The sequence below is a fragment of the Ipomoea nil genome, unplaced genomic scaffold (assembly GCF_001879475.1).
Source record: "Ipomoea nil cultivar Tokyo-kokei standard unplaced genomic scaffold, Asagao_1.1 scaffold0317, whole genome shotgun sequence".
Lineage (NCBI taxonomy): Eukaryota > Viridiplantae > Streptophyta > Magnoliopsida > Solanales > Convolvulaceae > Ipomoea > Ipomoea nil.
The window spans coordinates 4006386-4078267 of NW_017616745.1; the positions used below are offsets into that span (position 1 = coordinate 4006386).

Genomic DNA, 71882 nt, shown 5'->3' on the forward strand with positions numbered 1-71882 from the left:
TTGGGGTACCAAGAGCTTTGATCACTGATAATGGGACACATTTTTGCAACAAAGCGTTGGGGAAAGTTCTTGAGAAGTATGGAATTCATCACAGACTCTCTACACCATACCATCCCCAAGCCAATGGTCAAGTGGAACTGTCAAACCGAGAAATCAAGTCCATTCTTGAGAAGGTGGTCAATCCGTCTCGAAAAGATTGGTCCACAAAGCTTGATGATGCATTGTGGGCGTATAGGACCGCTTTCAAGAATCCTATTGGAACTTCACCTTTCAGACTTGTTTATGGGAAACCTTGTCACTTGCCCGTGGAGTTAGAACACAAAACCCATTGGGCAGTCGCGACGCTCAACATGGATTTGCAACTCGCAGGTGAGAAGAGGCACTAGGGTTGATAGAAGATGATCTTTTTTATAGTAGAAACCCGATGGCATCAATTTAGGAGTCTTCCAAATTAACGTCTCTCCGCGATCTCGACGCGTCGAGCCTCCAAAATGTGCGATGTTTGAAGCTACTGGAATTTTTCGACGCGTCGAATTGCTGATGCTTCGACTTCTTCCTCTTTTGATCATTTCGTGCTTGAAATTCTTCCCTTGCTCTCACGCTCACCCTGTAATGGTGAAGAAAAACACTACCGAACACTGTAAGGTATTCAAAACAAGTGTAAAAACATAATCTAACGAGAAAGCAAGGAAAACAAGTAATAAATGGTCATGATTCAATAACTTTGTTTCTAAAATGAATCAGAAAAGCTATAAAAACATGCACAGATGTGATAACATCACCCCCTCACACTTAAGACTTTGCTTGTCCTCAAGCAAAACACTGAATCAAACCGCAGGTCAAAACACAAGGATCGCTCCCAATTTCTCGTGCACAACTTAGCAAACCACAAGCCAACTCACTGCAGGACACATGCTTCCAGAATCATCTCTGCTTGGCACCCGCGTTCTACTCCCAAGCCAACATACAAGCACCCAGATTGTTAGTAGTGAGAAATCTAGTGTGCACACGTACTCAGTTAGGTTTATGCAAAACACGACATCAGAAAAACATCCTAGGCTTGCCCTTCCTACTCCTCCTGAATAGAACTAACATTGCATGTAAAGATCAAATAGGTCTTTATTAAGCTTGTAATGGGGCTAAGGGTCACGGTTTATAGGAAAAAAAGGTAAGGAATGATAACAAAGGGAGAGAATGACACAATTATCTATAGCTTTAAATCTTTAGAATAGAAATACGAATGATGAATAAGGGAGCAAAAAGGCAACTTATCAAGACCATAATAGCTCTGAAAGATAAGGGGGTTGATATAAGGATTTTACTCAATCAACATTGGATTTGAGTTTATTTGGGATGAAGAAAGACCATAATAGACTCGAAGCTTATGACAATGCGAAAATCTACAAGGAGAAGACCAAGAGGTGGCATGACAAGCACATTCTAAAGAGAGAATTTGTCCCGGGAGACGACGTCCTTCTATTCAATTCAAGGATGAAATTGTTCCCAGGAAAATTAAAATCCAAGTGGACGGGGCCACACAAAGTGATTAAGGTACATCCATCGGGTGCCGTGGTGCTTCAAGGAACACAAGATGAATTCACGGTCAATGGACAAAGGTTGAAGCACTACTACTCACCCGAGGAACCTAAGGTCAATGTGATACATTGCCTTCATCTCCCGACCTACATGTGACACCTGAAAAGGAGGTACAGTCGAGCTAGCGACGTTAAACTTAGCGCTCCATGGGAGGCACCCCATGTTATCCTTTAATTTATCGCATTTTTATTTCTTGCTAATTATTTAGTTCTAGTTTGTTTTACAAAATTTGAGTGTTTTTTCTGGTTTCTGTGTCAAACAGCGGTATAGGGGTTGTTTTCGGCTAAGTAAAAAGGCCAAAAATCGACCTAGGCGAAAAATTCCATACTGGAACTTTTCGACGCGTCGAGTTCCCGCTGATTCGAAGGGATAGCCTACTAGAAATTTTCGACGCGTCGAAACCAACGCGCCTCGAAAACTTTCCTACTGGAAATTTTCGACGCGTCGAAACCAACGCGCCTCGAAAATTTTCCTACTGGAAATTTTCGACGCGTCGAGACGCGACAGAACGGATCTGTTAAATCGCGACCAGCGGTCCGTTTTTCTCCCCAAACTCATAATTTTCTCTCAATCTCTCACTCGCCCAAGATACCCCAGGTCCGAATCCTCTGGTTCTCCTCTCCATTCACTTCCTAAAGCTGCAAGGTAACAATAATCACTCTTTTCTACTTTCAATTTCTTGATTTGGAGGTGCATTTTTGCTCTATTCTTGGGTAGGCGCCCTACCCACGAATTTTTCCCCTGATTTTGAATTTTTGGTAGATAAATTGCCCATTGTTGATTACTAATGATTGATTGTTGCTATATACATGTTGTAATTGCTACATTAGAAACCATTGCACTCACATTTTGATTTAATTTTCTAAGTTTCTTCGTTGGTTGTTTAAGCTCTACTTCACTTTGTTTTGATAGTTTTAATTCCTTATTTTAGTCTATGATGATTGTAGACCTTGCTTTTGATGATGGGTACCCTTGTTTTGTTGTGTGGTGAACTTGTGGGATGAATTTGATATGTCAATTTTACATAAACCTAGTGTTAAAGTTCATGCCCACAAGGTGTTTGATTAAATGCCCAAGTGAAGTTTGTGCCCTTGATTGAAAAGTTTGAAATCCTTAGACTCACTTTTGATATTTTGGCTATAAATTCTAGATCAAGTACTTGAAAGTTTTGTTTTATTTTTGAATTTTGTAGGTTTTTCCTATGGCACCAAGATCCCGTCAACCATCCAAACGGCCAAGAGCCGAATCTTCGCAAGTCCGGGAACAACCACAACATGCTGCACAATATGAACGTTTTGTAACAGACGCAGCGGCTCAACGGTACCATCAGTTGATGTCTGCCCGGCCCGTTCTGAAAGAACGTGGCGCACATATAGTGGTCCCGAAAGCGTGGAATTGGGCACCCCGATTCCTTGCTCAACCAGGAGATGCATTTACCAATCTGGTGAGGGAATTCTATGCGAATGCAAAGGATGGCCTCGAAACCAATGTTTGTATTGTCCGGGGCGTTCCGGTCGACTTCTCGGCGGAAGCCATTAATGAGTACTACGGTACGTGTTATTACATGGGCGATGATTACTTTAATCGAGATATGGGTCGTGGCCACATGGACCAAGATTGGCTGAACCGTATTGCACGTACAATTCTTCCACCCGAAGGCCGAATGGAATATCAGGGGGGTGTAGCCTCCCACATGGACTACAAGTATTTTAAGACTGCTGACAGGGGAATCTTGGACTTCATCAAAGCGAAGCTTGTCCTAAATTCTCACAAGGGGACTGTCCAAAAAGACTTAGTGCTCCTTACCTACTGCATCCGGCAACGCAAGACTATTGACATTGGCCATATCATCAACGGCAATATCCGCGAAGCTGCTGATGCGAAGGGTCGATTCTACCTCGGCCACTCCTACCTCATTACGCATCTTTGCCAGCTGGCTGGGGTTCCTATTGATGAATCCTAGGAGGTCAAGTTAGCTCTACAAGCCTTCATATCTGAGCATTACCTAGAGAAACGTTACAAGACCGGTCAGCAATTCGGGGAAGAGGAAGATGATGAAGATGATGAAGGGGGCGATGATGCGATTGCCCCACAGATGGCTACACCTGCATCTTGTGTTCCTTGAAGCACCACGGCACCCGATGGATGTACCTTAATCACTTTGTGTGGCCCAGTCCACTTGGATTTTAATTTTCCTGGGAACAATTTCATCCTTGAATTGAATAGAAGGACGTCGTCTCCCGGGACAAATTCTCTCTTTAGAATGTGCTTGTCATGCCACCTCTTGGTCTTCTCCTTGTAGATTTTCGCATTGTCATAAGCTTCGAGTCTATTATGGTCTTTCTTCATCCCAAATAAACTCAAATCCAATGTTGATTGAGTAAAATCCTTATATCAACCCCCTTATCTTTCAGAGCTATTATGGTATTGATAAGTTGCCTTTTTGCTCCCTTATTCATCATTCGTATTTCTATTCTAAAGATTTAAAGCTATAGATAATTGTGTCATTCTCTCCCTTTGTTATCATTCCTTACCTTTTTTTCCTATAAACCGTGACCCTTAGCCCCATTACAAGCTTAATAAAGACCTATTTGATCTTTACATGCAATGTTAGTTCTATTCAGGAGGAGTAGGAAGGGCAAGCCTAGGATGTTTTTCTGATGTCGTGTTTTGCATAAACCTAACTGAGTACGTGTGCACACTAGATTTCTCACTACTAACAATCTGGGTGCTTGTATGTTGGCTTGGGAGTAGAACGCGGGTGCCAAGCAGAGATGATTCTGGAAGCATGTGTCCTGCAGTGAGTTGGCTTGTGGTTTGCTAAGTTGTGCACGAGAAATTGGGAGCGATCCTTGTGTTTTGACCTGCGGTTTGATTCAGTGTTTTGCTTGAGGACAAACAAAGTCTTAAGTGTGAGGGGGTGATGTTATCACATCTGTGCATGTTTTTATAGCTTTTCTGATTCATTTTAGAAACAAAGTTATTGAATCATGACCATTTATTACTTGTTTTTCTTGCTTTCTCGTTAGATTATGTTTTTACACTTGTTTTGAATACCTTACGGTGTTCGGTAGTGTTTTTCTTCACCATTACAGGGTGAGCGTGAGAGCAAGGGAAGAATTTCAAGCACGAAATGATCAAAAGAGGAAGAAGTTGAAGCATCAGCAATTCGACGCGTCGAGCCCATGCCTCGACGCGTCGAAAAATTCCAGTAGCTTCAAACATCGCACATTTTGGAGGCTCGACGCGTCGAGCATGATCTCGACGCGTCGAGATCGCGGAGAGACGTTAATTTGGAAGACTCCTAAATTGATGCCATCGGGTTTCTACTATAAAAAGATCATTTTCTATCAACCCTAGTGCCTCTTCTTCTGTGATTTCGGTGTTTTGAAGGCAATCAAGAGCAAAGCACAAAGAGGACCAATTTGAAGATTTACAACTAGCTTTGGAATAGAGAACTAGCTAGAAAGATTCGGGAGAACTCTTTCACTCTTACTCTTATTCTCGTTGTTATTTGTTTATCTTTAAGCATTGAATTTACTGTTATTATGACCATGAGCGGCTAAATTCCTTAGGGATTTTTGGGTGAATTTGTTTATGAACCTATGTGCCTTGTTCGTTAATTTCTTAATATATTTATGTTTGGTTTTTATGATTTGTGTTGCAATCTTGTCTTAACCTGTTGTTGTTGGTAATTAAAGGCCTAAATTACTAGCTTCATAGTCATATTTGTGTCACCAATGGGAATTGGGGCATAAATTAGGGCACACACGATTGCACCTAATAGTTAGACCTTGGGAAAGGGGAATTTATTAGGGGAAGTTAATTCTAGATTGTTGCTCATCGGGAGATGGTAGTAATTAGGAATAATTGAATGCTGATCTTCGATCTTATCGGGTGTTTAAGCCACGGGAGTGGAAATTCACTAGGAATAGAGATTACGGGAGTAATTCGATTCCACTTTGCATTCCCACACAGATCTTAATTCCAAACCAAATATTACAAACGTTAATTGGCACTAGGTGATTAAACATTGTGATCCCAAGAATCTCATTTTGCTCTATTGTTTACGAAACCTTAATATTTGTTTTATTTCTTGCTCGTTATTTTATGCAACCAATCAACCATCAAGTTTCGATCAGACTAGCTCTTATAAGTAAGCAAGTAATTAGGGATTAGTACCCTATCTCCCTGTGGTTCGACAACCCGAATACTCCGGATATTATTTGTTTGCAAATATACTACGCATCAACATGCTCTATAGGAGTGTGGGGGGCCCTTAGGGTTGGGGATTACCCCTTTTGGGGTAAGAAAATGACACGAGTGATATTTTCATAGAAAGTTCCAAGTCTTCGTCATTTATGACACGCTTTCTTTCTTGGAAAAAAAATAATATAATGAACAGTCTTGACATAAAATAAACTTTCTAACCCTTTTAACATTCTTTATTAAAAAAAAACAAAAAAAAAAAAAAAAAAAAAAAAAAAAAAAAAAAAAAAAAACAAACCTTTTTTTGAATATTCTACACTATATGTGAGGACAACCCAAAAGCAAAAAAAACTATGAAATACACAGTTACTCCACTTAGATGATGAACACCCAGACCATCGCTACAACTTCACAAGAGGTAGTAAGCCAATCCCCAACCCTATTCTGATCTGATCTGCCACCTGGACTTTCCATTGGTGACCCGACCCATATAACGCTTGCATACTTCTTGAATATACATAAAAGATTAATTGCAGATTGCCAGATACACAAGGTAGACCTTCGTATAATTTGCCAAGCATCTCACTTCTTGAATATACGAAGGTTCTTCTCCCTGGCTCTTTGTCTCCATGGCCGGAGACAAAGGGATGGTCTCCGGCTATGGACATGCACTAACCTTTCCGATTGTGTAAGGATTAAGGAAGAAGCCAAGAAGCAAGAAGCGAATTCCAAGAAGGATATTGTCACATACTGAAATTTAGTACACAACGAAAGAAACATTTCGAGCAGGCTTCTGGCTCTTAACTGTATTCGAGTCATGACAAACTCCAATTTGCACACTTTGAATGTGTGAGGACTCCAAGAAGAATAGCTTTTTTTTTTTTTTTAATGCTACTTGACTCTATTACAATGTAGTATCCAAGAAGAATAGCTAAAAGACCACAATAACAATATATTTCTCTGGTTTCTCATCTTCATATACAATAACCTATTTATACTAATTTACTAATACCTATAATAATTAACCCACCAAAAATATACTATTACCTATACAAGGTAATGATACATAATTTTCCTATACTAATTTAAACAGAATATTAACTATCCCACTAATTAAGTTATACAATCCTAATTATTCTACAAATTCTAGAAACTTATATAATTATATTTAAGGGCGTATCAGATACTCTCTCACACTGTACTTCACTCCATCGCAACTAAACGCCAACTTTCAACTTGAATGGCAAATATTGTAACACAAACAAGTATAGGGAAACTTAATTAGATCCAATCAATCAAGTATTTTACCTGTTGTGTTATTTCGTTTCTTCATATTTCTAATTCTCAGAAAAACAGAAGATTGAAATGAAGTATTGGCAGATAATTCCAAGCTTTGGACTCCTCTCTTTTTTGAAAAACCAATGTGGTTGCATTTATATATGAATCGAAATAGAGTCAGGCGGGACCCCGTCCCAGTACATAGCTATAGAATAAGTAAATGCAGTTGATGCTAAATCATGTGCCATAATGTTCTGCGATCTAGGAATAAAATTAACTGAACAGAAATTAAACGTAGCTATAAATTTTCTGCACTCATCAAGAACATAGCCAAGATATGACCGAGGTCGGATAGTCGAGTCGAGGTAGGTTCGTAAAGTCTGGAAATCTGTGTAAATTTGAACAGACCATTCACCACGCTGTCTGAGCCATGATAAAGCCTCCTTACATGCTAGCACCTCGGCCATAAGGGGTGAGAAGCAAGCTTGTGGTGGCACACAGTAAGCCGATATATAACTTCCAATGTGATCTAACAAGATCACTCCGGTCGTGGCTGTCATCCAACCGGTATTGAAGCTTGCGTCGATATAACACTGCTTTGGGTGTGTCGGATGCAGCACGGCAGTGGGTGAATGCGGCAGACCAGAAGCAGCTGGATCTGGCACTGGTGCGGTGATAGCCTCGGGGAGCGACCTAGCGTTCACGTGGTTCAGCTGCTGGGCGGTGGCGGAGACACCATGCACTGCTTGCCATGCTTTCGCCGTGGTTATAGCTGACAATAATACTCTCCTTGGCAACGGTAGACATGCATCCCATACCGCTTCGTTTCGGGCTCTCCAAATGTTATATAGAATTCCAGCTGCAAACAACATTCCATTAGAGTCTAGAACATTCAAGATTGCCCTAAACCATTCATGAAAAATATTTGTGACAACATGGGGCAATGGAAGGCCAGATTGGGTCCATATGGACTTTTCATAATCACACAGGACTAACGAGTGCATAACATCTTCATTGATTAATCCACACATGGCACATATCGGATCAACATCCACCCTTTTTATAAGCAAGTTGTTGGTTGTAGGAAGGATATTACTTATAGCTCTCCATAGAAACATTCTTCATTTCGGTGGGATTCGTAGCTTCCATAGTGTGTTCCATTTATCAAAACCAGCACTACTCTCATAAATGCCCACTATGTGCCTGTACCCATTCTTGACCGAGTAGCATCCATTGGGGTCATCATACCAATACCATGTATCCTCATATACCGGGGAGATAGGAATTTTTAATATTCTTGGCACATCATTTGGGTAAAAAATATCTGATAAAATATGTGGGTCCCATGTACCAGTCGTCTGATCTATTAATCCGGATACTTTTGCATCCAATAATTGTGGTGGCATCTCCGTTTGGACCATAGGGTCCATTTCATCCTGCAACCAGGGATCATTCCATATTAGAGTTGAGTTACCATTTCCAATACGGCGTCTCACCCCACCAACTATTAAGTCCTTAGCCGCCATGATGCTCCTCCAACAATAGCTAGGATTATTTTCAAGGCATGCTTCGTTAAAGGAACGTTTACAGAAATACCTGGCTTTATAAATGTGGGACACCAAGGAGTCAGGATTGGTAAGAAAGCGCCATGCTTGTTTTCCTAACATAGCCAGATTAAATGCTCTTAAATCCTTAAATCCCAAACCTCCATATTTCTTAGGGATACATAACTTATCCCAAGACTTCCAGTGAATACCACGGTCTGTCTCAGATCCCCACCAGTATTGGTTCATTATGCGTTCAATAGCAGAACATACAGATATAGGCAGCAAAAATACACTCATTGAAAAGGTAGGCATAGCTTGAGCTACACTTTTCAATAATATTTCTTTCCCAGCCTGCGTTAGGAGTTTCTTATTCCATGACCCAATTCTCTGCTTGATTTTATCCTCGATATAGGCTGTTTTCATATTTCTTCCCACAAAAGCTGGTAACCCCAAATACTTTCCAAAATTCGGAGCCTAAACCACTCCGAGGGTCTGTGCCACCGTATCTCTGTCAGACACACTAGTATTTCTACTGTAGCAAATACTAGACTTCTGATAGTTGACCATTTGCCTAGATAAGCTCTCATATATAGTCAAAACATTCTTAATCTCTGTGGCTTCCTGAACATTTGCATTAAAAAATAGTAGACTATCATCAGCAAAAAACAAATGAGAGATCGGGGGCGCAGCTCGCGCCACTCTACAACCATGAATTAAACCACTTGTCTGTGCCTGTTGTAATAATAGGGAAAAACCTTCTACACAGATAATAAATAGATACGGGGATAAAGGATCTCCTTGCCTGAGACCACGAATGGGTACAATTGCCTCAGTAGGGGATCCATTAACCAGAAACCTGTAGGAGACTGTGGTGACACATAACATAATCAAATCTACCCATCTGTTATCAAAACCGAAGGCTTTAAGCATTCCTTTTTAAAAAGGTCATTCCATGCGATCATATGCCTTTGCCATATCCAGATTAAGAGCCCCCCCATCCACCAGCACCACACTATTTTCTGTTCAAAAAATGTCCCACCTCGGCCGCTACTAAAATATTATCAGTAATTAGCCGATTGGGTATAAAAGCACTCTATGTGTCCGAAATAATACCCTCCATCAGGGGTTTCATTCGCTGCGTAATCATTTTAGCCATCACTCTGTAAACAACATTGCTTAGGGCTATGGGTCTTAGATCAGACACTAACTCTGGCACATCCTTCTTCGGAATTAACACAACATTCGTTTCATTCAATACAAGGGGGAAAAGTACGTGTATTCAAGCAATCAACAATATAGTTTGCCAGATCTCCTCCTACCACATCCCAGAAATGTTGATAGAAACCTGGATTCATTCCATCCGGGCCTGGTGCTTTATCTGGGAACATTGCAAACAGTGCAGTCCTAACCTCATCAACCCCAAAAGGCTGAAGAAGTGTTTCATTTTGTGCGTGCGTGACTTTTGGCGTAACTTTTTCAAACAGATTATGCCCAGAAACAGGATTACTAGAACTAAACACATTGGCAAAATAATCCATAACAACATCCTTCATATCATTCCCCTCAACCCAATCCCCAGCAGTATTCATAATGCGAGATAAAGAATTTTTCTTTCTACGGTGAGAAGCATACCTATGATAAAACTTAGTATTGGCATCTGCATTCTTGAGCCAATGCTGCTTTGCTCTTTGTTTCCAGTATGCATCCTCCTGGGCCTCCATATTACTCAATTCCACCTCCAACCGCTGGAATTCAGCTAATGAGTCTGAATCCATCCGTCCCCTAAGCCGCAATTGATCTTTCCGGAGCTTCTTAATCCGCTCACCAAACTTATGATATCGGTCTCCCCCCCCCCCCCCCCCCCCACCTAGCCAACCGATCACCACAATGTGCAATACAATCCTGTAAGCCATTACTCCTCCCCTCATTCCACGACTCCTCTACTACAGCTCTGCACCCCTCATCATACAGCCATGCCATCTCAAATCTGAATTGTCTTCTGTGTGGCCCCCCACTCCCTATAGGATCATGAATACCTAGGAAGATGGCGGAATGGTCTGACTTTCTCATTAACAAATTTGCCACTCTGGCTCCGGGAACTATATCACACAACGCATTCATGGCCAGGACCTTGTCCAGTTTCTCTTCTATCCACCGGGCCGTGCCCTTTCCCTTCTCCCATGTAAACTGATACCCACTCATCGGTAACTGAGATAGTCCACAATACTCTACGGCATCCCCAAAACCACGAAGCAGATAATTCGGGTGTGGATTACCCCCCCCCCCCCCCCTCTTTTCGTATTGGAACAGGAGCTTATTGAAGTCACCAATCATGACCCATGGTAGATCAGACTGCGACTTTAATGATTTAATGAGATCCCATGCCTCCCTGCGTCTGTTTCTGTCCGAAAAGTCATAGTAACAAGTCATCCGCCACTGAGGGAAACCAGTCATATTGATCTCCATGTCAACATAATTCTTCGAATAACTTAAAAGTCTTGCCGTGCTATTTCTCCGCCACAATAACGCCAGACCACCACTCAAACCACTATTACTGTCCAGATTTACATAAAATAACCCCTCAAATCCAAGTTTTACTCGAATACGTTCCGCATGATCCCGTCCTACCTTAGTCTCCATTAAAAACACAAAGTCAGGCTTCTTTCTGGATACTACGTCCTCAATTTCACGAACTATCTGTGGATTGCCCAAGCCACGACAGTTCCAGCTTAGCGTACTCATTAGGTCGGGCGGGTCTGGGAACCAAGACCCGCCATCTGCAAGTTTTTGGACACGCTGTTGTTTACCACCTCCTCACTCACCGATAAGGCTTCTCCGTCCACATCTTCCACCGTAACAGCACGGCGCCTTTTGGACGAAGCCACCACATCCTCATCTAATTCGTCCCCCCTTGTTGCCATGTGCACATCTGCCATTCCATCCCCACTCGACAATTCCATGCCAGGCTGCACAATCAGTGGTGGCGGCATAGCTCCAATCGGCCGTAAGAGCCACGACGCTCTAACTGGCCTCGGGCCTTTGGCCCTTCTTGCTCTCATCCAGGCTCCATACGGATAAAGTTCTGGCTTGATCCCGGAAACCCTAGCCTTCACACAAAACTTTTCAAGATGTCCTAACATACCACAGTAGTAACAAAAGTTATGGAGGCGCTCGTACTTCAGATTGACCCATCCCCAGGTTTTATCCCGGCATATAAGCTTCATTCTGCGCTTGAGCAGTTGGTCCACTGGTACCGCAACACGCATACGGTAGAATGTTTTCCACGGCCCTCCAACCTGGCGCTCATCACAACTTAATAAACGAACCAACATAATTACCAACCTGCTCCAGGATTATGTTAGACGTGTATCCCATAGGCAGGTCATAGACCTGCAGCCACATATCCACAGTATCAAGCTTAACTTCCCCCGGCAGAAAACCATCACAAACCTGACGGCAGACCAACGTGTGATTCTCAAAAGACCATGGCCCCTCCTGAAGCACCCGGAGCATATCCATCTCATGATAAAAAGCAAACAGGAACAAGTTCGCATGCAACTCCGTTACCCGTAGACCTATCACGGGTTGCCATGCCGAGGCTAAGACCTGCCGCATGTATTCAACCTTGATCATCTTCTTGGTCAGAAAACGACCAACAACCGAATAAACCTTTACCCCTTCTCCGTCGACCGGCTGGAAAGTATTATCGGCTGTTACACCTTCCTCCTCATCCTCAATCCGCATGTCGCACCACCGCTCGGACAGCATGTCCTCATCACGCTGGGGGGAACCGCCATGTTGCTGCTGAGACGTCGTGGCCATGGCTGAGATAGTCGAAGCGCGTTCTGATCAGCGGGTTCCTTCTTCGACAAAACGATCGACGAAAGCACGGTAAAAAAAAAACCTAGTAGGGAGAGATGGAGAGAAACCCTAGTAGAGAGAGATCCGCCCAAAATATGATGAAATATGTTGAAGAAAGCAATTCTTTTGGGACACGCCTTCTACGACTATAAACACCCAACCTTTTCTTAAACTTAATTTCTAATCCTTTTTTAACATTATATATTCAATTCAATTCATTTATTGTATTTGTAACCTAGGTAACAAATGATTACAAAGAAGTAAATTTGTGATAAAGTGAAGAAGGTCAAACAAAAGGATATAAAAACAAAAAATTACACTTTGTGATACATCATATATGTTAGTGTATGTACATTATGAATATACGTACAGTACACGTTAATCCTAAATAAAATTGACAATTTATGTGGCAATTTAATGTTGTTTTTTATTTAGTAAAAACCTTGGACTATTTCTATAATTGAAGAAACTACATCTACGGACAAGAAGCTATCAGGATGGAGTCAGCGCTATTTGAGTGGACAAAATAAGAGGTGGTGATCTATTCATTATTTTGAGTGGCTATGATTGACTATTCTTAAGGGAAAGAGTTAAAGTCTGCTACTATAAGGGGCCGTTTGGTTCACGGAATGTTAGATTACCTTAGGGAATGTTAGATTACCTTAGGGAATGTTAGATTACTGGGAATGTTAGATTACTGGGAATGTTAGATTATTGTGTTTGGTTAAAATTGAGGTATGTAATATAATCATGTTTGGTTTAGGGTTATCTTATATATATATATAGTATCCTTAACATATTTTCATATATTTTAATAAATTTAATAATTAAATTAAATAAATAAGATAACGGTATCATATATAATTACATGATTTTGAAATATTAACTAAAATCTTAAACTTGAAAACAAAATTATTTTATATGCTAACATAACGTAATAAAATATATATAATATAATTACAATAATAATAATAATAATAATAATAATAATAATAATAATAAATATATATCTTTAAATAATTAGAATTAAAATGACAAAATTCATAAATATGCAAGGTTATCTTACATTACCTAACAAAATGAAGGGAATCACATTCCCCTTCAAAATCCTATGTGGAGGGAATGTTGCATTCCCTAGGAATGTTATATTCCCTTACAGCACGTTTGGTTCACGGAATGAATTTGGAGGGAATAGGAATGCTATTCCACATGGAATGGAATAGGTAAGGAATGGAATATGAATTGTATTCTGTTGTTTGGTTTGCTGAAGGAATAGACTTTAGTAATTGTATTCCAGTGTTTGGTTGGTTAAAGTAATAGAAATGGAATAGGTTTTAAAGACATAAATACCCTTATACATAATAATAATAATAATAATAATAATAATAATAATAATAATAATAATAATAATAATAATAATAATAATAATGAATATGATTATGATATACTGAATGTTATATATATATATATATATATATATATATATATATATATATATATATATATATATATATTTGTATTTATATACATGTATATGTATGTGTGTGTGTGAGAGAGAATAACAACAACAATAACAATAACAATAACAATAACAATAATAATAATAATAATAATAATAATAATAATAATAATTATTATTATTATTATTATTATTATTATTATTATTATTATTATTATTATTATTATTATTATTTGAGAATAACAATAACAATAACAATAACAATAATAATAATAATAATAATAATAATAATAATAATAATAATAATTATTATTATTATTATTATTATTATTATTATTATTATTATATTATTATTATTATTATTATTATTATTATTATTATTATTATTATTATTATTATTATTATTATTATACAAATACATATTTATTTTTATATGTATTTTCTCACTTATCCCACATCGGTTGGAGAAGTAAGGAATGGAGTCTTGATGCTCCTATAAAAGGAGTCTCAAGGCTCCATAATTTCAATTGCAATACTCATCCGCTAGGCAAGCTTGCAATGCCCATCCGCTAGGCAAGTTTGCAATGCCCATCCGCTAGGCATGCAGATGAGCAGACTACTTAATTTAGGAGCCAAGACTCCATAATTAAGGAGTCGTATACAGTTATTTTTTTTATTTACATATATATATATATATATATATATAATAAACTGTCACGGCCGGTGTTTTGAGAAATTACTTTTTTTTTTCTCAAAATGCCAATTACAAATGCTACAAAATGTGTGTGTGTGTATATATATACAATTTATTTAAATATATATATATATATATATATATATATATATATATATATATATATATATATATATATATATATATATAGATTGATGGATAAAAATTATAATTAATTAAATATATACATTTATATAATACACTATATTTATTAAATATATATAAATATTATATAATGTGCAAAGGGTATTTTTGGTATTTGTGATATAAAAGTTATTCCCAAGGGCATGGGAATAGCTAATACCAAGGCCCCCCCATAGGAATGGCTATTCCCCTTGCGAAGGTAATAGCTCATTCCTAGGCATGCTATTCCCATGACAAAATGATCCAACCAAACGATGGAATAGGTCTATTCCAAGGAATGTTATTCCATTCCTGACCTATTCCATGAACCAAACGTGCCATTAGAGAAAATGAACCAAACATAGGAATGTAAGGTCGGGAATGTCACATTCCCTTGGTTATATAATATAACCTGAACCAAACGCCCCCTAAAAGGAAAACACTTTCCTTATTTGGACAACGAATGAATGATCTGAAAACTTAGAAGAAAGAGAATTTTGCAATTTGTGGAATTAAACTGAGCTGCACAGACTGTACATGGTTCAGCTGAAGTTTAGCTTGAAGATTGTTAGGGCATGCACGGTTCAGTCCTGAATAGGTGTTATGAAGAGTTGTAGTTAGCGGTAAAGGCTGAGAGCCATTTGTACTTACCCCTTGTAATACTCCTTGGTGAACATCTATAGTGGATTGGGCAGACGTAGGTTGCCCCACAGACGTAGGAGAAGCGCTGCGAACTGTGTAACAATTCTCTTGCGTTCTTATTTTATTTTATGTTTTTAATTTCAGTTATTTACATTTGATTAAACAATCTAATTAATGAACGGGATTGTCACATAACATAAAATCAAGTAGATTTCTAAGGTTCATCTTGTATTTAAGATTCACAGAGCAATTTCAATATATATAATTAAGCACTAGAAATCTTAGGGTAATACCAATTAAAGTAATTCAAAAGATTTCAAGTTTGGACTATTTGTCTATCTTTCATAATTCTTAATTAGTCTCCTCAAATTTCTTAAACAATGAAATTAAGACTTTGAAAATAAGCCTAAAAAAATTATATGCAGCGAATCAGCACTTAATCTTCTGTCTCTTTTGTCAGCAATTCTGCATATTTAAACTTCATTCTTGAACTCCATGGTCGTCTCCCTTATCTCGGACAGAGTTCAGAAATTGACACTTCATTTACCGTCATAGGTTGTTCCAACTCTGGTTCTCTTGGTATCCCCTCCCTTCCACCATGGTAAAATGCAGGTTCACGAGGTGGTGGCCAGCTATTAGAAGAATAACTGCTAAGCATCAACATTACTTCTGCCATTGTAGGTCTTTCAACTGCAACATCTTGAACGCATAATAAACCAATATGAATACATTGGATGACTTCGTTCACCTTGTAGGACTTGGCGAGGACCGGATCAAGTATTTCCAATGGTGTGCCATCCCTCCACTGTTCCCAAGCCTACAACATTACAACTTTGATGTTCATAATAAGTGTTGGTTGCAATATACTATGAAGGATTTTGAAACAAAATATAATGCTTGTACAGTTTAACAAACTTATCATATACAAAATATATGTATTTAATATGGAAGCTAAGTAATTTTTACTCACATAGCCGAGAAGGTTCACTGTTCTATTTGATTGGTCGATGATGCGATTTTTGTTTCCAGTAATAATCTCTAAAAGTATAACGCCTAAACTGAAAATGTCGGACTTCACAGAAAACTCTCCGTGCATTGCATATTCAGGAGGCATGTAGCCACTACAAAACAATATTATATACATCAATGCAACACCTTAATATCTGGTGTTTCAAATTTTAGTATTAATTACATTTTCTGCAATGATAATTGGGCACATCCTAATGTAAATATATGCTATTGTCATCAACGAATGCATATAACTTAATGTGATTAAGAAGCATAACTTACTATGTTCCTACGATTCTGTTTGTACTTTCTTCAGTTTGATCAATTTCAAAAATTCTTGCCAGGCCAAAATCAGCTATTTTGGAATTCATATTTGCATCTAATAATATATTGCTTGCTTTGAGATCACGGTGTATGATTTTAAGACGAGAATCTTCGTGAAGGTAAAGTAATCCCCGTGATATTCCTTTTATAATCTTGTAACGTCTTGACCAATCCAATAAATATTGTTTGTCAACATCTGAATATTTCAAAAAAAAAAAATCCAAATTACTTTGGTGGGGAATGACTATTCATGATGATTATGAAGGAAGACTAAAAAAAGTTTTGATCTGTGAAACTAACCAAATAAAAAGTAGTCAAGGCTTCCGTTAGGCACAAATTCATATATGAGTATCTTTTCTTCTCTTTCGGAGCAATATCCCAATAGCTTAACTAAATTTCTGTGTTGAAGCTTGGCAACTACTTCAACTTCATTCTTGAACTCTTTTGCTCCTTGTCCTGAGCTTCTCGAAAGCCTTTTTATAGCTACTTCTTGTCTACTAGGAAGCATTCCCTGATGATTATTATTTAGTTAACAAGAAACAATTAGCTAGCTAGGATGGACTAAAATGAGAATAATATATAGATGTTGTAGACATAGGAGAGCCAATCATCAAGGATTTTACCTTGTATACATAACCATATCCACCTTTACCAATCTTACTCTGAGGGGAAAAATTATTTGTAATTGCTTGAATAATAGAAAAGTCATATTGCAAGGACTGATCCTCAGTTGAAATCCCAGTCACATCTAGAGGAAAGATGGAGATTATTACAAAATTATTCATAAATATTATTGTATTGTAAAAACACATGCAGAAGATGGATGGAATACAGAAACTTAGATGGATCCGAATTGAATCAATTAATCTGGTTCGATCTTTACCTTTTGTCTGTATTTTCTTAGAATTTCTAATAATTCTCAGAAAATAATAAAGGAGTGCAATGAAGAGTAAAATCCCAATGACTGGAACTACAATGGCAACAATAATCACGTTTGCAGGAGAATTGGAACTTCCATGGTTTCCTGCATCTATCACAGAATCAGGTTAATGAATATATATAATGATGAAATTAAGATGCACGCAATATAATGCATGGTAACTAAACTTTCGATCGAAAACCACTGTACTCAAACACTGAATCTGCAATCTTGAACGAGAAAATTAAAACACCCTCTATCAGCTCAGATAGGTTTACATTTTACCATCAAATCAAACCTCCATCTATATATGTCTACTATTATCTCACCCAATTCACCTAGGACCACTCATTTAGAATGGATACTATCACACTACATGTAATTGCCATCATAATATATATATATATATATATATATATATATATATATATATATATATATGGTCGCGTTCTGGTGCGAACGACCGCCCATGAGCAAATTGCGAACCAATCAGTGCGCGCCACCTGTCCTTCGATACATGTAAATGTGTTATATGTACAAGTAGTTGGTGCACCTATGCAAGTAAAAACTGCGGGATAAAATCACTTACAAGTGCACTTTCCCCTACAAGTAATTTTGCTCGGGTGCACTAACTTTCACCTACAAGTGCATGTAGTTTGTGCACTTATGCAAGTAAAAGTGCTGGATAAAATCACTTACAAGTGCACCTATTTTCACCTACAAATGCATGTAATTTTGCCTTGTTAACATCCTAGATCTAAATACGTGGCGCGCGCTAGTTCGTTTCGTTCGCACAGCTAGCTAGGCTAAAGTTTTACGTACCTGGGGAGGGACTGGGATCAATAGTAGGGACAGGTGGTTTAGTAGGAGGAGGAGGACGAAGAGGAGAAGGAGAAGGAGAAGGAGAAGGAGGAGGAGGAGGAAGAGGAGAAGGAGAAGGAGGAGGAGAATGAGGAGAAGGTGAAGGAGGAGGAGGAGAAGGAGGAGAAGGAGCAGATTGAGGAACAAAAATAATATGGACCTCTTGAGGAGGAGGAGGAGGAGAAGGAGAAGGAGAAGGAGGAGCAATAATAGTAGCCATTGCCTGCCGGCCTGCTGGCCGGAGAGATTGCTAGCTGAGCTGATCGAAAGGGAAGAACCAACAGGTAGCTATTTCAATAGTAATGGAGATATGGATTATTGATAGATTGATGTTGGGAGCTAGCTAGTTATTAGCTAGGCTGGATGACTTCAAAGTCTGTCATGAGCCAACAAACGTTATCTAGTTTTCTTCTTCTTCTATCACACGGTTCTCACTTCTCTGAGCATACACATCAATTTGATTTTTGTAGATTTTTTTAGAAGCGAAACAGGAGAGATAAAGAAAGAAAGAGAAAATGGAAGAAAATGAAAAATAAAAAAAGGAAAAAACATTGTCAGGCAAAAAAAAAGAAAATTGAAAAAAGATATTTACTACGCACACCCTTTGGGCGCCTAGCTAGTGTGCGTTCAACGGATTGTTATACCCTGCACCACGGCGCGCATAGCACTGTGCGTTCCGCGCCTTCCAAAATGATATCGTTTTGTAAGTTATGTAAGGAGTTGACGTGATTTATGTGTATTTGTTTATATAATTATGTACATTTTTTATACAATTATGTACATCTTTTTTATACAATTATGTACATTCGAAACAGAAAATTTATGTCTATTATGTTAAGAGTTGATGTTTATTATTTAAAAGTTTATGTATATTATGTATTATGTTAGATTATATGTATTATCTTTTTAAAAAAAGTATGTGTATTTTGTTATACAATTATGTACATTTATGTATACAATTATGTGTATTCTAGTATAAAATTATGTACATTTTTGAACATGAAATTCTTTTTAAAAGAAAATTAACCGTCAACACAGGGTAGCGAAATTTCAAAAAAATAAGGCATAAGTGTCAAATAGACCCATCTACTACTGTGAAGTGCTCAATTTTCACCACGAACTAAATTAAGTGTCAAATAGGTCCATCTACGAGTAAAATTTGTTCAATTGACTTTTTTTACAGATTAATAACAGGTTACCTATTTAATTATTCAAATTAAATAAAATAAAATAAAACAGCCACCGGCTGTCTCGCCGGACAGCCGGTGGCTGCCACTTCAAAGACAGCTGTGGCTGTCCAGCGAGGACAACCGAACAGCCACGACTGTCTTTGAAATGGCAGCCACCAGCTGTCCGGCGAGGACAGCCGGTGGCTGTATTCTTTTTTTTTTTTTAATAATTTTTAAATTATTTTTTTAATAATTGAATTGGTAACCTGCAAAAAAAAAGTCAATTACCTGCAAAAAAAAAGCTAATTGAACAAATTTAGTAGGTAAGTGTGGTTAATTAGCCTTTAATTTAGTTCATGGTTGGAATTGAGCACTTGACAATAGTACATGGGCCTATTTGACACTTCTCCCAAAAAATAAAATAAAAAATTTGAATCGACGTCGTTTTGCATCAAGGCGCACAATGCAATGCTATCGCCGCGTTCAACACCCAGGGCTGCAATGCTTAGGGAATCCTCAATAGTTTGGGTTTTTTTTCAATTTTTTTGTGGGCTCCAACATCCATCACATCATCCAGTATCTCACTCAATCACAAAAACTCTTCTTCCCATTAATTTTAAGTTTTTTCACAACTTGTTGTAGACTCACCATTTATCTCCATATTTTAATTATTTCTTTATTTATTTCATTTATAAATTTATAATTTTTAAATAAGGATAAATGAATGAACATACGTAAATAATGCTATGAGGTAGTGCTTTTATTGCCAAACTTAATTAAAATAAACATAGTACGCCTAGTTAATTAATAAGATAGTTAATTGAAGTAGGAAACTACCATGCAATGTCCTTGTTTGACAATCTGCAGTTAGCGGTTAGCGTTAGCAGATTTGACCATTGAATTATATCAACGATTGGTAAAAAGATATTTGAAAAAATTAACTGTTTAGATTAACATGTTAAATAACCTAATAATGATAATAATAATAACAATAATAATAATAATAATAATAATAATAGTTTTAAAATAATAATTATACCTGGGATATTAACGCCATCCAAACGTTACTGCCGGCAGATATCGTCGACGCCATCCGAGCAGTCCCGCCCAGCTACGCCGCAACGCAGGACGATGCCATAACTTGGCCTCACTCAGGTACGGGTTCCTTTACTGTTAATTCGGCTCATGCTTTGATTGCAGGTTACCATGACGAACCCACCAACCTTGGGTGGATGTGGGCTCTAAAATGTAAGGAGAAGATCAAGATGTTCCTGTGGAAAATGATGAACAATGGGCTCCTGATCAACGAGGAAAGACAGAGACGCGGGCTGGCAATAGATGGCAATTGTCCGAGGTGCGTTGATGTCAGCGAATCCTTGGACCACGTCTTCCGTCGCTGTGACAAAGCGGTGGACTGCTGGAGCATTGCTGGAGCACCAGCCTCCTTCGATCCCTCTGCCATCACTCCTCTGAAGACTTGGGTGCGGCTTAACTGTGTTGGGCAAGAGAGAAACGTGTTGGGCATACCATGGAACAACCTCTTCCCGCACGTCCTCTGGAACCTTTGGATTGCCAGAAATGATTTTATCTTCAACACCAAGGATGTCGGGGCAACAGACATTATCAGACAGGCTAAAGCTGAAGCAGAGGAAGCCAGGAGATACCTTTTTAGGCTTGCGAATATGCGAGGGGGCACGCAGAAATGGATCCACTGGACACCTCCTTCGCAAGACTGGCTCAAAATTAACACGGATGGAGCCAGGAAATCTGCCACAGGGTTAGCTAGCGCTGGTGGGCTCATCCGAGATTGGCATGGTGGATGGATCACCGGGTTCTCTACTAAAATAGGCCCGACCAGCAGCTTTATTGCCGAACTCTGGGCTATGCGCGAGGGGTTACGCCTTGCGAAAAGTAGAGGTTTCAATAAGATCGTGGCGGAATCTGATTCGGAAGCACTAGTGCAAGCCATCCTTAACTGCTCGAGGTCTAGTCCGGAAGCTGATACCTTAATTCTTGACTGTAAGAACTTGATGACAAGCTTCCAAGCTTGCCGGCTCATCCATGTCCTACGAGAAGGAAATCAATGTGCAGATTTTTTAGCCAACTTGGGCCAGATCACTACTTGGGGGACTACGGTTTGGCCGCAACCACCAGAGGGATTAAACAATCTCCTTGCTCGTGACAGCCATTCTGTGGCTACTAGAAGGATCTCTTAACTTTCTGGAGCGTTTAGCTCCTCCTTACTCACCAAAAAAAAATAATAATAATAAAAAAAATAATAAAAAAAAAATAATAATAATAATAATAATAATAATCAGCTCCCCTTAGTTTTGTCACTTTTTTCACATCAGTGGGAAAAGTGGCATGGGAACCTTGAAGCTCCTGTAATTGTATAAAAGGAGCCTTAAGCTCCAATTTAAAAATTAAGCTTGCTCATCCGTTGATGGACATGCAGTGAGCCAACGAAACTGGCTCTTGTTATTCAAGGAGTCGAAATGGCTCTACAATAAACTTATTTTTATTTTTTAAATATAGAGATGTTTTGGAGAAATCATTCTCAAAAACGTTAAGTGAAAATATTGTAAATTGCAATGTTTGTATTTTTAGTGGTTTGAAACAAATTTTTGATTCAATCGTTCAATATCTTTGGGTTGCAATGTTTGTAAACGCTTGGTAAATTGCAATGTTTGTAAACGCTAACCAAACAGTACACTTTCTTTAACATTTTGATCTTTAGATTACATCATATTTGTGAGTAATATTATATTTCTGTACATAATATTATATGTGGATAGTGTTTAGTTTGACTTAGCTATCCTAGACTGTAGGAGTATATTACGTTAGCTCTATCTCCTTAGCTTGTATTATTGGTTCCTCTCTGTTCAGTTAATTCAATTACGATTATTCTCTCACCCATCTGGTATCAGTAGCGTTAGGATTCCTGTTTTTTCTCCCCCTATCGCAAGAATGTCGACCAACTCATCTGAGCGCACGGTGACCACCACCACCGCTGCATCTCCGATCACCACCAACCCTCTCTCCTCAGCCCACCATTTCGTGTCGATCAAGCTGACGGCACGGAATTTTCTCTTTTGGTGGACACAACTTGTGCCATTCCTCCGTGGCCAGGGTCTATTGGGCTATGTCGACGGCGAACACCCGTACCCACCGGCGGTCATCCCCGCAGCTCCGTCCGATGCGTCGACCTCCACCGGCGTCACTCCGTCCGTCGCGCCGAATCCGGCTCATGGTGCCTGGATATAACAAGATCAATCGATCTTGTCGCTCCTTATTTCCAGCTTGTCCGACGAGGTAATGTACCTCGCTGTTGGCCGCGCGACATCCCGGGAGGTGTGGCTGTCCATCACAGCGGCGTTGGGGTCCTCCACGCGTGCTCGTTGCCTCAACCTCCAAGCCCAGTTTCAATCCCTCCGACAAGGGGATAGTTCGCCGGCGGAGTACCTCGGCAGGGCGCAACTTATTGTCGAGGATCTCTCATTGGTTGGCCGGCCAATCTCTCTGGACGAACAGAACCTCTACGTGTTTAGGGGGTTACGTCCAGAATACCGTGCGATGGCAGCGTCGCTTGCAGTTTCCGGCGAACCCGTGACAATTCCGCAGCTAGCTGATTTTCTGCAGGCACAACAATTCATCTTTGCAGATGATTTCACGGCAGGTGGCGCGGCCTTCCCTGGAGATGCCCCGACTGCCATGGTCGCTGGGCGTGGGCGCAGAAATGCTGGAGACTGCAGCAATGGTTGTGGCCGTGGTGGTTCCGGGCGCGGCAACAACCGTGGAAGAGGTGGCAATAACTGAGGCAGAGGCGGTTCTCCCCGATGCCAAATCTGTAGATCGCACGGGCACACCGCGATCTACTGTTTCTGGAGGTACACTGGCCAACCGGCCGCGAATGTGGCAGTGGTCGGAGATGGCGTTGCGGCTCCAGAAGCTGAGGCGTGGTATCCCGACACCGGCGCGACGTCACATGCGACACCCGATTCCACCGTGTTGACTCATTCCGAGGACTATACGGGTGGTGAGGTGCTCAGAGTGGGAAATGGTACAGGTTTGGTTATTTCCAGTGTTGGTCATGCCTCTATTCCCACTCCGTCAAAGTCATTAAATTTATCAAATGTGTTACACGTTCCCGACTTGTCAGTTTCATTATTATCAGTCCAACAATTTACTGCTGAAAACAATGTGTATTTTGAATTTCACCCAACTTATTTTATTGTGAAGGACTCCATCACACAGGCAGTAATCCTTAAAGGACCGAGTTCGGGTGGTCTATACAAGCTTACGGTTCCCCGGTCACATCTAGCTTTTTTGAGTGCTCGGGCGTCATCCACTATTTGGCATAAGCGGCTAGGCCACCCTCACGATCAAGTGTTGCGGCGTGTGCTTCCGGATTGCCCCGTTGAGTCAAATAAATTCAGTTCGTCAAACACTTGTTCCGCATGTCACATGGGAAAGTCGTGTCATTTTCCGCTTGATAGATTAGATCGTGCTAGCAATAATGTATTAGATCTAGTTTATACGGACATTTGGGGGCCTTCCCCCGTTATTTCTGATTCTGGGTTTAGATACTTTGTTTTGTTTGTGGACGATTGTTCACGGTTTACTTGGTTTTATCCGCTACGCGTAAAGTCCGATATATATAAAGTGTTTGATTCTTTTCGGGTGATAGTTGAACGCTTGTTTTCGCGTTCTATAAAATCCATCCAATCTGATCTAGGGGGTGAATACCGCCGTCTACACACAGTTTTTGAGTCACTCGGTATAGTGCATAGGCAATCTTGTGCCTACACGCACGAACAGAATGGTAAAGTGGAGCGCCGGAATCGACACATCGTTGAAACTGGTCTGACTCTACTAGCGGCTGGCTCTGTCCCGTTGAAATATTGGGACTTTGCTTTTGAAACCGCTACCTATCTTATAAACCGACTTCCTTCCTCTGTGTTACAGTTTCAGAGTCCACACTACAAACTGTTTAACACTCCACCGTCATACACGTTTCTAAGGGTTTTTGGTTGTCGCTGCTACCCTTATCTCCGTCCCTATAACCGTCGCAAAATTGAGTTCCGCTCAGCGCCTTGTGTTTTCCTAGGTTACCCCGCCTCTTTTAGATGGTATAGGTGCATGAACCTCACTACTGGAAAGACCTTTATCTGTCGCCATGTGCGCTTTGACGAGAGTTGTTTTCCCTTTGCTACAAGTGCTTCTACACAAGTACCCCGTTGTGACACGGGGACCACACCATGGGCCTCCGGGCCGGTTGTACCGTATGGTGGACCACCACCCACATCACAGGCCGCACCCGTGCCACTCATCGGGCCTGAATCACCTCTAAATGAGGCTCCTTTGGCTCGGATCGATGCGCCCCCGGTGGCTCGAGGACGACCACGTGGTCGTGGTACACGGGCACGGGCCCCGCGTGTTCGTGTCATCCAGTCCCGTGACCACGTCATGAGACTTCGACACATGACACGTGACACCGGAGAAGAGTTGCAAGCTCTCACCGCAGTTGCTGATCCAACGTGTTACTCTCAAGCCGTAGATCACCCACAATGGCGTGACGCTATGGATCAAGAGTTCAACGCCCTATTACACAATAACACGTGTCAGCTTGTACCCGCTAAACCCGGCATGAACATCATTGGATGCAAGTGGGTCTACCGGACTAAGCGGAAGGCAGATGGCTCGATTGAGCGTTATAAAGCACGCCTGGTGGCCAAAGGGTTCAATCAGGTAGCTGGAGAAGACTTCTTTGACACCTTTAGTCCTGTAGTCAAACCGACTACAGTACGCATGCTCTTTTCCTTTGCTGTTTCCCGTAATTGGACTCTACGCCAGCTTGACGTTCACAATGCTTTTCTGAACGGACACCTGGCTGAAACCGTGTACATGCGGCAGCCTCCGGGATATGAGGATACAACTAATCCTGATCATGTCTGTCATCTTCAGAGATCTCTATATGGTTTAAAACAAGCCCCTCGGGCATGGTTTAAACGTCTGCATGATTTCTTATTGTCTACAGGGTTTTGTGCTTCCAAAACAGACGTCTCTCTATTCCACTACACTAGTGGTGAGTCACGTGTGTTTTTACTCGTCTATGTCGACGATATCATTATGATGGGCAACAATGCTTCTTTAGTTGACACCATCCTGCAGCGATTGTCTACAACTTTCAAAATCAGGGACTTGGGTACACCTAGTTTTTTCCTCGGGATTGAAACTATCAAGGCGGGCGATTCCCTAGTGCTGTCTTAGCGGCGGTATATGGGTGATCTCTTGAAACGTGCAGGTATGACAGAGTGTAAGCCACTGGCCACTCCAGCTGCTGTCACCCAACCTGTCTCTCCACCGACTCAACCCTTTGAGAACCCTACACAGTACCGGCGTCTCGTTGGTGCCTTACAGTATTTAACCATCACACGTCCGGATTTGTCATACTCTGTGAATCGGCTTTGTCAGTTTATGCATGCACCAACTGATGAGCACTGGGGTCTTCTGAAGCGGGTCCTTCGGTATGTCAAGGGATCTCAGGACCATGGCCTCCGCTTATCGTGCTCCGAGTCCACCGACATACATGCCTTCTCCGACTCAGACTGGGCTGGCTGTCCGATCGATAGGAAGTCAACCAGTGGTTACGCTGTATTCATCGGGACTAACCTTGTGTCCTGGGTCTCCCGCAAGCAACGGACAGTGGCCCGATCATCGACCGAGGCTGAGTACAAGGGTCTGGCGGACGTTTCAGCCGAAGTTACTTGGATAGTTTCCCTACTTCGTGAGCTTGGTCTTCACTCCGGCAAGCCGGCTACTCTATGGTGTGACAATCTCGGTGCTACGTATCTCTGTGCCAATCCGGTGTTCCACGCTAGGACCAAACACGTCGAGATTGACTACCACTTCGTACGGGACAAGGTGGCATCGGGTGATTTCCTGGTCAATTTTGTCTCAACCAAGGACCAGCTGACCGATATCTTCACTAAACCTTTACCCGCTGCTTGCTTTGGATCGTTACGTGACAAGCTCAATGTTGTCGCCCTCCAACCTTGTGCTTGAGGGGGTGTGTGAGTAATATTATATTTCTGTACATAATATTATATGTGGATAGTGTTTAGTTTGACTTAGCTATCCTAGACTATAGGAGTAGATTACGTTAGCTCTATCTCCTTAGGTTGTATTATTGGTTCCTCTCTGTTCAGTTAATTCAATTACGATTATTCTCTCACCCATCATATTTACCAATCGTCCAATATCTTTGGGTTACATTATAATTAAAAAAAATTAAATTTTTACTACATCTAAATTACTTAAATTATGAATTTGTTTATCCATAATAATTTATTCAACAATAATGGTTGAACTAAATGAGAGCAAAACACCTAAAGGACTGGTACCGTTGATTCATTCATTGATCTTGTATATATCTGCATTCATTAAATATATTAGAACACTTTGCAACAAAAATACTTTGTTACTATATTTAAAAAAAATTTAGTAACAATTATAATGAATCTCTTATATTACATTGTATTCATATACTATGAGTTACATATTTAAATAAAGGGATAAGGTACAAACAAGCCATCCAACTATTTGGGAAATGACAATTAAGCCATCGAATTGAAAAAAGCTCCAAAAACACCCCTGAACCTGTAAAAATGAAGCAATTAGCATTTTTTGTAGGAAAACTCCCAATTTTTCTTGCATAAATTGCCAAGTGTATATTTTTTTCAGATGTGAATTTTTTTTTTTTTAATTATAATCCAACATGGATTAATTGTGTAGCCAAGGTGGACTGTGAGAGAAACCTTCTGTTTATTATAATCCATCATATCTTTAAGATCCAGTCATCCAATACATCCTGCAAGCCGGCATCCAGATTCATTGTTTACACGAGTGCGGTGGACGCGGTGGCTATGTAGAGGGCATAGAATATCGAAAATGGTTGGGCGCGGCAAGGTGTCGTTCATCATGGGAGGGATAGACCAAGAGCCACTGTGGCCTTTATAATCCAACGTGGAAAATAAAATTACACTTGGCAATCTGGTCAAAGAAAACTTAGAGTTTACTTGTAAAAAAATGTTAATTGCTTCTTTTTTTCAAGTTCAGTGGTGTTTTTGGAGCTTTTTCTAAGTTGATGGTTTAATTGTCATTTCTCAAATAGTTCGGTGGCTTATTTGTACATTTTCTCTTAAATAAACAAATTCGACATTAAATTATTTATATGTATGAACTTCTCATATATAATATTGCATTGATATACTTTTAAATATTTATTTAATTATAAACATTGGCCATTATGACCCAGTCCTGATGGATTAGCATTTCTTGTAATTTTGGTCGAATAATTTCACACCAACATAGCTAAGCTGTAAGATGTTATGACAAAACTTGTAATTCATAATCAATCCATTTTCGTGACAGTACAGCAGTTAATTAGTTTCGCCACCACCATCGCGTGTTCGAATGTATATAATTGTATAAAAAATGTACGCAATTATATAAAATAATGTCCATAATTATATACCAAAATGTACGTAATTGTATAACATTCGGTCAAACCTAAGTTCACCGACAATCGAGTCAAGCCATCTGAATGGTGAGCTTACCATTCGGATAAAATTATACGAAAATTTGGCATAAACTTAGCTTGCAAGGCCAACCAAGTGCAACAAGAAAGAGCCTCTATACTATACAATTCAATATGTTTTAAAAAGGCTCTTGTATATATAGCGGTGCAAACCCACTTCCCAAATCAATATGGGGCAAAGCTTCTTTAAAACATTTCCACCTTCATTTTCCAACACAAATGGGTATACTTTGAGAATCAATTTCTCATTCACTCATTACTCGTTTTGAGCGTACAATATATCAATATCTTCGTCTCACTACGAAGAACATAACTCTACTTTGACCCAGGGACGGAGCCAGAAATTCGGTTGAGGGGGGGGGGGGCGAAGAAGTAGGGACGGATTCATAAATCTTTTTCAGTAAAGACGAAACACTGTTGAAGCCAACTATAAAAACTATAATTAATGCCAAAATTTGAACCCCTATCATTTATCATAACCCAGCATGTGCTTAACCAACTCATCTAAATAAACTCTTGTTAACATTTAATAGTTTTATTTTACTAATACTAACACATATAATATATATACATATATAGATACAAAAATTATATATGGAGTGGGGGTGGGGGTGGAGTGAGGGGGGGGCAGCGGCCCTCCTGCCCCCCTTTGACTCCGTCCCTGCTTTGATCCGACCCAAATCGAAAGTGGACCTCACTAATATTTGTACCACAAAATAGCCACTTTCCATGTTATTTTCTTGTTATTTTTCCAACAAAATTTACGGAGGAAGAATAGAAACTTATACATGTATTCAATTAAATTAGGAGAATAGATAAGAATGATGGAAATATGGAAATATGAATTGAAGATTGATGTTGGGAGGCTGGAAGAAGTCAACGATAGTTTTTTCCATACAATTGCGAAATTGGTGTGTTTGGTTCACATAGGAATCGGAATCGGTATCAAATACTTGGTAATGGTAATGGGTTTTGGTGAAAGTATTTAACATGTTTGGTAGTAGGGTGGAATGGGAATGATTACTAACAGTAGTGCTTAAGAATGAATAAGGGAGTGAAACCCTTATTTTATTTGGGTATGAATTTTTCAATTGATGGGGATATTCGAAACCTATAGTACAGTAGTATTCTAAAAACCTATCAACCAAACAACAACAAATTGAAAATGACACGACTGAAATATTCGCAGAAGAAAATTCCAACTGTTTTACTCCTCTCTAATAAATGATACCCCCTATATGTTGAAGAAACCAATTCAATTCGAACACGCTTTCTAAGACTTGCACAATTACAGTCTATTTCATTCGCTGAAAAAAATTGATGAAATTTTGGATTTAAGTTTTAATTAAAAAAAAAAAAAAAAAAAAGTTACTTACAATATTGTGTATTGTGTTGGGTGAAGGTTTGGAGAGTTTAGTTCATCATCTTGTACTTGAAACCTGGTACCTACGTAAATATAAGAAAATAAACTTGTTCATTCGACACTAGTTATAACTTGACATAGCGATAAGCGTGATCCTGCCAATTGGTATCAAAACAGATCACGACAATTGGTATCAAAACAGATCAAGTGTGACCTGACTATTACATAAGTATAAAAGAATAAAGTTATGCCTTGACTACTTACAATAGTTGTTAACGTAGTAGTAGGCGCTTGATCTTAAAATATTAGTTTCATGTCCCTACCTAATAAAGATAAGTGACGGTAATACTAAAAAGAGTTAATTTTACTTTTGGTTCTATAACTGTTGGGGTGTTGTCAATTTGAATCCGCAACTTTTAAAACTAACAATTTAATACCCTAACTATTCAATTTTTATCAATTTTAGTCGATCTGGTGAAATTGTCAGTCAATTGTCGCCAGAATCTTTTAATTTAGTGTTAAAATTGAAGCTAATATGTGAATCATTGTTTGAATTAATAAAGAGGCAAGTGGGATGTAGATAAAAATTGGTGACAATTGGTCAAAAATTGGCCGGTAATTTGACCGTAATAACTAAAATTGATAAAATTTAAATAGTTAGGATACTAAATTGTTAGTATTAAAAGTGGTGGACTCAAATTGATATACCCCTATAATTATAAAACAAAAAATGAAATTAACTCTACTAAAAATCATGATTTTTTTCCCAAATGTGTGAAAAATAAAATAATTGAGGAGCCAAGAAATTTACTTTTTTCAAATTTGAAAAATTCATTTTCCATAAAATATGTTTTTCCTCGAATCTGAGTATTAGGACTCTATGTATATGAGTCTGTTTGGAACTTCTTATCCTTGTCACACTGTGACTCTCTACTTCTTATCATTGTCACACTGTGACTCTCTATTCTATATATTCACATCATCTAATCTCATTGTAATCAAGTTCAGAAAATATAATACAACCAGTTCTCATCTGGTATCAGTTAGCTAGGGTTTTGTGATTCATAAAATCAAGAAGATGCAGCGCTGCGATGGCAACCTTAATTACCGTGGAGGTCAGCAACGTGGCTTCGATGATCCGTGTCAAATCTGTAAAGGTTTCGGCCACACAGGAGTCAATTGTTTTTGACGCTATGATGATCCGTGTCAAATTTGTAAATGTTTTGGTCACACGGGAGCCAATTGTTTTTGGCGCTATGATGATCCGTGTCAAATTTGTAAACGTTTTGGTCACACGGGAGCCAATTGTTTTTGGCGCTATAATGATCCGTGTCAAATTTGCAAAAGTTTCGGTCACACGGGAGTCAACTGTTTTCGGCGATATTCAGGGGCTCCGGGTTCTCAGGCTAATTTGGTGTTTCAGAATGGTTTAGTTGCTAAAACCTCATCAAATTCTCATACTTGGGTTCCGGACACTGGAGCCACAAATCATGCAACTCCGAACATCGCTGGCCCTTTCTACATCGGAGAAGTACACTGGTAATGACACTTTACGTGTCGGTGACGGTATGGGTTTATCTATTAGTCATGTTGGTCATGCCTCTTTTAATATCCCTTCTAGATCATTTACATTGTCTGATATACTTCACGTTCCGCGTTTGTCTAATTCTTTATTATCTGTTCAGAAGTTTGCATCCGATAATAAAGTCTTTTTTGAGTTTCACCCCTCCTTTTTTGTTGTGAAAGATATCAATACCAAGGAAATACTTCTTCGGGGCAATAGTTCGGGGGGACTATACACACTTTCATTACCTAGTTTGTCTCTGTCAGCATTTATTTTCGCTCGTGCCTCGGCTTCCACTTGGCACAATCGTCTGGGTCATCCTCATGACCGTGTTCTTAGCCATATACTTCGTTCTTGTTTGGTTAGTGGGTCTCGTGATAATATTCGTTGTCATAATTCTTTATACAATACGTGTCAATTAGGCAAATCTACCCGTTTTTCCCTCCCCCGTGTTGCTTCCTCTAGTTCTCAAGTGCTAGATCTTATTTACACAGACATTTGGGGTCCTGCGCCCACTTTATCTACTTCTGGCTTCCGTTATTTTGTGATCTTTGTGGATGACTATTCCCGTTATACATGGTTCTTCCCTATGAAATTAAAGTCTGATCTTTATGTCATCTTTGATAAATTTCGTACTCTTGTTGAACAGTCCTTTAATTGCAAAATAAAGGCCATTCAGTCTGATTTAGGTGCTGAGTACAAAAAGTTGCATTCTTTGTTTGTTCAATTAGGAATTCAACATAGACAATCATGTGCCTATACACATGAACAGAATGGTCGTGTTGAACGAAAACATCGTCACATTGTTGAAACTGGTCTGGCTCTTCTAGCTCATGCCTCTGTTCCTTTGAAATTTTGGGATTTTGCCTTTGAGACTGCTGTCTATTTAATTAACAGAATGCCATCTTCTGTACTAAATAACTCCAGTCCTCATCTCCTGTTACATAAATCCCCTCCTTCCTATCTTTTTCTTCATGTCTTTGGGTGTTTATGCTACCCTCATCTTCGACCATATAATGGTCATAAGATGTCATACAGGTCTTCTCCATGTGTCTTCCTAGGTTATCCTGAGTCCTTTAGGGGGTACAGATGCATGGACTTACATACTAATAAGATTTACACATGCAGGCATGTCAGATTTGATGAAGAAGTTTTCCCCTTTGCTACTAAAACTTCTTTGCAGGATCTATTTACTCCGTTTTCTGGACCTTGGGCAGAATCTGTTCTCAGTCACAGCACACCTATTCCTGCCGTGTCCAATGATGAGCTGCCAGAACCGCCGCTACCTGCTTCATTCGAACCAGCCGTGGATCCCGGACAGGCTGCCTCGTCGGGTGATCCTGTGGAGCCTGTTGCTCAGGCGAGGCCGTCCCCGTGGGTGGTCCATCATGCCCAATATCCGTACTCACTCTATGGCCACGCGCAGCAACGCAGATGCTCCTCTTTTTTCTCTAGCAGCTCAGGTGCATCCCACGGAACCCACATGTCACTCTTAAGCTGTCAAATATCCTGAGTGGCGTGAAGCCATGGACCAAGAATTCAATGCTCTCCTGCATAACCACACATGGTCTCTAGTTCCACCCACTGCAGGTATGAATATTATTGGCTGTAAATGGGTGTTTCGTACGAAGAGAAAGGCTGATGGTGCTATTGAAAGGCATAAAGCCAGGCTGGTTGCGAAAGGTTTTAATCAGGTTCCAGGTCAGGACTTCTTCGACACTTTTAGTCCAGTGGTAAAGCCTACGACTGTAAGACTCCTTCTATCTCTAGCTTTATCATCTGGGTGGTCTATCAAACAGCTAAATGTTCATAATGCTTTTCTGAATGGTAATATGGCTGAAACAGTTTATATGAAGCAACCTCCTAGTTATATTGATGCTAACTTCCCGAATCATGTTTGTTTGTTAAAAAAATCTCTGTATGGGTTAAAACAAGCTCTCAGAGCTTGGTTTAATCGACTACATACGTTCTTACTATCGGTTGGCTTTCAAGCATCCAAGACAGATGTCTCTCTGTTCTATTACTCTAAAGACTCTGCTTTGGTTTATCTATTGGTGTACGTGGATGACATTCTTGTAATGGGAAGTGATCAAGGTATTATGTCTCAGCTCTTGTCCAAACTGTCTGCTACATTCAAAATCAGAGATCTTGGTGAACCAAATTTTTTTCTGGGTATTGAAACAATTAAGAGTGACAATGGGATTATTTTATCTCAACAACGGTATATGAATGATATTTTAAAACGGGCTGGAATGTCTGAATGCAAAACCCTTTCTACACCTATCTCTGTCTCGAAAACTGTCCCCTTCAATTCAGATCTATATGATGATCCCACACAGTACAGGAGTCTAGCTGGAGCACTGCAATATCTCACTGTCACACGACCTGACCTATCCTTTGCAGTTAATCAGTTATGCCAGCATATGCATGCCCCCACCATATCACACTGGGAGCAGCTCAAACGGGTACTCAGGTATGTTAAGGGAACAGTTGATCATGGTTTACGCATACGACGGTGCTCATCTAGAGACATTCATGCTTTCTCTGATTCTGATTGGGCTGGTTGTCCTGACGATCGAAAATCCACGAGTGGTTTTGCTGTTTTCTTGGGGAGTAATCTTATATCATGGGTTTGCAAGAAACAAAGAACTGTTGCCAGGTCATCCACTGAGGCTGAATACAAAGCTCTTGCAGATGTTTGTGCTGAGGTTCTATGGATTATGTCATTATTGCGTGAGATACAGATTCCGGGTATTTCCATTCCAAAATTATGGTGTGATAATCTAGGAGCTACATATATGAGTGTCAATCCAATCTTTCATGCGCGCACCAAGCATGTGGAGATTGATTATCATTTTGTTTGTGATCGAGTAGCTTCGGGCGATATCCAAGTCAACTTCATCTCCACAAAGGATCAACTTGCTGATATCTTCACCAAAGCTCTGCCTGGACCTAGATTTTCTTCCTTAAGGGACAAGCTACAAAGGGACAAGCTACAGGTTACTAGTATACATTGTGCTTGGGGGGGAGTATTAGGACTCTATGTATATGAGTCTGTTTAGAACTTCTTATCCTTGTCACACTGTGACTCTCTACTTCTTATCATTGTCACACTGTGACTCTCTATTCTATATATTCACATCATCTGATCTCATTGTAATCAAGTTCAGAAAATATAATACAATCAGTTCTCATCCTGAGGAATAAATTCTTTCAAAAATTTATTTTCTTGCCAACTAAAAGGGTTTCTTAAGCTACAAAGCCTACAATTAAATTAAGAGTTAATTCCAGCAATGGTCCTCCGACTATTGTGATTTTTCAAAATTGGTCCTTGTCTTTTAATTTGGACAGAATAGACCCTTGACTATCAGATCTGTTCCAGCATTAGTTCTTCCGTCAACCTTTAGTTAGTTAGGCGTTAGTTCAAGGGCTAAAATGGTCATTTCATTCGCTTGCTTTCTTCTTCTCTTTTCATTAGCGTCCATTAACGGCGAATATGTAGGAAATTAAAGAAGAAGACTGTGAGTGTCAAAATGGAAAACAAAGCAATGCAATATGGGGACAAAATACTACACTCTTAATTCCACCCTAGTTTAGGCCTCCTCTCTCCGCCTTTCATCCACCAAAGCCCACGGCTGCACCATTTTCACACTCAGCACCTCTGCTCAAATATCTCCTCTCTCGTCGGAAACAATATGGAGACTACTTCACTCTCCAAAACTTGCCAAGAACACCCTGAAATTAGGAATTCCACAGCAAAAAATTTCCAAAAAATAAAAACTGAAAAAGTCCCAAATTGATAATAGAGAATCCCCAAATCTCCAGAAGCAGAGAGCGAGAGTGGGGGGGGGGGGGGGGGGGGGGGGGGAGACAACCTTATCCATGTCGAGAGCCTTCATGAGTGCAAATGGCCTCTTCATATCCGGAAGGCTGATGAACTTCTCCCCATTCTCTCCGCGGATCTAGAAGCATCCCAGCTGGGGCTTTCCGGGTTGACCACCACGTTTATGCCGGCAACGCCTTTCTCCAACCCCTCATTCACCGTCAAAGCCCGAGTCTTGAACGAGTTGCACTGCTTGCAGTGCTCTATCGCGACGGTCTTCCCATCCCCCGACCGGCAATGAACTGAGAACTAGACCGGCGATGGTGGAGGGGAAGATGGCAAGTAATTGCCACGCCTGAGCAGAAACTTCGACAGGTTTCGGGACGACAAATAGAACCAGAAGCTCAACAGAAATAGAAATAATGAAAGGAATAGTCTTTGCGCCTTGCGGCTCCCGCTTCGGCTCAGTGGCGGTGGAGATGTTATCCCCGGAGGATGAGAAACACGTGACAAGTGATAATGGGCCTTTCGAAATTGGCTTGGAAAGGGCGGAAATGAGTGGTTTATGTTTGAGTATAGGAAGTTTTGGCGCGGAAAGAGACGAAATTGGGCGGAGAACGGTAACGGTGGCGGGGAGGTTGGAAGGTAGAGAAATGGAGGGACGTGATCGGAGACAATGGAAGGATATAGGAGAAAATGAAGTGGATGAAGATGGAAAGTGAAATGGCAGTCTCCATATTGTTTCCGGCGAGAGAGAAGATATTTGAGCAGAGGTGATGAATGTGAAACGCAGTGGTGGGCTTTGGTGGATGAAAGGAAGAGAGATGAGGCATAAACCAATCATTTAGAGTACAGTGTAGTATATTGTTGCCATGTTGCATTGTTTTTTTTTTTTTTTTTTTTTTTTTTTTTTTTTCATTTTGACACTCAGAGTGGTTCTTCTTTAATTTTCTGTACATTCACCGGTAGGGGACGTTAAGGAAATGAGGAAGAAGAAAGAAGCTAATGAAATGACCATTTTAGCCATTACACTAACATCAAACTAACGGAAAGTTGACGGAAGGACTAATGCTGGAACAAATTTAATAGTCAAGGGTCTATTCTGTCCAAATTAAAAGACAAGGATCAATTTTGGAAAATCACAATAGTTGGAGGACCATTGCTGGAATTAACTCATTAAATTAATATATGTTTCACACGCTCTCTACGACTAATACATTATATATATACCCAACAATCTTTTCTTAATTTGTGTTTATAGACATAGAATTTCACAACACAAAACACATAAATTCATAACATGATACACATTACTAATTTGTTTCAAGTATAGAATTCATACTCTTACGGTACAAAATTTCATAATATAAAACACAAAAAGTTACAATACAAAACACATACGCATAGACCAAGCTCCACAATGCAGTGTGAACCCTAACCCATGGTATAAGAATTGAACATAGCTAAGCAATAAGATTTTATGACAAAAGTTTTAATTCATAATCAATCCATTTTCGTGACAGTACAGCAGTTAATTAGTTTTGGTTTCAAAGTAATTAAAACCGGCCGATTCATGAGAAACATAAGAAAATCATCTGTTCAAATATTGTGTGTATTATACTGTCCACCTCTTTTCGTTCTCAAATAATATTCCTTGCTACATCATAGAATGCATTAAGTAACCATATTACACATAGTAACTATACCAATCCATATTTCACATGGAAGATTTGAATTAAATGCCAAATTGATGATCAACGAATAGTATCTGCAAATGAGTTCTGTGATCGGCTTCGATTTAATGTGAGAAAATACTCTATCAAAATTTTTCTCATCCTACCAGTGTTAAGTTGTCAGCTATCTTCGGCGTTTTGATTCTTTTCGCATCTCTGCCAGGTAGCTCTCCAGATTGGATTTCTGCCACAGTTGTCTTTGAATAAGGTCTTCTTTTGTCGATTCATCTGAACAATGAAAAGCAAATGAAAACCCCCACATTAGTGGCATACCTATATCATGAACTCGCCAACAAAATAATGCTGGGATAATCACGATCATGACAAATTGACAATGCCATCTGGCCTCAAGAGTGGATTTATATTTCTCCAAACTAAGATATAATGTTTTCATGGAAAATGACTAGGTGCTAATGAACGATAGAAAGTCTTACCAATGTATTCCCATGAATCCAAAGAAATGCCTAGAGAACTTCGTGTCATGTAGGAAGCATCTTCCCAAGAGTATGGAGCTCGTTTGATTTTGTACCTCCAGAACCAACACCCATGCCACAATAGAAGCTGTAAAAGTCATAACTTCTATGGTTAAAGGTTCCAGTGAGAAAGTAACGAGACTTTATATCATTTTTAAAGAGCATTTACTCGCACTGACAACTTAATTTCATTTCATAATACAAGGACATGCACTAACCTTTCCGATAGTGTAAGGAAGAAGCAAGAAGCGAATTCCAAGAAGTCCCCAGACGGACGGTTTTTCAGCACCCTTTATCTGCAGATTAAGTTCCTTGCTGAGATCTTCCTCCACATTCCTGTCACAAGTAAGAAACTCAACTGATCGCCCCACATTAACCGAGAGCCCAATAAATTACAAAACAAGCATCAGCTTTAGACACAAAACTATTGCTTGGCTGAACATGAAGTAACAGTGACAAAACCATTAAAATTTAAAATAAAATCATACTTATCCAACTGTTTGGTACTCTTCTTTTTACTTGTAACACCCCCACTGCGTTCAAGTTCCAAAGCACGTAGCTTATTTTTGTACGCTGGTGTTTTCTTGACCATGTCAATAGCCTGAAACAAGTGCACAACTTGATAGAGTATACTATTGATAGAAATATTGTATTTTAAGAATAATTAACAAAGATCCTTTATATAGGACTGGTATAGCATTGAATAATACTTGTACTCTATTATACTAAACAAGAACTCTAAGAGTTAAAAAGGCATAGTCCTATTCAAATACTCTAAAACAACTCACCTGAGTATGTCATCTAAAAATTAGTTACAAATTAAGTTGCAAATATAATGTGCATAGGAGTTTGTCATCAAAGAGCTAATAGCAAAGAAATAATTTGCAGTCATCATATGTATATCCGTATTGGTATATGTGACCAAAGAATTAATTTGTGGTCATCATGTGTGTAGGTATACACTAAGTGAGGAATTGTTCTAATAGTGTATGCAGAAAAAATGGTTACAAGATGGACATGTGAGGAACATCTGTGTTTAACCCTTAGATAAGAGGCCATTGCATGTGGATGGTGATCCTATTAAGGGCATGCAAACAAAAAAAGTAGTTTAGAATCACCAATTTGTAGGGTATTTCAGTCTAGGAAGAAAAACAAAATCAGAAACCATGACAGTGTATTCTTTATTTTTTCATGCCAACACATCAAGATCTGCTTTCCATTAAAAGTAATGACATAAAAACAGATTGAACCTGAAAGGCATGTGGTTACCTGATTATACCTTGTCCATTGATTGAGATATTGAAATAACGAGAGAATCAAAATAAGACCAATAAGGACAGCACGAGGATCCTAGAAATAAGAAAAATAAAAAATAAAAATTGTTATGCAGGTAACTGAAATACAAATTTGAAAGCTAACAGCCGCAGAGGAGGTCAGGAAGAAGGCACTCACGGTTTTGTGACCATAGTAAGCACGGTAGTATTGTGCTGTATTGTAGAATACCTGACAAAGAGGAAACATCACTTCAGCGTCCCACATCATTATAAGCCAATTTACAAGTTCAAACAAATTTTTGATTTCCCCCTCAATGCAGAAGTCAATATGTCAAAAAGATTGCATGCAGAACTATAGCATCTTTTAGCATGAACAAAGTAACATGCTTATCACTGAATTTCCATATTGCAAAAGGAAATTCACAAGTGATATAAAAGCAGAACACATCATCAGCACTACTTCATACAAAATTATCACAAGGAGTTGCAACCAACCTCCTCTGGGTGGGCAATTGCATAATCATACTGTTCCCTTGTGACTTCATCTTTCAGTATCTGCAAGAAAAGAACCAACCGGTTTAATACCACCCACAAAGGCAAAGTTTCTCACCCCTAACTTACCAGTCAAATATGGTGACACTTTGTTAATAATAAACATTATGATATAACAAAAATACAAGCGAGTTGAGAATAAAGTACTGCTCTATATGCTTAAAAAATGATCTGATTCATTTTCGTCTGAGACAAGATAGTAGAAACTACAGATTTTAACATCCATATAGAGGGAGATCCATCAAGAAACTACTACATTTTGTCCACTAACAATGTATGTTAAGTGGCAAAGATAGCATCTATTACTTACTGGCAAATTAGATACTACATTTACTATTTTATGAAATCTATTATACAAATGCACAACAGTCAAAGAAATTACCAGTGTAAAACTGAAAATAATCCGTCAGAAAAAATTGCAGAGTTAAAAGTAATCACCTCATAGGCATTCGCAATTTTTACAAAGATCTTCCTTGATTCTGGATCAGGATTTTTATCCGGATGACTAAACAAAGAAATTGAAGAAAGAAATCAATAAATTGAAACTATACATACCTAAAAGTCCAAAAGATTACGGAGTAATAGAGAAAGAAGAGCTTACTATTTCAGCGATAGCTTGTAGTAAGCCTTTTTAATTTCAGAGGAATTAGCATTTTGAGAGACTCTGAAAACAACAACAAAACAATTGATAAGTTAATCAAATAAAATCGATTCACTGCAATGCAAAGTAGAGGAAAGGATCGGAATAGAAAATCACCCAAGGACATCGTAACAGTCGTCTTCGTCGCAGTAAATGGAGATCGAAGGTTGGATCAGAAGAGAGAGAACGAGAATGACGGTGAGCGCGGACCAACGGATCGCCGCCGCCGCTGCCCCGTCCGTTCGCGCCATCGTCGTATATCCTTCGTTGCGTCTCGGAGGAAGTGAGATTTTGTTCCAGCCTATCAGGATTCAGGAGGATCGGAGGAGGGAGGCTCCGGTGGCCAAAATGACATTTGTATCCTTAAGTCGTTGACCGTTCTTTCTTTAGTTTCCCAATCGGCTAATGGCTAATGCTAGTAGCTCAGCTTGATCCAAATCGGCCCATAAACTTGAATTGCAATCGTTATGCCTTGGACCCGTGTCCAGCATGCTTGCTGGACACGGGTAACAGTGCCGTTAGGCACTGTTATCTCCTTTTTTTTTTTTTTTTTTTTTTTTTTTTAAAAAAAAATTCGGATCACTTTGTTATAGAAGTATATGTTCATAATTTTATTACTATATGTTAATAACTATACATTCATAACTCCATAACTGTACGTTCATAACTCTATAACTGTACATTCATAACTCTATAACTGTACATTCATAACGTCATAACTGTACATTCATAACTCCATAATTGTACATTCATAATTTTCGAAGCTCTATGTTCACAATTTTAGAGCTCTATGTTCATAATTTTATCACTATATGTTCATAATTGTAAGTTCATAATGTTAGAGCTCTTTGTTCATAATTCGATCAATAACTGTACATTCATAATTCCATAACTGTAGATTCATAATCTCATAACTGTAGATTCATAACTCCATAACTGTAGATTCATAACTCTATAACTGTACATTCATAATCTTCGAAGCTCTATATTCACAATTTTAAAGCTCCATGGTCATAATTTTATCACTATATATGTTCATAATTGTAAGTTCATAATGTTAGAGCTCTGTGTTCATAATTTCATAATTGCATAACTGTACATTCATAACGGCATAACTGTACATTCATAACGGCATAACTGTACATTCATAATCAAAAAAAAAAAAATAACGCCGTTAACGCCGTTAACGGCAAAACACGCGCGAATTTTTTTTTTAACTAAATGACGCGTTTTTTTTAAAAAACGGCATCGTTTTGGGCCCGTGTCCACAATTCAATGTGGACACGGGTCCAGAGCATAATTTGCCCTTGAATTGTAGCACGAGCCCATTTGATCGCCTGAGCCCAAATCGAGATTTAAAAGTTAAAAAAAAAAAAAAAAAAAAAAAAAAAAAAAACTATTAACCTTCTTCTTATTAAACGAAAATAATAAGAATCCGTTTGAAAAGCAGGAAAAATGACAAAAATAAGTCATTTTTCAGAAAATATATTTATTTTTGGTGCTTGGTTGCATTTTGGAAAACTTGGTGTGTTTAGTTTATTTTCTGAAAAAATGAGTAGAATTGTATGTTTAAACATTTTGGCGAAAAATGACTTCCTCCTAATTTTGGCGGAAGTCATTTTTCACCAAAATGGCTTCATTTTCCCCGAAAAATATTTTTCGTTGACTGGATTTTCATGTTACATTCAAACACTAAAAACTCGGAAAATATTTTTCAGAAGTCATTTTTCGGGTTTCCAAACGGACCTTAAATGTCCTGAAAGCGATTATCATGGCACATAATTTTTAGAGTTAATTTTATTTTTATCCTAAATTTATAGGTGATAGTTCATTTTTAGTCTTTTTTTTAGAACATCCTTATTTGGTCATAGTATTATTGTGGGATGACCACCATTTTTAGTCTTTCATCAACAAAATTATTAAAATATCGTTAAATACAAAGACATTTCAATTTTTTATGTTTATTTTTTGAAAACATTCATAATTGAACACCGAAATGTCTTTGTATTTAACAATATTTAAACTGTTTTGTTAATAAATGACAAAAAATGGTCATACTACAATAATACTAGAACCAAAAGTGAATGTCCTAATAAAAAAGGACTTAAGGTGGACTGTCACCTATAAATCTAAAACAAAAAAAAAATGAAATTAACTCTGATTTTTAATTTATATCAAAATGTCTTGAATTCAATTATTGTCCGTACATTCTTGATCGAGCCTGTTACACATTACTTTTTTTTTTTTATCTACATCACCATTAATATGAAATTTACATCTAAAAATGTTTAATTGCATTCTTTTAAAAGTTCAAGTGTATATTTAGAGATTTTTTCTCATTTAAGGATATAATTTAATGTTTTCAAAGAGTTCGATAGCTTATTTGATCTGTTTCTTTATTTGAAACATATACCCTTTAAAATTATATGAGGGCATTGTGTTTGTGATAGATTATATTACATAGTTAAGCAGTTGAACAATTTTTATTTTAAATACGCAACAAATCGGTCTCGAAGTCTCTTATAAAAAATCTCAAACTTATATCACCACACTACAGAATCTTTGGCATGGAATATTTTGATTATATATGGCTGTGGTGGACAATTTTTTATTCAAACGTGCCGTATTTTTTGCGGTTGCCTACCCAAAGCAAGCTTCCATAGAAGTATAGAACAAATTAATGGCAATGGACCACGACAAACAGCCAACACAATAAAAAGACATAATGCATTTACACATTGCATCTTGTACATACAATTCAAGATTCCCTATGTTTTGTCAGTATCTTTTCTGCCTTGTTATATGTTGGAATTTTCATCATACAATGATATTTAAGTGATTATGTTGGTGGTACAAATATATAAAGAGTTCACTTTCGATTTGAATAGGGTCAAAATGGATTCTGATTCTTCGCAGTGAGACAAAGAAATTGGTATATTGTACGCTCAAAACGGACGGATAGTGGGTGAATGTGTTGAGCATATAACCATTAATGTGCAATTCAACTATCAGCTTAGGCTTTTAGTTGAGATGGAACACATGCTTCAACTAGAAATTAATTTTCAAAGTAGACCTAAATAAAAGTAGAAAGGCTTTATAAAACCACTCGTCTCATACGAGTTTGAGAGATGGGTTTGCACCATTATACATCACAAAAGTATTTTAAAGGCATGTTGAATTGTATAGTATAGAGATTTTCTAGTGTATGTAGGGGTGCAAATCAAATTCCAACATGAGCCGCATATGCTTTAAATTAAAATTCTAGAAAAATAAATTCACACACACACACACACACACACATATATATATATATATATATTTGGTATATCCACTTAGATTCTAAATTTGACTTTCAAAAAATAGCTGATTGGCCTTCTTGGTTTACCTCCTTGTGGTTATTTGCCGGCGGGATCACAAGGCAAAATTTATCCAATACAAATCATTAAGTAGTGATTTCATGTTATCCAAAATTAATAAATAAAGTTAGATTCATAACAAAAAAAGATGTGTGGTTTGGAGGTGGATATGGCAAAATTCTACTGTTAGCTCAAGATTACATCAATGGCTAGACAAGCTAAGACAGACAACCTCAGAGGCCTTCATGGTTTCTGTACGTTTACAATGAATTGTAGATTCTGTTCTAATAGCAGAATTTCAGCCATGCATGATGGTTTAATTTAGTCCTAGCTAGCTAGCTAATCAAAGGGCACTTTCATCTCCACTGTACTTCCCCACAGACAGTGATAAATATATCAGAACCAGTGTTCCCATGCTCGACCTGTCAAGAATCAGAAACTCAGAACAATTGCACAAGTTTCATCATATTTCTTAGAAAACAAGTGTCAAACAGGTCGCTAAACTTATCACTTTTTGTGCAATTGAATCATGAAACTTAAAAAAGTATCCAATTAAACCATTAAACAAATAAAATATGTGCAATTGCGATATTCTTTTATTTTTTCATAGTAGAATTCGATCATATAATTTAATGATTTGTACTAAAAATGGCCCTTTTCCTCTACCTACCATATACTGGTTGAGATGAAAGATTAAAATGTTTTCAACTTAAATTGTATTAAAAGAAATCATAAAAATGTCTGGATTACACTTGCACATATTTTACTTGTTTGATAGTTCAATTATTGTACACTTTTTACATTCAATGATTCAATTATACAAAAGCTATAAGTTCAGTGATCTATTTGATATTTTTTTGTATTTATTATAACCGGACAATGTAAGGGGAGTAATGAACTTACAGGGTGGCAAAGAAGAAGAGGATCCTTCTTGGATCAAGTATCCAAGAAGCCAACGATGGCCGCCGGAATCCAAATCTCTTGCCACCGGCGGCCATGGTTTTGCTTTCTAATGGGTTGGCGCCGGCGGCGATGATGGTTACTGGAGCAGAGTGGTCGGCGCCGGCCCCCACTACCACCACCATGGGCTTTTCCGGCGTGCCAGCACCATGCAAAACAGCTGCAATTTGTAACACAAACATACAAAAACCATTAATGTGGTTGATTGGCTCTATTATCTGCCATAACTAAACCAGAATAATATAATATAATAATTTTCAAGAATTTCCATGCATATATGCATGTGCTGCAGCCAGCATCCTAGTATTGAATCCCAACAACAAAGGAATGACAGCCTGTCTGTGTGACAACCACGACATAACATTAAAATTTCCAAATTTCCAATCTTATAAATCTTTGGACTCTCATGCATGCATGTTGCAGACTATATTTAAAAATAAAAAATAAAAAAATTGGATGATGAGAAAAATCTACAGCCATTACTAGAGGAGGTGCTTGGACATCAGCCTACAAAGCCCATAACTATTCAACTCAGATCGAGAAACCTAATAAGTCACTTCCACAGAAAATCGAATTTGAAACTTTGTGATTGCTAAGTCAACCATTTGACCAACTTGGCTAGAGTTGTCTGAATTGCAGGTTCTTCTTCAATTCAAATATGCTATTTTACAGGTTACAATTTTCTTGCGCAAATGAAGGCGTGATTGACATTATTAATTACAGTAGTTAATCATATTATTATTATTATTATTAATTTAATCAACCTAGGCCTAGCTATAAAGCATATACATCTAGAAAACTTCCAAAATGAATATATAAAATCATGAAATTTTAAGAATGATGAGAAGGAGATTACAATCTGATGTGCATGTGGTTGGTATTTTGAGCATGTGAAACAAAGAAGACAATGGGATGTTGATTTGTCATCTTCTTTTTGGGGAGACAATTCGAGATTGAGATGTTTTGTAAGGTATTTAATGGTAGCGATTAGGCGTGGTCTACAGTCCTATTCATGTAAGATTCGAATTTTAGTTTGAATATTCAAAATTATTGGGGTACGATACTTTTCGACCTAATATCATAATTAAATTAAATAGTATAAAATCAAGTGATCATACAGGTCTATATAGGCCAAACACCTTGTACTCAGATGGCATGTAGTAATTCTCTTATATAGGAGGTCATGAGATCGAGCCTCAGTGGAAGTGGAGGTAGTGTTGTTGACTCTTTGTACTTCAACAGGTTGAGAAAAGGGTCTATATAGGACTTGGTTGAGAAAGGGGTCTATATAGGACTTTAAACCAACTTGGTTGGCGTGAGTGACCATTAATCTGGCTAGTACTTTGCCCGATCCGGAAAAAAATTGAAACGAATAATAATCCACCAAAATTTAAGCAAATTAGCATGTAAGCATTTTTATTCTTTGTTATCTTTTGTTAATTATGTTTGATTGAGGTGACACGGTTTCTTGGTTGTACCCTGCGTGTGGGCTGGGGCTGATAGTTGACCTTTTAGCACGTTTTGGCCGAAAAAGCAGAAAAAATATATATATTAAAGATAAATCTAGATGTAGACAAAATATTTTTTTGGAATGGACTTACGAGAATATATATGATTCATTCTATGTTGGAAAAGTTAATGCTGTTAATTTATTGATTACATAATATTCTCCACTTATTCTCTAGCCAAAACACATTATATTAGTAATTAGTTTTCGGTTAAGCTCGTGGTATAATACTTCTAGTACAATTTATCTATTCATTGAACTATTAAGTAAAAGCAGGATTCGCTCAGTAGTTTATATATTCAGATAGTGATTGTAAGTTTTTTATCGTTACTCAAAAAAGAGATGCATATATAAGTATATGAGGAAAAAGAAAAATTTGCACACTCATATACTAAAACTTATTGGAATACCCACAAATTAAATACCTACAACTTTGTTGCCCTAAAAAGTTAAAATGCAAGAGAGAGAGTATGATGGGCACCTCTAGGAGAAGTAGCTATGAGATTATCAACGGCAGCATTTGGATTGGGGATCTTCTTCTCCACACTTCTCATCTGTGACCCTTTTCTTGACAGGTTTCTCTGCAACTTCTTATCCAAAAAAGGCATAAATTATTATTATTAACTAAAAAGCAACGCAACCTTAGTCATGAATCATGATAAAGACAAAGAAAAAAAGTAGATAAGCATTACGCTAGCTGTAGCTTTTAACAAACAAAAAAGGGAAAGGTGTTTGATTGTTCCCAGAGGAAATTCTTTATTTAGAACATTTGGATAAGCTTCCTGAATCCTCTTTTCCTTTCCTAGGTTTCGTTGTGATGTCATTAAGCTGACATTTTTGTTGCTACTAAGAAAATTCATAATCTGAAAGTGTTTAAGGATGAATTTTGTTTTGTAGATTAAGTCCGAAAATTCATAGCTAATCAGTTCAAATTAAGAAGATTAATAGGTTTCAAACTAGGTTACCTATAACTGATTGACTTAAATTAAGAATATTAATAGGTCATTTTTGCTAAAAATTGAACTTATAACTTTGTGATTACCAAATCAATGGTCTAACCAACTTGACTAGGGTCGGTCCATTAAGCTACATTTTGTTGTAGGGGAAGAATACATTTTGTTGTAGGGGAAGAATGAAGATGATGATAAAGATAAGGATGGAGAAGTTACATACAGTGATTCTTGAATTTGAGTTTATGTCTTTTTCAAAGCGTTCCATGTCCACAACAAAGCTGTCAGGCTTTGTGCCGCTTGTGAACGGTAATCCATTAATCTGGTGGTCGGAAGAAGATGACAGTTTCTGGCCACCATTTCCTTCAAATTCTTTGCCCAACCCTTTCGATCTTGAATTCTCAGCCTCCATTACACTTCTCCTGTCAAACCAAAACATAAAAATTTGCAGAAAATGATATGAAAACTTGAGAGCAAATAAAGGGTAAAAGCTAGTTCATTGCAAGACTCCATCTTTTCTCCTTCCTCACTCCATTAACAGACTTACCACTCCAAACAAAATCTCCTTTCTTCTTCTTCTTCTTCTGGCCTCTGGGTTTCCTTTCAAGTTAAGAGCTTAGCATGCATGGATATGCATATATGTGTGGGTAGGTGTGGTGTATAATAATATATATATATAGTGGAAGCAAGATAGAATCTGTGTGTGTGGTGGGCGATAATGAAGAAGAATTTGGAGTTGAATTCGAGAGGGGAGAGAGGTGGAAAGTGGGAGAGATTGAATTGAAGGGTGATTGGAGAGAGAAGTTTGAGGAAATATGGAACTCTTCTTCTTTATTAATAGCAGGAAGTGAATGACTGAATGTTGGGTTGTCAGTGGGGGAATTCCTGAGGATTTGCTTTTATCCGTTTCCGTGTTAATTTTTGGACCTTTTATTAGGAATTAGGAATAAAAAAAAAACTTTAGATTAAAATAATTAGAGGACTGCTATATTGATATTACCCTTAAAATTTTCATCAAATCTTGACATGTCATACTATTATTACCCTATTTAAGCGAGAACTCTTAAATTAGCTAATAGTATAGTTGACATTAAAACTTTTTTTTTTTTTTATGTCACAATATTTATCTAAGTCAAAACAACAGTCTCATTATTTAGCATTTTTTCTTGATTCAATTTGAACTTATTCAGCACTATATCTACACAAGAGGGATGAAAACGTAACATATCAAATCAAATACAGCATAAAATGAAAATGATTGCAATTATTCTCACTAGTATTTAGTATTTTGGACTTTATGTTGTATGTACCATATCAAAATAAACCATTTACATTGTGGTCCATTAAAAGTCATAGTGGTCACTATAACTTGACCAAAAATAATATTCATATACTAGACTCGAGCATATATAACCAACCATTATAGATTAAAAAGAAAAAGAAAAACCTCTTACCCAAAAATTGAAGAAGGATATCCGTGTCACTGTTGACACTTAGATATTGATAAATATTGATTATTTTTAATATTAATATATTTGAATATATTTTGGATAATATTGATATTATCTAATTCTTTTAATTAGATAATATCAAAAGAGTTTGAGCTTATCAAAACCCTTCTATCCTATAATTATAAATATATATGACATCTCATTTCTATAAAATAATCCTAGTAAAAGCCCTTCTTCCAATTCCAATCATGTCAGTTGATCCAAACCTCCATTGAACATCAAGCCACTTGAATTATAAAGTGTTCAAGGCATCCAATTGAAGATTAGAATCAGAGAACATCTAGAGATCTTGTACCCACACCGCATTTATACTCGATGTAATAGAATTTTAATTCAATTTTCTTTGTTCACAGTCACGAATATAAATTTTGAGATATGCTAATCTAATTATAAGATTAGAGGTTCAACTCTTATAAAAGGTCACCATATTAAAGAGTTTTAATTTTTTTCGGAGTAAAAGTTAAACTTTTGCGAGTGTCATCCAAACAAAAAAAAAAAAGAAAAGAAAAAAAATATATGAATATGACTTTTTTTAATATTAAATGTTATACCCTATACTATAATAATAATAATAATAATAATAATAATAATAATAATAATAATAATAATAATAATAATAATAATAATAATAATAATAATAATAATAATAATTGTTATTGTTATTGTTATTGTTATTGTTATTGTTATTGTTATTGTTATTGTTATTGTTATTGTTATTGTTATTATTATTATTATTATTATTATTATTATTATTATTATTATTATTATTACACCTCTTTATCCCACCATCTTTATCAAGTAATCTTTTGGGAAAAATAATAATTAAAAAAACAAGGGATATTCAAAATAAGAATAAAATAAATAATAATTTAATTTATACTGAACGTAATTTGCGCCTGATCGATCACTTTAAGCTGTATGTACTGTGTACAGCTAAGTAATGATGAGTGATATTGATGGACCGAAGTAATTATAATATTATTATTTTTTGTATGCATATTTGGTACTGAATATAATATAAACACTAAGCTGCACTCTACATCTAATAAAAACCAGGTTGACCAGAAAAACCAGGAAGAGAGGGCACGTCACAAAATGCCAAAATAATATATATAGGTAGTTAAGTATAGTTAACCCTAGGTTATATATTATTAATGTTATTTCAAAGGTGTCGGTCAATATACTTGAAAAAGTCATTTTGTATGTAATTAATTATCAACGAATAGCAGGGTTGTTCCATTAAAAATAGGGGCACCGTCTAATAGTTTAATATGGACTTCATCTTTTTTTTTTTTTTTTTTTTTTTTTTTTTTTTGTTCCGAGATGCAATTTAAATATAATAGATTAAACTGCAAAGACAATAATAGAGAGACAAGCTAAGAACATAGGGGAAAGAGAGAACTTTTGAATATTTAAATTTTGCTATAGTGATAGAGATTTCTATTTATAAAGGTAAGAAACATGATCTCAAAAGACCTCTAAAAGATAAAAGATAGAAGTCTAGAAGATCTAGAAAATCTCTGATGAGGTAATTGAGTTCAAATCCATTTGGACTCCAAGTTATTGTATTCTATAACACAAATAAAAATGCAATTAAATTTTTTTGTCCAAATATATTCCATAAAAAAATAACAAAGAAATAATACAATTCAAAAGTTCATATAAAAGTGCCATTTTTCATTCATATTTAAATACAAAATTATTCACCAAAATTTCAATGTCTGCTTCTAATATTTTATTTTCAATTACAATTAAGACCAATCTACAAATTCAAAAAAAAAATTAAAATAATTATCAAGTATAAAAAATAATAGATTATATCTAAAAGATTTTTAAAAAAATTGAGCCCCAAAAATTGGAGGCCCTGTGCGGTCGCTCCGGCAAAACATGGCCTGGATCGGCCCGGACTAACAGCTAATTTTTCAAATATTTTTCTACAATCAACTAATATTATCAACAAATCAAACTTACTAACAACTATTTACCAAACACTCCCATAGTTTGTATCAAATATAATTAAATATTATATTCTCTAGTTATTTTGAGTATTGTGAAAACAAATATTAACAATATTTAGTATAATTCAAAATTTCAAATATCACACATACTTATATCTAGCACAAAAGGAAATGTGTCACGTTCAGTATTATAGAAATTCCTATTATTGAGCGGTTAATTTTTTCTTATTTAAACACTTTAAAAAAAAATAAAAAATTGGCCATTCAATAATGTAAGTATCATATAACTTTTAAATATAAAAATAAATAATAACTAATTTCCAACTTTGTGAGGTGCAAAAACTTCGGTGGATTAAGCTAGCAAAAATAAGTATAAGAGCTTAAATTTTGTTTTTTGTTTTTGTTTTTTTTTTTTTTGTTTTTGTTTTTTGTTTTTGTTTTTGTTTTTGTTTTTGTTTTTTTGTTTTGTTTTAGTTAAACATTTTGCGATAGTGGTCGTGGTGTGGTGGTTGTGGAGTGCGGTGGTGGTGATAGTGGTGGTGGTTGTTGTTGTGATTGTGTACGCGGGGGTTTTGGTGGTGGTTGTGGCGATGATAATAATAAATTAATAAGGGAAAATGACACTTTTTACCCCTGAGTTATATGCTTATAACATTTTTTCCCCTTCAATTGTTTAGGTAAGCACATTAGCCCCCTCAATTATTTTAAAAGTGGTGTTTTTTCCCTTGATATATTAAATTGACATTTATACCCTTAAAGTAAACATTTTATTTATTTTACTACTCCAACAAATTATTGCGTATACGTAGGGATGACCACGGTTCGGTTTGAATTGAACCGGAAACTAAAGCAATCGAATTAATAGTTTCCGATTATAATTCAAATCTAGAACCCAATATTTAAATGTCAATTTATTAAAATTATGTATCAAAAAAATTGAATCTTGAACCGTGAACCGGCGGTTCTGGATCCGATTCGCGATTTTGAACCGTCTTTATTTTAAAATTTTATTTTTTATTTTAAAATAGTCTAAATTCAACAATAAATGTATTTTATTTTTTTAGTTCAGAACATGAACCGTCCGTTCCGGTTTACGATTTTAATTAACTCTAAATATCAAATTTCGATTCTAAATTGTAATTGGAATATTTCGGTTTGGTTGCTATAGTGTTTGTTTGGTTTGAACCAAATTATGGTCATAATTTGTTGGAGAAAAAAATAAATTAAATATTTAGTTTAAGGGTAAATATGTCCATTTAACATTTTAGGGGGAAAAACAGCCACTTCAATAATTTAGGGGGGAAAAATGCTATAGGTATATAACTCAGGGGGAAAAAGTGTCATTTTCCCAATGAATAATCTATAAACTAGAAAAGAGATGAGAGAGAAAATTAAACATGAAAAAATAAAGAATAATCTAAAAATACATTTTCAGCAAAATTGAACTTCTTTCTTGTTGAGCATGATGAATAATTTTCTTTGACTTTTTTTTTTTTTTTTGATACCCAAACACTGAAAAATAAGATCGAAAAAAGTGACTTCTGAGAGCTATTTTTCGAATTTTCGAATGAACCCATAATGAATCAAAAAATTTCTCAATCTTTTACCATTTTATCACATGTAACTTTACATAGTTAATTTGACTTTATAGAGGCAAGTTGTATCGATACTAGATAGTCGGTAAATAGGGTAACTATAGTTAAATTGTCCAAACAGTTAATTTGATAACTATTCACAAAGTTCTTAGTTTGACTTGTTCTGAAGTTCTTTATTTGTCTTCTTAATTAATTTGAGTCAATTAATTATAAATAATCTAAACTAATTTATCTCCTAGTGATCTGTATTACACCAGTTAAACTTTACTAAAACACACATTCAAGTAGCGAATCGATTATGAATTTTTCCCTAAAATCAAAGTTAATAATAGCTGGGGTTAGCTAGCTAGGCTATGGCAAATTGGCAACGGTATAGCCATAATGTCATCTTAATTGCCCTAGCGGTGAAGGCACGTCGCACAAATTTTGGATCTTTTCAATAAGCTTATGCACCTCTAGTCACCCTCTATATATAGTTATGTAGCTACAATTAAACATTTATAAATCCATAAAACTCGAAGATATCCCCAAAAAGATAATAAATTTAACTTTTCCCACAATTTCGAATCCTCAAATGACGTAGGAGTGAGCTAAGTTCAAAGAAAAAAGTTTCGATTCAAAAATAGCAAAAAAAGAAGTCCAAATGCATGGATCCAGTAGAATCGTTATATCGTGGACGACCCTGGTTTTATACAATGATATAAATTGCCGATCCAGTATAGGTAGGCCTCTACGCAAGGGATAACTTTGGGAAAATATTTTAGGGCTTTTCCAAAGTCTAAAAATAAAAAATTATATATTCATAGAAAGCCCTACGAATCTACTTGTTGGAACCGTTGATAGGAAAAACAAATAATAATCAAAAAATAAGATTATTATTTTCTGGAAAAAACAAGTGAAGGAAAGATGGAGAAATTTGGCTAGTGTTTGGTGTTGGGTTTTTGCAAGAGTCAAGTAAGCACTTTTTCCTTAAAACCTTATTTGACACCTCCCAAAGATGTTAGGAGCGTTGTGGCCTAGGCTTCCCAGGATAAAACTTGTTAGTGATTCAATGTTTGAGCACTCAAACAAGGAATCCGGCGAGCAAGACAAGCTATGAACACAGTATGGCTAAGAAGGAGTAGAAGCAGAGATTTTTGAAGCTGGAAAATTATACTTTCGTGTTGTGTAATACTGTGTGTAAAACTCTACTGCCCAACTCCTCCTTATATAGGGATGAATGATTTAAATAGCTTTTATTAGGCACTTAAGGGCACCTCTCCACCTTCCTGTAACAGCAGCCTTAAACTTGGGTTTCAATTCGAAAATTAAAAAATTCTCGGCCCAGCTTTTATTAGGCACTTAAGGGCACCCCTCCACCTTCCTGTAACAGCAGCCTTAAACTTGGGTTTCAATTCGAAAATTAAAAATTCTCGGCGCAGGTGAAAACAATTCACCAAAGTGAAATACCGCAAAGCCAACCAACATTCGTGCCCCCAGGTGCCAGCGCACACGAGCTCGGGCCTCATCTAGTTGGAAGGTGATTTGCACCACCCCCACCTCCCGTGCACAAGAGAGCCTTTATGCTATACAATTCTACAAGCTTCAAAAGAGCTCTTGTATATAAGGGGGGAAAATCTTCATTCCAAAGCAATGTGGGACAAAAGCTCACTTTTTCCCTTCATTTTCCAACTCAAATGGGTCTACTTTGAGGATCAATATCTCATTCACCCATTATCCATTTTGAGCGTACAATATATCAATCTCCTCGTCTCACTACGAAGTATCCGAATCCACTTTGACTCGACCCAAATCAGAAGTAGACCCTACTGATAATTGTACCACAAAATAGCCACTTAACATGCCATTTTATGCCATTTTAAGCTATTTTTTCCAACACAACTTTCCAACAAAAGAAACGAAACATTATTTGGTTTTGTCTAGAGAAAGTTGTGGATAATCTTCTGAGGTGTCCCATTATGGGAAAATGACGATAAGATTGAAACAATTAGACACTTCAGCTAAAATTTTTGCAATTGAAATGGTGATTTTTTTTTCTAAAAAAAATAAAATAAAAAATACTCATGATTCTTTAGGAATAGTATGTGTTCAATCTATACTTTTTTAAATATTTTTAGTTCAAAGATTCTAAGCCCTTCAATTGGGGTTCAAACTTATGACCACCTATTTGAAAAGGTAATCATGTCACCACACTAGAGTTTTTTTACACTTTTTGGTCTCACGATTATGGTGACACTAACAATTTTGATCCACGACTTTTAAAATTTGTATAATTGGTACACGACTATGACTTTCTTAGCAAATTTGGTCCTTCCGGTACATTTTTCGGTCAATTTTTGCTTGAAAATTTTACTTCCCATTTTAACATGAGTAATATTGTCTTTTCCATTTCACAAACTAATGACATAAATAAATAAATAAATAAATAAATAAATAAATAAATAATTAAACACCGCTAGTGGTACGATTATTTAAATTAAAAGTCACCCAATTCCAATTCTAATTCCAATTTCATTTAGGTTGTGAGATGGAAAAGACAATATTACGCATGTTAAAATGGCGAGTAAAATTTTCAAGCAAAAATTGAATGGAAAATGCAACGGAAGGACCAAATTGGCTAAGAAAGTCATAGTCGTGGACTAATTCTACAAGTTTTAAAAGTCGTGGATCAAAGTTGTTAGTGACACCATAGTCGTGGGACCAAAAGTGCAAAAAACTCTACCACACTACGTGATAGTTGACATTGAAATGGTGACTTATTCTAAATAAAATTCATTAAATTGTTTTGGGATAAGGGTCAAATAGACCCTTCAACCATAAGACAAAGGCCACGTTAGCTGATAGTTGTTAGTTGTTAGCTGATTGAGTAATTAGAGGGTATAACTAGTTAATAACATTAGCTGATTGTAGAAATGTGTTTGGTAAATTAGCTATTAGCTGATAGCTGTTTGATATAATTTCTTTTCTCAAAAATCTAATTGAAAAAGTTGATTTGAGTAGCTTTTTGAATTTTTGCATTTTGGAGTACAAAAAGCTAATTAACCAAACACTTCCAAGGAAAACCTAATTATTTTAAACCAAGGAAAACAACTAATAATAGTCAAATAAGCCAAAATTGACCTATAGGCTAACTATTTTACAAAACAGGGCCAAAGTGCAATTAACCCCCTAAACTAAGAAAAGTTCCAATTAGACACTTCATCTCTTCACTTTTATGCAATTTAATTCATAACTTCTTAAATTTGTGCAATTAACTTATTTTGCAAGTAAACTCAAGGTAATAGCAGGTAAAATTATTTTTTTTTAAAATATTTTAAAAATACTTTAAAATTATAATTATAATATTAATAATAAAATAAACAAACAAACAAACAAACAAATAAACCATATTGTCAGTTTCTCAAAGGAGAAGTCGGTAATTCGGCTTCCCGTCCAAACGGAGGAGCCAGGCCGGCATCTCCATCCAACTGAACGGAGGAGCCCACACGCTTCTCCGTCCGGTTAGACGGGGAAGCCGCCAGATGTTTTTTTTTTTTTTTTTTTTTTTTAAATTTAATTTAATTATTTTATTTAAATTATATATATATATATATATATATATATATATATATATATATATATATATATATATATATATATATTAATTAATTAAAAAATTACCGATTATCTGGGATAACCTGTTAATTAACTTAATTGCATAAAAATGAGAAGTTAAATTATCTTATTAGAGTTTTTTTTTTTTTTTTTTTTTTTTTTTTTTTTTTTTTTTTTTTTTTTGTTTAAAGGGCTAATTACACTTTGACTTATAATTAAAAGGTCTATTTAACTCTTAGCCCAATTTTTTTTTTTTTTTTTTTAGTTATCACTCTCTTAAAGACATCCTCTAAGGAAGTCAAAGCTGCCCTCTTCGAAATGAGCCCCCTAAAGGCCCCGGGCCCAGACGGTTTTCACGCCTGCTTCTATCAAAAGGCATGGGAAGTGGTCGGCAAGTCAGTTTTCAATCAGACAAAAAAGTTTTATGACAGCGGAAGGTTGGACGAAGGGATGAACGATACTCTTATTGCCTTGATCCCCAAAATAGATAGTCCCGTTAAAGCCAACCAGTTTCGCCCGATCAGCCTTTGCAATGTTATTTACAAAGTCATAACAAAGGCTATGACCAACCACTTGAAACCGATCCTCAATAAAATCGTGGGCCGGGAACAAAGCAGTTTCGTTCCGGGAAGACAAATCACAGATAATATTCTAGTTTACCAAGAAGCTCTTCACTCGTTAAGAACCAAGCAGGGCGCTAAAGGCTACATGATCTTGAAAGTGGACCTTGAAAAGGCCTATGACAGTCTGGATTGGGAGTTCATTCGGGATACTCTCATGAGGGTGGGAATGAATAATAGTTGGATCAGAAACATTATGGGATGTGTGGAAACGGCTAGACTCGGTATTCTTTGGAAAGGGAAACAACTAGACTGGATCACCCCTAGCCGAGGAATCAGACAAGGGGATGCTATTTCGCCCTATCTCTTCGTTTTATGTATGGAACGCCTCAGTCACCTCATTAAGGAGAGGGTCCAGAATCAAAATTGGAAAGGCATAAGGCTAAACAGGTATGGTCCTACCCTATCTCACTTATTTTTTGCGGATGATCTTGTTTTGTTTGCAAAGCATCGCAAAACCAAATCTCTATCATAAAAGAATGCCTTGAGAGTTTCAGCAAAGCCTCAGGACAAAGAGTCAGCCTCAGCAAATCTCAAATCTTTTTTTCCAAAAATGTGGCGACACATGAAAGGAATCTGATCGCTGAGATTGCGGGGATCCCGATGACGTCCAATTTAGGACGTTGCCTGGGGGTACCCTCCATCCATGGGAGGGTAACAAAGAGCCTTTTCAGCCCTATTTTAGACAAAATTGACGTTAGACTCGATGGGTGGAAGACTAAATACCTCACCTTAGCGGGTCGTCACGTTCTGGCCCAGTCGGTCCTACAAGCAGTGCCATATTATGCCATGCAAACCACTTTTCTACCAGCTGGCATTTGGGAAGCAATTAACAAGAAGGTGAGGAGGTTTATCTTGGGCGGCACACCGGAGAAACGTAAATGCAGCCTTGTCAAATGGGGGAATGTCACTAAGCCAAAGTATATGGGAGGCCTCGGGCTGAGGGCCTCTAAAGACGTTAACTTAGCCTTTATGGCAAAATTGGGTTGGAGAATGCTCAACAATACAACAAGCCTTTGGAGTCAAATCCTTAAAGAAAAATATGCTCATAACAAAAAAGGCATAGAGATTTTCCAACCAAAACATGGGGCTTCCAATGCTTGGAGGGGCATCACAACTGCAATGCCGCTCATTCAAGACAATATCCGTTTCATGGTTAGAAACGGTAAATCCGTACGGTTTTGGGAGGACAACTGGATCACGACAAAGCCTCTGCGTGATTTTGTCAACATTAACCGAAGGAGTGACGAAACATCTTGGGTCTCAGACCTCGGGGATGGAAGAAGTGGCTGGAGATGGGATGAACTCTCAGACCTCCCTCTGGATGTCAAGCAGCGGCTTTCCCTCCTGGAACTTGGAGACGACAAGGATGAAGCACAGTGGATGCCAGAAACCTCAGGTATGTTCTCTGTCCGATCAGCTTATAACGTGATTCATGCAAATGTTTCGGATGTGCAGGAAGAAGTTTGGAGCAACATTTGGAAAATCAAAGTACCGGCGAAGATGAAAACCCTCTTGTGGCTCATCACGCATGGGAAAGTTATGGGAAACGCAGAAAGAAAACTAAGAGGGTTCACAATGGATGGAAACTGCCCTTTCTGCCCTGGCCAAGAGGATACCACCCTCCACATCTTCATGCAGTGCTTTAAGGCCAAAGACATCTGGGAGGGCCTCCGTCAAGACCTCGGACACTGGAACTCTCACCACTAGAGCCTTAAAGACTGGATAGCTGCAAATACTCGTTGGAGCAGAAAAACGACTGAGGACGTAAGCAAATCGTCCCTCTTCGCAATTGCAACTTGGTGGATCTGGATTTGGAGAAACAACAGCGTTTTCAAGGGCGAGGAGATCGATATCAACAGAAAACTGGCGTGGATCAGGGAAGCTTTAACAGAATGTCACAGAGTGTTCAAGAGAGACTTCATGAGAACCACTGGCATGCTTAGAGAGCGGGATATCAGCTGGAAACCATCTGAGAGTCATGCTTGGACTCTAAACGTGGATGCTAGCGCGAAACCAACAACTCTCCAGGCAGGCTTCGGAGGAATTCTCAGAAAAGCAGATGGGAATTGGGTCCGGGGCTTCTGTGGCAAATCCAAACATGGAGACGCAACAGTCATTGAGGCGGAGGCCATCGTAAAGGGCCTTGCTTGGGTTTGGAACCATGGTATTCGGGACGTTGAGATACAGTCTGATGCCAAGGGAGTTGTCCAATGGATTACAGGCAACGATGAGCTGAGGGGACCGCTTTATGTGTATATGGAGGAGATTCGCAACTGGCTTTCAAAGAATTGGAAGGTCTCAATCCGTAACATCTATCGAGAGCAAAACGAGGGTGCAAATGCCGCTGCGCTCTTGGGAGCGATGATAGACGTGAATTAGAGGGAACTGGAATATTGTCCTACTGGTATGGATGTGCATATTGAAAGAGATAGGATGCGTACCACCCGAGTACGCAGCGAGAATAGTTAACCTATTCTGGGTCCCCCCCTCCTGATGATCAAAAGACATCCTCTAATTTATCCACGAGTCATGCCTTTTTGGGCAAATTATGCTGTGCATCCGTATGCACTGGTGCATACGGATGCAAAAACGACGCCGTTTTAATAAAACGCGTGTCTCCCCTTAAAAAAAAAAATCAGGTTCGATTCCAAGCAACAACATATGAACTAAAATTCCATAATCGATGAACTATAATTCCATAATCGATGAACTATAATTCCATAATCGATGAACTATAATTCCATAATATAATCTATGAACTAAAAATTCCAGAATGAATGAGCTAAAATTCCATAATCTATGAACTAAAATTTCAGAATCAATGAACTACAATTCCAGAATCGATGAACTATAATTCCATAATCAATGAACTATAATTCCATAATCTATGAACTAAAATTCCAGAATGAATGAACAATATAATGTTGTTTCTGAGAATCGAACCTGATTTTTTTTTTTAAAAGGGAGACGCACGTTTTTTAATAAAACGACATCGTTTTAACATCCGTATACACCATGCATGTTACATACGGATGCAGCATACCTTTTTGTCAACAATCAGGTTAATGTTAACCGTCACAAATAATTGTGTTTTTTTTTTCTTTAATTTTAAAAGTATAGCAGTTAATGACTACAATTTTAATGAGATGACCAGATTGAACATAGCTATATACCTATACTAGTAATTCACCCGCGCGATGCACAGGAAAAGAATATGTTATTATAAATATAAATAAAAAATAAAAAAACTAAAATATTTTAAATTGTTTAATATAATAATATTTTTGAGCTTTCATTGGTCAAGTATTTATTATTTTTATAAAATACAAAATTAAAATTAAAATTTTGTATGATTAATATAATCTCTAATTATGTGCATATTCAAATAAATATATAGAGAGAATTTACATAATTACATTGATTTATTCTTAATTGTATTTCATCTATATTATAATTTTCACAATACGAATAATAACTAAGATAATTATATTTGGAAAGCAAATTTCAAATTTTGTATGAGTAAATTTAAACTCTAGTTGAACACACATTATATTTTTTATATGATTATATAGTATATAGCTATTTTATTTTTCAAAAGTATATTTTTTTATATGATTATATAATATATATAACTATTTTATTTTTTAAATGTTTTTTTTATAATAAAAGATGTTGTGGCATTAATTGTAACATTTATTATTTCCCAAACCATATAGCTTTATTATAGTTAAGATTGTATAGACAATCATTATACTGCGGTCATGGTTCAGACTATATGGCAAACCATTAACATACATATTCATTTTTAGTGTAATACATATTTTTTTTTTTGAAGATTTATTTTGATTATACTGTAAATTTATTTTTTAATATTCTATCTAGAAAAAGAACATTCAATATATTAAAAATAAACATGTATTAGTGGCCGACCTTGCAGTGTGAACCATCGTCCACATTATATTATAATTTGCCATAATATAGAGACCACCCACTTATTTTGATCTTTAAATTTGCATCATTGGTTTTTGTTTTGTTTTGTTTTTTTTCTTTAGGTAAAATAAAAATGTCATTCTACTCTCTCAATATGTCTCAGTTAAATGTACCTATTTATTATTCCGTATTTATTAGTTAAATCAACTTTTTTTTCATTTATTTTTGTGTTAATGTTTTTTTTTTTTTTTTTAAATATAACTGACTCTATTACAATGTAGTATATGTTTATAGCTACTTTTTCAACCTACTGAAGCACAAAGAGTCAATGCCGCCCCCATTAAAACCTGAGACTCGAATCCATGACTTCCCATTAGAGAAAGCTACTTCGTACCACTAGACCACAAGTTCATTGACATTTTTGTGCTAATGTGATCTTTAGAAAATGTATCAAATTTTTCTCCTAATTTAAGGGCTTATATAGTTATATGAAGTGTTTTTTTTCCCAATTAAGAAATTTAATTGTACTATTCATTCAAGTTAAGAGAAAATTTTGAAAATTTATTTAATTTTCAGATATATAAATTTTATTGACTAATATTAAATTAAACTAGCATTTTGTACACGCGATGCGCGAAAATTTATGCCCAATATTAAAATATTTGTAAGTAACAAAATTTAAAAAATTAATTAAAATTATGTTTTGCAATTTCTTAAAGTGATGATACTTTTGAATTATCATATATTTGAATAATATAGTGATCAAAACAAAAAAAAAAAATTTATATAATAATAATTTACAAATAATACTAAGCTAACACCCACATATATGATATATTGATATGTATACACAAATAATATACATACATATTATATATAATAAAATATAATTTATAATTAAATTAATTTTATATGATAATTTTAATAAAATGATAATTAAAAATAGGAAAAAGATATGATAGATGTAGGTGTATGGTAAGATTGGTAGATATATTAAAAACTAACGGTGTTATAACGGTGTAAGGGTGATTTTGTCCAATGCAAATAAATGTACAACAATTAAAGCAAAATGTATATATTTATTAGCATATAAAAAAGGGACAAAAATCAAGGACATAACTTGTATTGACACTTATTATGTTTTTATTTAGATTAGATTAAATAGTACAAAAAATCAAATTGTAAATATCTTGAATTGAGTCTGATTTCCTCATCTTTCCTCTTAAAAGGCCCAACATCAAACTTGTTAAGATATTGTTTGCAGCAGGAGGATAATATTAAGAATATGTTAGCTAGGCCCATTTCATGGTCTTTGGCAAATTATTGTCCTGGTCCAAAATAACGTCCTTAAATTTTACGAGTTAGAATAATGTATATTATGAGTTAGAATAATATATTTTATCTGTTAGAATAATGTATATTATTGTTAAAATAATATATTTTGTGTTAGAATAATATACATTATGTGTTAGAATAATGAAACTTCTGGAATAAGATAATGTACTTTATGAATTATAATAATGTATATTATGAATTATAAAAATGTATGTTACAGTGGGTTGCGTAAAAAAATTATGTAAAATGACATCGTTTTTGAACCGTGATCCACACAGCTGTGTGGACCACAGTCTACGCAATAACTATTGATTATCATTCCTCTTCATCCTTTTGGTCTGTGCGTTACAACGTCTCTTTCAATTCGTGAAGGTTTTGCAGTACTAAAATGTCTGTCTGACAACATGAAAGCAACATATGTAGTCAATGTCATTACACCCAGTTTTTAGTAACCTACTCATGTTTTGTTTATTCACTATTCTTAGACTATTAAACTCATTCCTGTGTTCACATTGGATCAATTCAAACTAAAACCTTGGGGTTTATTGAACAATTTCATAAATTATGACTTTGATTTAGTTAGACAGAGGTTTAGAGGGCCAAGTCTATCATCCTGTCATTAAAACGTGACACTGACTGCTACAAGTACGTACAAGAAAATAAAATTGTGTATTCGTTAAAGATTACTGTACCCGATTTCCACCTTGCATGCCTCAAGTTAGCAAGACCATTGTATTGCACTTTTAAATTATCCCTTTAACTTTTTAGTTTTAATTCAAACCAAATACATTATTATAACCCTGTCTATTCATGAAAACAACTCTTGCCCATACTAAATTCCAACAAGACATGTCAAGCTTAACTAATACTTTGTATCAATTGTTACCTTAGCTTGCCAATCAAGATAGGGCCCCTAGTGGCCTTATGGGCATAATATTTAACTTTTTTTCCATCAACAAGATGGCAAAAATGATGAGCTAATACTTCTGTTAGAGTATCAAATTCACTTCATACTCTCACCTAAACCAATGTCTTAACATGTGCCTAGCATGCAAGCTTCATTTAATCATTTCCAACTGCTTACAACCTAATACCAATTGTTAACTCTTTATCACTAAACTAAAAGTTATAGCTAGTAGTAATCATCGTCATATTTCGATGACATGATGTTAGGTTCGGCTCTTTGAACCGCAACCTAGCATCTAAATATATCTTAAAAGTTAGCACATGAGAGCGGTTTAACCTAGATCTTATATATTGGTCTGGATTTTTATTAGTAGCTGATATGAGATACATCGGATTCCACTCGTAGAAAAACATGCATAATTAAATCATGTTCATAAAGAGTATATATTTCATTATTTTCATTGATTTGCAATGTTAAATTCACTTCCTATCAAATAAACATTATTAGCCAATGACTTTGTGGTCTAGTGACACAAAGTGACTCTCCCACATGAGAGGTCATGAATTCGAATCTTAGTGGGGAAATATTCACTTTTTGTGGGAGGTCATGGCCGTCGGGGTAGTATTGCTTCTGTAAATTGAAACAACGTTAGTTGTACTAAAAAAAAAAACAAAAAAAAAAAAAAAAGAAAAGAAAACATTATTACTCCGTAACTAAATAAATAGGACGAACATCAATAAAGAGTATACCAAACAAGCTAGGTTCATGTTAACGTGCATTTGAGAAAAATTTTAGATAAAAGAAAATAAATAAAAAATTACTTATACATTTTTCTATTTTAAAAAAATATAAATGGAAAATGATTTGTTTTAAAAAAGAAAATTAGTAAACACAACATTAATGGGTTAATGTTTTTTATTTGACAATTCATTAGATTGACTTCCAATCCAAATACTTCATGTTCTTAAGAAAAAACAAACAATTTAAAAGAAAAAAAAAAGGGATAAATTAAGTCGAAAGGACTAATAACCATAGGATAAAGTTATGTGATATATAACCTTGCATCTTGAGGAAGTTGGTAAGTGCATTACTAATGCAATTGTAAAGTTAGAGGTATATTTTACCAACGCTACACGAGACAAATCTGAATTAGTCTCATAATAGTAAAGATATACGATCTCGTATATGAAAAAAGTTATGTGATATATTGTTTAATTATATATAAAAATATAATATACAAAGCTACTCCACCTAATCACTACCTCATGAACAAATGTTAATTAATTAAAGTAGTTAGCAAAAATGAATTTGCATTGCCTTCTTGATTTCTTAATGCAAGTTGTGCTTTTCCTATTAGGTTGAAATCCTTCTAGCAATGATATTTGTAATTTGTCCTCTAGACTCAAACAAACAAATTAACTTTTGCAATTCTCTTTTGGGATGTTATATATTTTATTTATCGATCAAGATTTTGGTTTTCATTTGATTTAGAAAATCTCACTTTAATTTAGCTAACTTTGCTTATTGATTGAGCCATGTTACCAACAACTGATAGAGTAATAGGTAACTAGGTCAACTATATATATAATTTGATCATATGCCAGCTGCCTGCGCATATCTAGATATTGTATTCTACCATCCTCGCATATCTAGATATTGTATTCTACCATCCTCACAGCGTAATGTGTGTGTGTGTATATATATATATATATATAAAATTATAATTATAATTATAATTATAATTATAATTATAATTATATAAGAACACTTGCTTAGGTGAGAACGTGATAAAAAATCGTGTGCATCCATCTAATAATTTTTTAATGGTCTAGATTAGATTAAGTGTGTGCGAACGCAAATTAAATGTGTGCAGACGCGATTAAGTGTGTTTGCTCACATTTAATTCGCGTTCGCACACACTTAATCTAATCTAGACCATTAAAAAATATTAGATGGATACACACGATTTGTTCTCACATTCTCACCTAAGCAAGTGTTCTCATTGAATTTGAACCCTACTATATATATATATATATATATATATATATATATATATATATATATATATATATATATATATATATATATATATATATATAGGTATTGGAACTAACCACAACCTTACATCTGAAAAAATTGAATGTACCAGATCAGAATTTAAAAAAAAAAATGCGGTGGCAGTTTCGTAATTATCACCAATTTTACTATGCAAACGTGAACGCTAAAATTTGCAATTTTTATACTTTTTCAGGTTTAATTTGCACATTTAGTATTAACGTTTTGCATATTTTTTAGTGTTAACATTTTGCATATTTAGTATTAAAAGGTTGCACTTGCAAAAATGCGAAAATACATTGGAATTACAATTTCGATTTTAGAGTTTTATGATTGAATTTTTTATTTTATTTGGTCCCGGTGGTTCATTTTTTATTCTTAAAGTCTAACATTTAAGGTTTAGATTTAAAATTTAGCCTTTTCATTAATTTTATATAATTTATCAGTTTTGCATATTTAGTTGTTAAAGATTGCATATTTAAGTATTAAAGTTTGCACAGTGGAGTTGATGATAATACGAAATTGTCATCGCGTCTTTTTTTTTTTTTTTAAAAAAACTGATCAGATTTGTTGAATTTTTACAAATGTGAAGTGAGATTAGTTCTTATTTCTCTCTTAGGGGTGTTTGGTAAATAGTCGTTAGCTGATTGGGTTAGTGGGTTTGACTAGTTGATAACATTAGCTGATTGTAGAGAGATGTTTGATAAATTAGTTGTTAGTTGATACCTGATTATATGTAAAATGACTTCTTCAAAAAGCTTATCGAAAAAGCTGTTTTGATTAACTTTTTTGAGTTTTAGCATTTTGAAGCAATAAGCTGTTTAAAAAAAAAAACTAATTAATTAAACACTTATATTGAATGTTTAACCATGTCAAACAGGTAATAGTGGTCAAATAAATTAAAATTGACTAATAAGCTAAGTATGTTACCAAATAGGCTTAATATAATATGCTCAACATCCCTAACTCCTATCACATTCTTCAGGTCAAAGTACCTCTGAGGTCCCTTTACTATAGTGTTTTGTTCAATTTAGTCCTTCTAATTTAATTTTGTTTCACTTTTTAAAGTACATGGACTAAATTGAACAAAATTAAAGTAGAAGGACTAAATCGAACAAAACACTATAGTACAGGAATCTCATAGGTACTTTGACCCATTCTTCACTATTGATTAGCTTCTAACCAATAGTACTCTTTCGTGGAAGCATTGTTCTTGATTTATGGCTTGCAAGTTCATGAATTTGAAACTAATTCCTTAATTATTACCTATAATGTAACTCGAGAACCTTAGTTTCATCACTTATAATCTTGTCCGGGAATCGGCTTCTTGACTTAGCTTGTTGGGGTTTAAGCGTAGCCACCGGGGCTACAACTATGATTAATCATTTGACATTCTAATGTATTATTTTCCAAGATTCAACTGTTGATTTTGTCGTTGAGGAGAAACTATCAAAGAACATCCTCTAGCTGTATTACAAGCAGAATGAACAAAAACAAATCAATCAAAAAGATTTAAAAACAAAGAGAATACACATCACTCTTAACAGTTCAATCTAATTTAATATTGCAAGTCATATGCTTGCTTGCTTCAGGCCTCATTCAAATGGGCTATTTAAAGAGAGATCAGATTCCATACAATCTCCAACACCAAACAAAGCTAATTAATTAATTTTGCTTGTATAAGCAAAATGGCAAAGTTCTCCAGATATCTGTCGCTTGAAATACTAATCTTCTTGGCTTTTGCTTGTTGCAACCATCATGCAACCGGATATGGCGGCCTCCGGGTGGGGTTTTACGAGCAAACCTGCCCCCATCTCGAGCCGATTGTAAAAGAGATTGCCGATCAAGTCATCGCCGTCGCGCCAAGCCTTGCTGGCCCATTGCTGAGGATGCACTTCCATGATTGTTTTGTTAGGGTATACATACATATGGTTTTCTAGTTTTCTAGTTTTTTTGTTTTAGTAACGAGGGAAACCTGCAGCTATCTGGCGAGGGTGTACATTAGGTAAATCCCGTCTTGTGACCCTAGCTAGTAAATGATCGATAAATCAGTCTAGATTGCTTATAGCTAAGCGACTCAAACTAATAAGGTCAATAGTTTGCTCATGCTGGGGCTCGAACTTGTAACTTGAGATTTTCTTGTTTGTAGTGCACTAGGTAAATCCCGCCTTTGTGACCATAGCTAGCAAATGGCCGGTAAATCAATCTAGATTGCTTATAGTTGGCTCACTCAAACTAAGAAGGCCACCAATAGTTCGTTCCTGCTGGGAATCGAACTTGTAACCTATTTGGTTTTCTTGTTTGCAGTAACATTGTGTATGCATGTTTGGTTCTTTAATGTTGTTGTATGTTGAGATGGTTTTGTTTTGGTCGTACGTACCATGATGTTGTTGTCAGGGATGTGAGGGTTCGGTGCTGTTGGATTCTCCGACGAAACAAGGAGAGAAAGATGCACCCCCAAACTTCAGTCTGAGGGGGTTTCAGATTATAGACAAAGTGAAGACTGCCGTGGAAGAAGCATGTCCCGGAGTCGTTTCTTGTGCTGATATTCTAGCCATTGTTGCTCGAGATGTTACTGCCGCGGTAAACACGCATCATATATCAACTTTCATTTTACATATTTAGTATTAATTGATTGATGCAATATTAGTTTTAATTTTCTAATGATTTATGTTTAATACTCCGTATGTTTTAGAATACTAATAATATATAGTTTCTTTTTGTCAGATGAAAGGGCCGTATTGGGAAGTCGAAACAGGACGAAGAGATGGAAGAGTGTCAAACATGACAGAAGCTTTATTTAACCTACTACCACCTTTTGCAAACATTACTGTGTTAAAACAAGGATTCTTTGATAAGGGTTTGAGTGTTAAAGATCTGGTTGTTTTATCAGGTAACATTATTAACCTAGGACAAAATATTTAGTGGGTGCAACTAAGATAAATTAGTCAGATTGTTGACTTGACAATTACCAAATTTTAAATTGAACTCCCATTAAAAACGATGTTTTTTTTTTTTTTTTTTTTTTTTGGTGGAACTTAAAAACGATGTATTTGCATTATTAGTTTGAGCAAATACTGTTTACTAACACGGTTGGAAATTATGAAATTTTCGACCACCTGAAAAGTGATCTTAAATCAAGTCGAAAGTCTTGTTTCGACCACTTTTGGCATTCGAAAAAACCTTTGTTGCTATTTACGATCACTTTTTGCTTTCAACTTGATTTAAGATCATTTTCAAGTGGTCGAAAATTCCATAATTTCCAGCAGTGTAATAATGGTAGTATGGGTTGGGCATCTTTTGTTCCCTCCCCCTTCCCCCTGGATTGTGATGTTTTGATGCGCAATGACCAATTGGGCGCTATTAGTCCTCGTCTCGTCCATGAGACTGGTTAGATGGGTCTTTTGTCCGTCCCAAGTAACCCCTTGTATTATAAAAAAATACTGCCTACTAAATCAGTATGCTAAATTCGTGCGTACAATTATAGACAACCTCAAGTGATTTACTTGTGGTTCCTAAAGTCACAAGGCAGGGTGGTCCGGAATTTCTCTAGTCTTCTAAAAAAAATTATTTGATATAAACAAAACACATTTTTCAATGATACTGAAACATTATTATATTTTGAACCATTTTAATTATGGATATATAGGTGGACACACCATTGGAATATCTCATTGCTCATCATTCACCGACCGGCTGTACAACTTCACCGGAAAGGGCGACGCCGACCCGTCGCTGGACCCGAACTACGCCGAGAAGTTGAAAATGAAGTGTCCGGAGGAGAGTCCGACAGACAACTTAGTAGAGATGGATCCGGGGAGCGTCAGAACGTTCGATACATCGTACTTCACGCTCATAGCCAAGAGAAGAGGGCTGTTCACCTCCGACGCGGCGCTGCTCGACGACGAGGAGACCAAAGCCTACCTCGTACAGCAAGCCCTTACCCACGGCTCCACTTTCTTTAAGGACTTTGGGGAATCAATGGTGAATATGGGAAGGATCGGAGTCCTCACCGGCGATCAGGGAGAAATCAGAAAAGTTTGCACGGCGGTCAACAATTATTATTAAATGCTACCTTGATGGAAAGTGTTGTTGTCTTCTTTTGGAGAATTTTGGTTCTCTTGATGGAAAGTTGTGTGCAATTTGAGGTCAAACTGTATTTAATTTGTGAAGTGCGTGTTTTTTTTTTTTTTTTTTTTTTTTTTAATAATAAATTTTAAGATAGCGTACAAGTACTGAATTGTAAAGGTGTGCATGCATCCATTATATGGAATGGAATAATCATTATAACATTGTATGTTTGTCATTGAGATCGAACTCTTAATTTTTTTTTTTTTTGAAACCGAAATCAAATGATTCAATTACTTAGTAGAGAAATCAAAGGTACAAACGGGTGGCTCAAAAAGCCAGTGCCTATAATCTCTACATAAAAGAGTTGATTCGGCCAGCTCGTGGGCCAAACTTTTTTATTTCAGTCCAATAGTAAATGAACACTTTACATGAGGCGGTAAAGCTATATGTTTGTCATTATTTATGTAATTCTATGCATAGTATATTCACTTGTTTTAATTTGTTTTATTTAATGGTTTGGTCAAGGATATGACTATTTGTTGTAATTAATTAAGATAGATAACCGTTTATTACTAATTTAATTTGTTAGTAAATTGTGTTTTACAGTCATTTGATTGAGTTATTTTGGGTAAGGTAACATGGTTTGATGTAGACCTGGTAATTATGGACACGACTCGTTAACACGATACGAAAATAGCGGGTTAGTGTTTAGCTTTAACGGGTCCCGGGTCGTTAACGGGTTGATCCGTTAAGGACCTGTTATGTTTCGTGCCTTAACGAGTCAATCCGTTAAACCTATTAAGAACCCGTTTAACCCGTTAATATTATCGTGTTAACCCGTTTACACAAACCTGTTAATAACCCGCTAAGAACCATTGTCATTTAGGTAAGAACCATGGCCATGAATGATATTACAAAAGATATCATGAATATGACTAAGGATTAATTTACTACATTAGGCCAAGATCCTACACCAATTATTGATGTTCAATAATCTGAAATTTGAAATTTTTTTGTGTTCAATTTGATTCTTAAAGCTAGAATGGACTTCTTTAATTATGATTTTTGGATGTTATTTTATCATTTTATGAGTGTTATAAATTGATTTTTTTTTAGTTTGTTTGATGGATTGAATTGTAGGTTTTTTTATTTTTATTTTTATTTTTATTTTTTTTTATTACTTAACTTTAATTTTAGTTTTTTTAATATATTAATAGGTTTAACGCGTTTAAACGGATTTCGTGTCATATCGTGTCGACATGACGCGAAACCTGTTAACAAAATTTGTGTATCGTATCAACCTGTTTAAGTCGTTAACAAATCGTGTTCATGTTAAAAATTTGAAGCCGTTAACCTTAACGTATCGTGTCCGTGTTTTAGCCTTATCATATTCGTGTCATTATCGTGTCGACCCGTTAACGAACCCGTATACACGAATTGCCAGGTCTAGTTTGATGTCATATATATGCTGTTTGTTGGCCATGAACTTTCAAACAATATACCCCAACACGTAGATAATTGCTTGCCACTTACGTAAGATGTTCTCTTATTATCTATCCAATGGGCAAAAGGTGCTTACCTACTCAATTTATTTAATCAATTGATAATATATTTATTGCTGTTTGTTGGCCATAAACGTAGGGTTTATTTAATTAGTTGACAGGTTTAGCTCTAAGAATGAGTATCAAAGTGACTGGTATTGTTTGGTTGATAAATTTTTTTGAACAGTATTATTGATTTCAAATACTTTCTTAATTGAAAAATACATACTCAAATAAAATAAGGATATCATCCCCTTTTATTGCCTTACTTCTTTTCATCCCTTTTGATTAGTGCTTTTAGATTTTTGTTTGTTTGTTTTTGTTTTGTTTTTTGTTTTGTTTTGAGTGTTTTGGATGTCTTTATATTAGAATCAATTGTCTTGATTTTGTATTCTTGTATTTTTAAAATATGTTGATGAGGACGTTTTTCACGCATCCATCAAGTATCAAATTACAGTATAGAGTTTAGATATCGTTCCACTGGAGATGACTCTTGTAATGTTAGGAATTGATGTAAAGTGGAGTTAAGCACAAACTAAAACTATCCTTTCAGAAGCTAGACCTTTCGATAAGGAGTTGGTTTGACATGATTAAGCTAATACCAAATAAGACAAGTAAAACAAAGGACGGGGACTTGGTTGATTCAAGCTAAGATGCCAAATATTGTACTCAAGATTAGGGAATTAAACAAGGCATAGGGAAAAGTTTCTCTCTCTTGTTCTAGTTAACAAGTTTCTCTCTCTTGTTCTTGGTTAACAAGTTTTAATGCAGTCTATCTATCCCTCTTGTCCTGGTTTAACAAGATTTATTGCTATCTACTCTCCCTTTGCTTCGGCATTGAATGCTAGTCCTTACAGTGGGTTGGTGGTTTTTTATTTCGAACATTACAGCTCCTTAAATGCTCTTGTGTTTCCTGTGCCTCCATGGTGTTCCCCCTTTCATTTTCTTTCACCTTTCCTGCTGTACTATTCTTGTTGTTTGCACCCGAGGTTTCTCTGTTCCAGTGACCGAGTACTCCCCTATCTCTCAGCATCCTTTTCCGATATGGCATCAAGCATTAAAGGCAAGGAACCCCTGGAGGATCAGTACTCCTCTCTTAGTATCCATGATGAAGGTGACCTGGAGGTTAACTTGGAAGATGAGGAAGGCATCGGCCCTGGCATCGAGACATTCATGGTGGCTGGATCTCTCATCACGGACAAAACGGTAAAGTTTAGTTATATGAAGGAAGTTCTAGCAACTGCTTGGAAACCGGGAATGGGAATGGTGGCGAAAGAAGTAGCACCAAATCTCTTCATTTTCTATTTTTTCCACGAAAAGGATAGACGAAGAGTGATTGAAGATGGTCCTTGGTCCTATGAGCAAAGTTTACTTGTCCTCAAGAAGCTTGAAAACACAGAATCCCCTTATGATGTTGACTTCTCTAGAGCAAACTTCTGGGTCCAGATACATAAGATCCCTCAAAGGTTTGCTAATCTGAAGATTGCCGAGATCATTGGTAAGAACCTAGGGATTTTTATCAAAGCAGATTTGGATAGGTTTGACGGTTCATGCAACGCCTTCATCAGAGTCAGAGTGAACCTGGATATTACCAAACCTCTTACCAAGAGGGTGAAGTTGAAACTTGCAGGAGGCGAACTTTTGTGGCTGGAGTGCAAATATGAACGTCTACCTACCTTCTGTTTCGTTTGTGGAAGGATAGGCCATGCAGATAAGTTTTGTCCCATGCAGTTCGATACCAAATCCCTGGAGATGGCAAAGCCTTATGGTCCTGAACTTCGAGCGACCGGAAGAAGGGGACAAAGTCAAGAAAACAGATGGTTGTTCGCTGATTTTCCTAGCCGTCTACATCTAGTCGCCGGCCAGCATACCGGAGAACCAAATCCTAACGTTGAAGTGGCTCTGGAATCTAGGTACGAGGAACAGCCTGGACAAAAAGCATGCGAGCATCCGCATTATCCAGTGGATATTGCACAACAGACAGATAGACAGCGTCAGGAGGAGCCTAATAATAAATGTGCTACCAGGAGCATTAATGAGCAGACGCCAGAGTCAGACTTGGGCAACAATATCCAAGGTCAAACCTCCATCTTGGGCCTTCTCATTGGGGAACAAAATAAGAAGAGGAAAGAATCTTGTGGGTCTGGGCCGAGTGATGAGCCCATGTTAATGGATCATGACACTTCTGCTGATGATTCTTCTATTTTTTTAGAGGTGGGTCCTGGTTGCCAGGCCCGCC

General features: G+C 36.6%; 7 protein-coding genes across 9 annotated transcripts; 3 read left to right on the plus strand and 4 right to left on the minus strand.

Annotated features, from left to right (window-relative positions):
* Positions 1–8204: 8204 nt before the first annotated feature.
* On the minus strand, positions 8205–8942 carry LOC109166090 (uncharacterized mitochondrial protein AtMg00310-like). Its single transcript, XM_019314981.1, has one exon. It carries the CDS (start codon positions 8940–8942, stop codon positions 8205–8207), a length of 738 nt encoding a protein of 245 aa, XP_019170526.1.
* A 6787-nt stretch (positions 8943–15729) lies between these two features.
* LOC109166097 (putative receptor-like protein kinase At4g00960) lies at positions 15730–20822 on the minus strand. The gene is made up of 8 exons (XM_019314989.1): positions 20769–20822; positions 18522–18720; positions 17664–17810; positions 17404–17528; positions 17081–17291; positions 16739–16976; positions 16419–16569; positions 15730–16265 (listed from the first exon to the last, which is right to left on the minus strand). The coding sequence occupies exons 1-8, from the start codon at positions 20820–20822 to the stop codon at positions 15957–15959; spliced, it is 1434 nt and encodes a 477-aa protein (XP_019170534.1). The 3' UTR covers positions 15730–15956.
* A 1874-nt stretch (positions 20823–22696) lies between these two features.
* Positions 22697–23545, plus strand: LOC109166114. The gene is made up of 2 exons (XM_019315005.1): positions 22697–22890; positions 23029–23545. Exons 1-2 carry the CDS (start codon positions 22697–22699, stop codon positions 23543–23545), a joined length of 711 nt encoding a protein of 236 aa, XP_019170550.1.
* Positions 23546–26008: 2463 nt separating this feature from the next.
* On the plus strand, positions 26009–35379 carry LOC109166124 (uncharacterized mitochondrial protein AtMg00810-like). Its single transcript, XM_019315013.1, has 2 exons — positions 26009–26674; positions 35185–35379. Exons 1-2 carry the CDS (start codon positions 26009–26011, stop codon positions 35377–35379), a joined length of 861 nt encoding a protein of 286 aa, XP_019170558.1.
* Positions 35380–36657: 1278 nt separating this feature from the next.
* LOC109170067 (chaperone protein dnaJ 50) lies at positions 36658–40097 on the minus strand. Its single transcript, XM_019319016.1, has 10 exons — positions 39868–40097; positions 39712–39774; positions 39549–39615; positions 39054–39113; positions 38737–38787; positions 38554–38634; positions 37773–37885; positions 37503–37620; positions 37246–37372; positions 36658–37039 (listed from the first exon to the last, which is right to left on the minus strand). The coding sequence occupies exons 1-10, from the start codon at positions 39999–40001 to the stop codon at positions 36936–36938; spliced, it is 918 nt and encodes a 305-aa protein (XP_019174561.1). The 5' UTR covers positions 40002–40097; the 3' UTR covers positions 36658–36935.
* Positions 40098–43213: 3116 nt separating this feature from the next.
* Positions 43214–47396, minus strand: LOC109170087. 3 transcript variants are annotated; one of them, XM_019319051.1, is made up of 5 exons: positions 47071–47396; positions 46747–46942; positions 46055–46160; positions 44010–44226; positions 43214–43528 (listed from the first exon to the last, which is right to left on the minus strand). In XM_019319051.1, the coding sequence occupies exons 2-5, from the start codon at positions 46933–46935 to the stop codon at positions 43450–43452; spliced, it is 591 nt and encodes a 196-aa protein (XP_019174596.1). In that variant the 5' UTR covers positions 46936–46942; positions 47071–47396; the 3' UTR covers positions 43214–43449. The 3 variants fall into 3 exon arrangements, with proteins under 3 accessions (XP_019174596.1, XP_019174587.1, XP_019174581.1); XM_019319042.1 differs by having other exon boundaries at positions 46747–46945; XM_019319036.1 differs by lacking the exon at positions 47071–47396 and having other exon boundaries at positions 46055–46154.
* Positions 47397–65673: 18277 nt separating this feature from the next.
* On the plus strand, positions 65674–68332 carry LOC109164766 (peroxidase 27-like). Its single transcript, XM_019313317.1, has 4 exons — positions 65674–65947; positions 66429–66614; positions 66759–66924; positions 67681–68332. Exons 1-4 carry the CDS (start codon positions 65720–65722, stop codon positions 68097–68099), a joined length of 999 nt encoding a protein of 332 aa, XP_019168862.1. The 5' UTR covers positions 65674–65719; the 3' UTR covers positions 68100–68332.
* The last annotated feature ends 3550 nt before the right edge of the window (positions 68333–71882 follow it).

Bases quoted from the DNA above. Each gene is read 5' to 3' on its own strand.
- LOC109166124 (XM_019315013.1), top strand. From the start codon at position 26,009: ATGGGTGATCTCTTGAAACGTGCAGGTATGACAGAGTGTAAGCCACTG. The intron at 26,675-35,184 runs GTCAATTTTGTC...CATATCCGGAAG, and splicing joins TGGCATCGGGTGATTTCCTG to GCTGATGAACTTCTCCCCAT.
- LOC109166097 (XM_019314989.1), bottom strand. From the start codon at position 20,822: ATGGCGTCGACGATATCTGCCGGCAGTAACGTTTGGATGGCGTTAATA. The intron at 17,811-18,521 runs GTACGTAAAACT...ATTCTGTGATAG, and splicing joins TGATCCCAGTCCCTCCCCAG to ATGCAGGAAACCATGGAAGT. The intron at 17,292-17,403 runs GTAAAATCCTTG...AATAATCATCAG, and splicing joins GATATGGTTATGTATACAAG to GGAATGCTTCCTAGTAGACA.
- LOC109164766 (XM_019313317.1), top strand. From the start codon at position 65,720: ATGGCAAAGTTCTCCAGATATCTGTCGCTTGAAATACTAATCTTCTTG. The intron at 65,948-66,428 runs GTATACATACAT...TGTTGTTGTCAG, and splicing joins TCCATGATTGTTTTGTTAGG to GGATGTGAGGGTTCGGTGCT. The intron at 66,615-66,758 runs GTAAACACGCAT...TCTTTTTGTCAG, and splicing joins CTCGAGATGTTACTGCCGCG to ATGAAAGGGCCGTATTGGGA.
- LOC109170067 (XM_019319016.1), bottom strand. From the start codon at position 40,001: ATGGCGCGAACGGACGGGGCAGCGGCGGCGGCGATCCGTTGGTCCGCG. The intron at 37,886-38,553 runs GTAACCACATGC...CACTTGTTTCAG, and splicing joins AATGGACAAGGTATAATCAG to GCTATTGACATGGTCAAGAA. The intron at 37,040-37,245 runs GTAAGACTTTCT...TTCATTGTTCAG, and splicing joins GGATTCATGGGAATACATTG to ATGAATCGACAAAAGAAGAC.
- LOC109170087 (XM_019319051.1), bottom strand. From the start codon at position 46,935: ATGGAGGCTGAGAATTCAAGATCGAAAGGGTTGGGCAAAGAATTTGAA. The intron at 44,227-46,054 runs GTGCCCATCATA...TACAAATTGCAG, and splicing joins CATAGCTACTTCTCCTAGAG to CTGTTTTGCATGGTGCTGGC. The intron at 43,529-44,009 runs GTAAGTTCATTA...GATTCTTGACAG, and splicing joins CTCTTCTTCTTTGCCACCCT to GTCGAGCATGGGAACACTGG.
- LOC109166114 (XM_019315005.1), top strand. From the start codon at position 22,697: ATGTCGACCAACTCATCTGAGCGCACGGTGACCACCACCACCGCTGCA. The intron at 22,891-23,028 runs GTACCCACCGGC...CCTTATTTCCAG, and splicing joins TATGTCGACGGCGAACACCC to CTTGTCCGACGAGGTAATGT.
- LOC109166090 (XM_019314981.1), bottom strand. From the start codon at position 8,942: ATGCCTACCTTTTCAATGAGTGTATTTTTGCTGCCTATATCTGTATGT.